The sequence below is a fragment of the Oppia nitens genome, unplaced genomic scaffold, assembly GCF_028296485.1.
Source record: "Oppia nitens isolate AA-2021 unplaced genomic scaffold, nextdenovo-longstitch-racon4-pilon3 scaffold1_pilon_pilon_pilon, whole genome shotgun sequence".
NCBI classification, from domain to species: Eukaryota; Metazoa; Arthropoda; class Arachnida; order Sarcoptiformes; family Oppiidae; genus Oppia; species Oppia nitens.
Genome location: NW_026533199.1, coordinates 13,409,552 through 13,472,364, shown reverse-complemented (window position 1 = coordinate 13,472,364; position 62,813 = coordinate 13,409,552). Strand labels below are relative to the sequence as shown.

General features: G+C 23.5%; 2 protein-coding genes across 2 annotated transcripts; one reads left to right on the top strand and one right to left on the bottom strand.

The window, feature by feature from the left end:
• Window positions 1–22,405: 22,405 nt before the first annotated feature.
• On the bottom strand, window positions 22,406–27,036 carry LOC128951612 (uncharacterized). The gene is made up of 2 exons (XM_054296860.1): window positions 26,473–27,036; window positions 22,406–22,522 (listed from the first exon to the last, which is right to left on the bottom strand). The coding sequence occupies exons 1-2, from the start codon at window positions 27,034–27,036 to the stop codon at window positions 22,406–22,408; spliced, it is 681 nt and encodes a 226-aa protein (XP_054152835.1).
• A 1,171-nt stretch (window positions 27,037–28,207) lies between these two features.
• LOC128951611 (beta-1,3-galactosyltransferase 5-like) lies at window positions 28,208–59,695 on the top strand. The gene is made up of 4 exons (XM_054296859.1): window positions 28,208–28,219; window positions 30,566–31,277; window positions 50,029–50,187; window positions 59,535–59,695. The coding sequence occupies exons 1-4, from the start codon at window positions 28,208–28,210 to the stop codon at window positions 59,693–59,695; spliced, it is 1,044 nt and encodes a 347-aa protein (XP_054152834.1).
• The last annotated feature ends 3,118 nt before the right edge of the window (window positions 59,696–62,813 follow it).

Below are 62,813 nucleotides of genomic sequence, written 5' to 3'. Positions count from 1 at the left end.
TTAAATTATTTTTTGTTGTAAAATAAATATATTATTTTAGTATAATAGAAATTAAAACTAATAATAATAATAATAGAAATTAATTTTATATTAACTTTGATTAATAATTTATAGTTATATTTATATAATATATATATAAATAATATATTTGACAACAGGGTTTTTTTTGAAACAAACAAACATTATTTTTTAAGTATAATAATAATAAAAAAATTAAATCTAATAAAATATTAATTAATTAATTTGAAATAATCTTTACGCTAAACTTCTCTATGTAATAAATACCTTAATATTTTATTATTAATAAACTTATTATAGATTATTAATTAACAGTTTTACATATAACCAAAAAATAAATAAATCACATATACTAAATATTATTGTAAACAAATTTTAGTACAAATAAATTATATATATATATAAATATTAATTTAATTATATATAGTATATATATATATGCACTTAAACATACATATAAACAAACAAACACGTGTATATATATATATACTAATAATTATATTACTATATAATAATTGTGATGATGATAAAAAATAAAATTAAAAATTTTCACTCACAAAATAAAAACACGTTTAATATACTGTTGAAGCGTTATTAAAGTATTACACTAGTAGTTAGTAATAATACACTATGTTTTATGAATATATAATTTTTTATTTTGTGTATTTCATATCTAAACTTTTAAAAAAAATACTATGAATTTTGAAAAATAAAACCCAAAAATAACTTGTGATGTGTATGTGTCGTAAACTATGATGATTTGCATATATATACAGAATATATGATATATATATATATAAGTTTATACCTCCCTGTGCTCCGAGTATGTGCTGATGTAGTACTTGTAAGGGTTAGGGCGACAAAAATAGCCCATTCCTTACCCTATGATAGACATACAGTAAATATATATATATATATATAACACTGACATCAATAGTAGTATTTATATATCTATTTAAATATAATATATAATATTTTGTTGCGTTAATGAAATCCAACAAAAAAATAAAAATTATTGGTATTTGAAGAAAATGTGTGTTTATTTTTATAACAAAATAAAATGCGAAATAATGTTTATATATATTTATTTATCCATATAATTGCCAAAAAATTATTATTTTTTTTGATAACTTAAACCCATTGACACTAATACTATGAGTAGATTATATTGAATTTTTATTTTTGATGATTATTTTTTTTGGCATAAATTTAGCTGAAAATACAGTAAATAAACTTTTATTTTTTATTTTAATATTTAAACTTAAACTCTATTAAATTATTAATTGAAAGTTTAAATAATAAATATTAGATAACAAATATTTAATATATTATAGTTTTTTATATCATAGTTAAAACACAATGTTTTAAATACAAAAAACTGTATAAAAATTAATGTTTTTAGTTTTTTTTATATAAAATTTATTAAACATTATAATAAATATTTTACTAGAAATTTATTAAAACAGTTAATTGTTTTTTATTATTAAAAAAATTAAAAACAAAAATTACTAAAATACTAGAAACTGTTTACTAGTGATGATGATGTTGTTGTTTATGTAGGGTTGCCAACTAAAAATAGCATTTTTTTTTTAAATTTTTGTTTAAAATTTAATTTTCACTAACAATTATATAAACAATTTTTTTTGACAAATTTATATATATATATTGTAACGTCCTGCGTCGCTACTTCGACGTAAGGGTGAATCGGCTTTAAGTCGCCAGTGTCGTAGGCACCATGTAGATCTCGCACCGACCTGTATTTGTAATATTCGCTCGCTTTCGCTCGCCAGCGCTATGCAGACTTTACGACTCTGCATCTTACGATTCCCCAACGCTGCACTAGGTCACCCTGCGGTGGCTACTCTACGACGCCGTAGCCTGACCGTGGCCGATCCTAACCATACCCATGAAGTACGTAACGTTAACTCGTCTACTCGGATTGTCGTCTATGAAGTTTGTCTGTCTAGGGGTTAATCGCATCGCGAAGTTATACGTTGTCTAGGGGTTGTTGTATCGCGTAGTCATAAGTTGTCTAGGGGTTCTCGACGGCCATCCGATAACCGCCTTCCGGTCGCTCCCGATGTGGCGATGGTATTACACTGTCGGCCCTTTGGCATGATCTGGTAGAGACCTCATCTCGAGCCTCAACCGTCTGGCGACGGGAAGCGAGACGATGCCAGTGGTCTCGACTACCTACCAAATGAAGATCAGATATTCTCTAGCCTCGACCGAACGACTCGGGAGGCGAGACTCTGTCTCAGTAAACAAATCTTACCCGATCTCTGTCCCACACTTACGCGACTACCGTCGCCGGCGAACGCAAGGCCCGAAGGCCTGCGTCTACAAACACTTTAACTTACTGTTGCTGTTGCTAACCGTCACCAATTTATTGATTAAATATATAAAAGTATAATATGGGTTACAATAATAGGTAATACACGTCCTCTCGTCTCGGCGTCTCGAACTCAACTCTCTCTCTCCAGTCACTCAAGTGACTAGGGAACAGAATGCTCGGCACATTTCCCGAGTCGGCGCTCTAATCATACCAATCATATACTACTTATTAGTGACACAACTATATAAACTACTCTCTTATTGGCTATTACTGTCTCAGCCTAGTTAATACGTACCGGTTGTCATTAAACTAGTTATTGCCTTAAAATAATGCAATCAAGGTTTCTAATGCTATAAAGCATATGTAGTATACTGTATGCTATAGTGTTATTTACTAGTTATTATAATATAGTGTCAATTAATACAATAGTAATGTATTAGTATCGTTAGTGCCGCTAATGCTGAAATATACTGCTATGTATTATAATGCTATGCTGTATACACTACTGTGTATTAAAGAGCTATGCTCAATACACCGCTATGTATTATGATGCTATGCTGTATACACTACTGTGTATTACAAAGCTATGCTCAATACACTGCTATGTTTCGTACCTCACTATATAACTTCATATGTATATGAAGCCTAAAGTTATGAAGCTATGAAGCTTTAAGGCCTCTACTGAGGCTTAATCTCCGTCAAACGTGACAACTACCCTCCCTTTCAAAGAAATCTCGTCCCGAGATTAGAGAATGTGTGCACAGGTATAAAATCAATATAAAATATTTAAACAATTGCATGCAATATTAGACAAAAATTATAAAATTAAAAATGTAAAAGTTGAAACATTATGGCGTGAACGTTGCCCCACGTATTATAATGGTGCTTTAGATTCTTCCTTGTTCGGTACTGCTTCGGTTGTCGACTCCATATCCACTGATACGTCGTCTTCAAATTGTGGCCAAATATCGTCGTCATCAATGTTAAACTCATAATAAGGCTTTATACGATCGATTGTTGACTGTATCTCAGTACCTGTGTTTACATCCTTTAACCAATACGTGTCATTGAACTTATTTATCACTTTTAAAGGGCCCACAAAGGGATTAATAAGTCGTTCACTTAGGCCAACTTTTCTTATTTTTCTGTAGACTAACACCAAATCTCCGATTTGATACTCCATAGATCTATGTCTTTTGTCGTAATTCTTCTTTTGTCTCATCTGTGCCTCAATCATGTTTTGTTTAACTAATACTTTTGCTTCTGCAAATTTGTTAAACACATCAATTTCATTGACTTTATTTAATTCAATGTCTAAAGTAACGTCCAACGGAAGCTTTGGATGTCTTCCGTAAAGCATATAAAAGGGGCTAAACTGAGTAGTTTCTTGTTTTGCGGTGTTTAACGCAAACACCAAATAAGGTAAAAATATATCCCAATCTTTATAATTAGAGCTACAATATAAAGCCATCATATCTGTTAATGTTTTACATTGTTTTTCGGCTAATCCATTACATTGTGGATGATATGGCGATGTCATAACGTGTTTTGTGTTAAAAACTTTGAGAATTTCTTCAGTAAGTTCAGAACAAAAACTAAGACCTCTGTCCGTTAAGCACGTAGTGATGGCGCCGTGTCTTAATACACCAGAATGAATAAAAAAATCTGCGACCACGGCCGCTTTCGAATCGGGTACAGCTTTTGCTTCGACCCACTTAGTATAATGATCTACTAAAATAATTAAGTATTTGTTTCCATTATTTGACTTTGGTGATATTGGACCCATAAAGTCTAATCCTACCCTCTCAAAAGGTTTGCTTGTAGTTATTGAATGGAGTGTACCTTTAGGTAAACCATAATCTCTTTTACGTGATTGGCATTCGGCACATCCCCTGATAAAACGGAAAACGATTTTCTTCATGTTCGGAAAATAAAATCTATTCATAACTTTGTCGAATGTTTTATTTAGTCCTAAATGCCCGGAAGTCATGTCACTATGCAATGAATACAAAACATCATCAATCATATGCTTTGGTAAGCAGACTCTGCGTCTTTCCTGTCCAGTAATGTCAGTATCAACATAGTAGATAATGTTGTCTTCAATTATGTATTTTACAGTTTTATTTGTATTAATTTCTTTATATAGTTCACGACACCAACGGTCTTTTTTCTGCTCATCACCGATGTTTACTGTGGTTTGATAGAATGTCACATCAGTGTTTAGGTCTACTTCATCATTGACGGGATATCTAGAAAGCGGATCAACATTCGTATGTAGTTTACCATTTTTATATTTTATTTCCATGTAGTTTAGATATGGCTGCAAGTCAAGAGACCAGCGATGAAGTCTTCCACGTGGGTTGTCAATAGTTTTAAGCCAACACAGTCCACAATGGTCGGTTCTGACTTCAAATTTTGACCCATATAAGTACTGATGAAACTTTTTGATAGCCCATACAATAGCTAGACATTCCCTTTCAGTTGTTGAATAATTAGATTCTGCTTTATTCAACGTTGCGCTTGCATAGTATAGTACCCTTTCTTTACCGTCTTGTATTTGACATAATATTCCAGATATACCAATACCGGAAGCATCAGTGTATAAGATTAACGGTTCTCTTTGCCTATAATGTCCAAGTATCGGAGGGTTCAAAAGTCTATTTTTAATGTCGTCAAAAGCTTTTTGACATTCAGCGCTCCAAATGAATGGTATATCTTTTCGTGTAAGATTAGTTAAGGGTTTGACGATTGAAGAAAAATTCTGAACAAACTTTCTATAATAATTACACATCCCTAAAAACGACCTAATGCCAGTTAAGTTGTGAGGTACAGGAAATTGAGATATGGCTTTTGTCTTGTCTTCGTTAGGTTTAGTACCATTTCGATTGATAACAAAGCCAAGAAATTTCATCTCATTGACAACAAAGTAGCTTTTATCTGAATGTATCTTAAGGTTGTATTTTCTTATTCGGTTCAGTACGACTTCTAGATGCTGAAGATGGTCTTCAAATGTATTAGAAAATACTACGACGTCGTCTAAATAGACGCAAACAAATTTATGTAGAATGCCGTCAAAAACCTTCTGCATGAATCGTTGAAATGTCGCTGGTGCGTTCACAAGTCCAAATGGCATTACATTAAACTGATATCTTTGATGATTAGCAGTAAATGCTGTTTTCTCTTTATCTTTTTCCTCTAATTCGATCTGCCAGTAGCCGGAACGTAGATCAAACGAAGAGAAAATTGGCTTCCCTTCTAATAGGTCTATTAGATCTTGAATTAACGGTAACGGAAATACGTCTTCTTTGGTTATTTTGTTAAGTTTACGATAATCAAGACAAAACCTTGTCTTCTCTTTTTGTCTAACTAATACAATCGGATTATTCCAAGGGCTAACAGATTCTGTTATTACTTTATTAGTTAACATTTCGTCAACGATTGTAGTGATCTCATCTTTTTCCCTCCATCCGCGTGGATAATTCTTTTGTTTAATAGGCAAAGCATCGCCGGTGTCAATTGAATGTTTAATGCCTACGGCAGTAGTTAGATCTGAATTTTTGAAAGCAAAAACATCTGTAAACCTGTTTAGTAAATTTTCTATTAATTCTTTTTCTTCTTCATCTTTAGTACCAATTATAAATTTTTCTTCAGATTTTTGAGAGATATCGTATAATAAATTTTTATTGATACCACACTGGACGAGCGATGGGAAAATTTCTTCAATGTCACCATTATTATGAAACAAAGCGTCCATGAAATAATTCATACCTAAAATCGCGTCTTCATTTAAATTATCAAACACGTAAAACGTATGATCAAAGTTTATATTTTTATATGAAAGTAAAATTTTTACTTTTTTGTTTATTATTATATTGGATCCATTAACTAAACTAACTGGGATTGGATGACATTTCGTAGCGGAAACTTTAAGTTTGATAAGTAATTTTGGATGAATATAAGAAAGATCCGACCCCGAATCGAATAAAATTTTATAATTATTATTATTAAGTTTAATATCAAAATATAGTTTATATTTAGATGGATAGCTATAATAAAATTTATCGAGTGTATGTCCATCTTTATCATCACTCGATCTAATTAGTTTTTTGAATCTTTGCGTTGTTGGGTACAGTTAATCTTAATGTGCCCAATTTTTCCACAATTGAAACACCTTGGACCTAGTCTTGAAAGCTTTCCTTCTTGAAGAGGATGTTGCTGTCTGTCAGCCTTGTTTGAGTTGTTATCCACTGTCTTCGGCAATGTATTACTATCCTTGTTAATTGGTCGACTACCATCGCCAAAACTATTTCTTCGGTAACTATTTGTGTTCTCATATAACGAAGTATTATAACGTTTATTATAGTTATCGTTTTCATACGAAGGGTCTCTATATTGTTTAAAATTTCTGTTACGTAAATTGAAATTTTGCTGTCTATTTCGTGTGTAGTCTCTCGAACTACGTTGATTAACTTCCTGTGATTCTCTTCTATTGAAATCCGTTTGATCGCGACGATTAAACGTTACATGTTTAGTATTATTAATTGTTTCAATACTTTTACGTAGCAAACGTTTTAAATCATCGTCTTCAGTCTTATATCCTTTTGGATTTATTGCGTTTCTAGCCTTCTCATGATCTTTGAATTTTTTAACTATTAATTTTATCAACTCGTGTTCACTATTTATATCTGTGTTTCGAGTAATATCCAACATATCCTCATAGAACTCATATCCTTTGAAACCATCCACAATCGTTTGCTTTTTGTTCTTAAGGCTCATTTCGGGAGAACACTTTTCAATCAAATTATTTTTCTCTACAATATAAGTTTGAATCGGCTCTCGGCCGTAATCAAATTTACGATTAATCATTTCTGTCATAGAGTCTTCAGATCCACCATACAGACCCATAAGTTTCTTCTTAATTGCAACATAAGTACCATTGGTTACTTCATATCTAACATAGGTTTTCGGTTCTGATCCCAAATTATTGATCAATAGTTTCCGTTTCTCGGCGTCAGGAATGATGTGATTGCCGAACACTAACAGCTCAAAATTGGTTATCCAATCATCGAAATCACCACTTTTACTTCCATTATAAGTATCGATTTGTGGATGCTTGTATGATTTAACAAAACGATGACTAATAAATGTATTGTCGCGTTCAGTCGGTCTCTCATGGTTATCGTTATCTCTAACGCCAAGTGAGCTTCGATCCATGACACTTCTATCGGTTAGTTGGTCATCATTAATAGAACGGTACACAGGTGCGATTGGATCTGCATTGTTAATATCCAATGCTTCATATGAAACACTACGTCTAACCTCACTTGTCATCATAAAATTTAATTTTACAACTATTAAAAAGTATCACCAAATCAATGCTTACACAAACTGAAGTAATAATAGAATGAATGATTACTTCATATAACCATTGCTTATATAGTTAATAAAACACAATTTATTTTAATGCTTGAAACAAGTTTATTGAGTGATTAAAATATATAGGAAATATAACCGGTTTTGTAAGACAAGTTTAAAATAAAGTTTAAAAGTAGTATAATAAAAAAAATTCAGTTTCATGTCCTTGAAAATCTGTCTTTTGTCTTATAATTGGTTAAAGTCGTTTAGGCGCTACATTCACAAATGCTACTCCATGTTCGTTAATCTTATTGAGAAACACCGGACGTCTGTTATGTGGCATTTCTGGTAAATACTTCCATTTAATAGCGCTTATTTTAATCTGAATTTGTTGCCATCCATCGATCAATGAGTCATTGTTGTCATAAATATGAACTTTCTCTCCCAACGACAATGTCTTTCCCTTACGTCCGTTCTTTATATGCCATGGTATCACTTTGTTAGCTACTCTTAAGTCAGTAATTTGTCTTCCTGCTTGTCCGATCAACACAGGTACTCGCAATTCGACGACTTCGACAAAATAAGTACATATGTTAGGTGTTTCTTTTACGATAAATACCAAAATAGTCCAATTATTTGATGATGTTTCGATAATCCTACCAATAGAATGGGTGTAGACGGTTCTTCTTCTCCATGTAGTTATAACAATTAATGTTAAGATAAAAACTAGTAATCCGATAACTGTCAGATCTACGATTGTCTGTATATCTATTGAAAACAATTCTCGATCTAAACCAAAGATAGAGGCTTCAACTTCAGTCATAGCAATTACTTGAAAACAAGCCGTAGAACCTATTACTCTACTGTACGATAAAACACCCATTATTGCTATAGTAATCATCAACACTTGAATGATACCACTAAATGTCCCGACTAAACCTTTAACAAAATAACTTCCGGTCTTCTTTGCCGTTACCGACTCTACTTCGCTGATAGCTTCTGCTAAATTTTGTTGCATAGTAGACAAATAATTTGTAAATTTTGTCAGAGTTTTTGTGTCCCACTCGAAGAATACGTCATCAATCGTTGAGTTATATTGTCTTATATGTGGAACTGTAATGTTTGGTAGTATCAAACTGTTAACCTGTTCATCACTTATTGTCGACATTTTTTGTATTTCAGTCAAAAGCTCTGAATGATATGAAAATGCTTGGTTATCCACTTCATTACGAAGAGGTCTCGCAAACGGACCCCTGAGGATCCGACCGATACTAGGGAATGAGATGTCACAACCCGGATCTAGATTGATAACTTCTATGAATTCAGTTAAGTGATGTCTCACTGGATTTTTGTTTTCGCACAATAAATCATAAACAGGTAGTGCATTTTTATGAATAACATATCGATCACCTCCGATAGCAATGGGTTGATAGTCGTCCAATTGACGTGTAATGATGTCACAATTTTGACCAATTTTTCTTTCATCCCAATCAAAGATACCTTTATAACAACTTTTTGCTTCCATAATTTGGTTAACATCAAATGTAAAGCAAATATACTGATGGTTTATGTATTGACAGTTAATAAAATTAGGTGATATGGTTCCCATTAGGTCTGTCTCATCTTCATTTACTAACCATAGCGTATCACCGTTGATGAAGCTTAATGTTTTATTTTTACTACCCTTATTGAAACAATCTTCTTTTAAACATGTAAACGGCAAAAACGTTGGCTTTATTATGGTATATTTTCTATTACTCTTCTTTCTGGTCAGCGGTATTCGAATGGAAATGTAAATTTTGTTCGTCTTTGGATCGATTGCAGTAGAAATTAGTGGAAAAGTATAGTATAACTGACGTTCAGATCTATGAATACCTAAGTCAAAATTGTTATTAAAAGATCTCTCGATATTGCTTAATATACGGTTTAGGCGCCGCCAACTCAGTAATCCGTGACTAAGTCGCCCTGAATTAATAACACTGAAAATGTTTTCAAACGTTTGTATGCCATCTAAAAGTACGACTAATTGATTTTGAAATAAATTATTTTCTGCCAATCGATAATCGTTAAAAATAGACATTATAGCTACAATGATTATTTTGCTCTCTAAGTAATCTTTATAATCATTTAATGAATTGTAAAGATTATTAATTTCTGTGGTAGTGTAACTCTTTAGTAGATTTATTTTTTCATTAAATTTTATCATTGTTTCGGAAACTTCTTTGGAAAAACCTATGAAATTTTCTGCTACAATCTTTAAACTTTTTGCAGTCTTTTCGACAGAATCCTCCAAATCGGTAACCCTATCGTATAGTTTCTTTCGGTCGTGTTTAGCGGAGATCACTTCCGTCACCAACCAGATTGCACCGGCTCCTACAGCCACAGATATCGGATCAATGAAACGCTTATTTCTTATTTCACCTCTTGATTGTTGTCTTAAACGGAAATTTTTAAGTGTCTTAGTGGCGGTCATATCAATTTGTTCGGAAAAGGAGGCCATACTTTGTTCGAAACTTTGACATGTATTGTTTAATGTAGTCACAAAATTTTCGGCTTCGGTTATGTTTCCACTTACAGTAATTTTTGATATCATTTCTGCACACAAGTTTATATCATGTAAAGAAGATATGCGAAAATTTTCAAATGGGAAGTCAAATTTAATAAAATGTATGAATTCATCTGTGAAGGCGTATAGCTTGCCATATCTTGTAAATTGAATGCCATGGTAAGCTGCTACCGTTGTATAGTTTAGATCATCAAATTTCCTTGTAATGTTTGAAACATATATGTTTTCTAAAGGAATTACGTCGATATTATCATCTTCCTTCTCATCTTCGTATTTAATATCTTGTACTTTATTAGTTTGTTTTGGTAGTTCAAAATTTGTGATCTTTACTTTTAATCTATTATCTTCTACAGGAATAGGTACTGGAGTTACGGGTTGAGGTTTTTGAGAAGTAAATTGACGAAGTACTGCATTGCGAGTCGCAGACGATACCAATCCTATTGATTCTAATAATTTACGTTTGGAAAATATATTATTAATGTCGTTTTTAATTATCTCTTGCGACTGACCGACATGTTGACAATTTATTGTCGTGGTTGTTGTAGTTAATTTAATTACTTCGGTTGGTTGTATCGATGTAACAGTAACGGTAGATGTAGAAAACACTGTTTCCGTTGATGTTATTGCAGTTACGTTGAGTACCGGATTGGTGACTGTATAACTATCTTCGGTTGTTGGACATGATGGCTCCACTTTTACTGAATGACTGCCAAATTTGTCTTTTGTTTTGAGATAAACGGTTTTACCACTGACTGGTAATACTTCTAGTGTGTAATTAGAATCAATTTTGTAGTTATAATTTATTTTATCAATTTGGCTGCTGAAAAGTTGTGGATGATAGCATCGGTACAAAGCAGTACTTGTGTCGTAAATGTAATGGATGGTAGCATACGTTGAAGGCACCGGAGTGGATTCACATTTATCGTTATGTATATAAATTATACCCGAAGTATGCGAGCCATAGTCAGGTTCATACAGTTTGTCTTTGTATATTAAGACATGGTTAAAACCATCTTTAATATCTTTATCAACGCTGACCATCTGACGCTTGATGACAATCCAAGTCTGCATCGATTCAATAGAAGTATCATTTTTATCATTAACATTCACATATCCATTACATTTAAATCTTCGGTCGATACCAACATCTGCTGAAAACCTTTCTTTAATATTTGATGTTTTTATATGCAAAACGTCACATTTTGAATTACGTATAATAAGGTTGTTTCGATCAATAATGTTAACCAATTCATAAGACTGATTTGATAAGAACTTATCTTCATCTTCTGTATTAATCAAAGTCAAATAGTCAGTATAAATACCTATACTATAGGTAACTAATATTAATAGAATAATACTTTGTAGAAACATTTTAATAATAGCGAAAGAAAACTTCACTTAAAATTAAAATAACTATTATTAACACAAACAACAAGAGTAAAGTAACAAACATCATTGTCAAAATGAAGTGGTTACACTCGTATATATACCACTTCTAACCGTAGTATTTTACGTCATCCTTCATGACGTCGCATGGGCGTCACAATATAACAAATAAAAGGTTACCTCATATACCTATATATTTTTTTTAAACACATATTGACATGTTTTATAATAGTATTTATAGCACGTGTTTGTATAGAAATATTAATAAACATAAGGTATAATTGTAAAACATTTCCATAGAAATAACATGTAAACCCATAGACTTAATGTTAAATATTTGCTTCAATTATCAATTTTATAGAATAAAATACTAAAAAAACTTTAAAGCACAACCAAGTTTATAATGAAGTAATACCTATGAAATTCATTAGTTAGATACTAAACACATAATTTTTATATGAAATCATAATTTTAGAGCAAACCATTTATATATTAAAAATTTTCAAAAAATTGAAAAATTTATGTAAAATAATTTTAAAAATTTTTAATTCAAAAACTATTACTATAAATAAAATATTTGTTAAGCAAATTAGAAGAATATATTGTAATCTTTATGTGCACCAAATTAAATAATTTTAAAAGTAATAGTTTTACGGCTATAAGACAAAGTGTAGTAAAATTTTAAAATTTAATTTAAAATTAACATATCTTAATTATGGTAATAATTACGGCTAAAATTTATAGCCCAAAATTTGTTCAGAGTTTGTTTTTTAAATACATGAAACAAAAACTATAGTATCTGCTTAATAACAATGAGGCCGGGAATTTCAAAAATGAGAATGATTTTAGCCTATTTTGTTTATTTGGCCTGCCTCGTGGTAAACTTTAATATTTTTAACCAATATTTTTGTAGGTAGTAAAGGACAAATAAGTTGATAAATTGCATCCTTTAGAATTATTCTAGTTGTATCCATTGATTTTTAAAAAATTTAACAATAATTTTAACAAAATCATAAAATTTCTACATAAACGTCATTTATGTATTTATTATTAGGGCTAAAATTTTGTAATTAATATTATAAATATTTTATATATACATCTATCATTTTCCTTAATTTCGAGAATTTTAGACATCGTCTTCTATTTTTAATAAATTCTTAAACTCAATCTACCGAAAATAGACATAATCTTTAAAATGGTCCACCTCATTGAAAAGTCAATATTTTAAGCTCAATAATTTTTATGCCAATAATTATGATCTATTTCATAATTTTATAGCAAATCGCTTCATATGAGTGTTTCATAAAGTACGTTTATTAAATAAATTAGTGAATTTACAGTTGTATTAAAATTAAAATTTTTTTACAAATGTTTCATTATCTATTAAATTACAACTCTCAGACGAAGCAAAATGCTCTTGTTTTGTACTTCCTCAGTGATGGATATAAATTAAACTTATTTCGTATTTTTAAGACAATTCGATATACGAAGCACGATTTTTTGAAAATTGTGAACTTTTTTATTATAGAAATTTTTTAATTAAGATTATTTAATAAAAATTAGACATATTTATGCTAAGCACAACCGATTATGTTTGCTTCATCTGCCTATCATAGTTTTCGAGTTATAAATTTTTTAATGTAACTTTTATAAAAAAATTTCAAAAATTCATATCTTTATTTTTAGCATTACTAAAATTTTAAAAAGTTGCTTTTTACGTTTGATTATACTGTATGCATGTACTATATAAGTTTTGGATTTTTAGAACTTCAATAACTACTTGAAAATAATTTTCAAAATTTAACAATCGATTAATTTATATTTAAAATTTTATATTTTAATTATTTTCTTAAAAACAACTTTAAAATTTTTAATTTTTATTTACGAAGTTTACAGTATTTATTTGACTGATCATCATAGTCAAGTATGAGATTTTTAGGATTAATGGTTTTTAAGATATGATTTTTTTTATTAAATTTATCATTATTGACCATTGTGATAAAACAGTACAGAATTTTATATAGGTCATTATACAAAATAAAATTTATTTTATAATCTTTATCTGATTAAAGTATTTCTGTAATAATTTTATTACATTTTCATGACGTCATAGGTATCCATAGCAACCCATGTGTTTTTGTTTTTGTTAGTCATATGTGTACTACTCTTTGTTTGTAAACAAGCACTCGTTTTTATAAAATTAAATTTGTAAAAATAAGGTAATTATTTTAATTTTTATTTAATTTTTTTCTTTTAATCGAAAGATAAGACCTTAGCGGTCAAAATGAGACTAATTTTTAAAATTTTGATCCAATAATTGTTGAGTTATTAGTCTTTGTTTTTTTTCATATGTACACATATTTGAGTGCATTTTTTTCGTCATACGCTGCCCTGTCCTCTGACTACGTCCATAAACGACGTACAGGACCTGGCCTCATCGGTTTTTTTTTTAAGATCCTAAAGGGCTGGTTAATCTTTTTAGGACAACCACACCCCTTGTCTTAGGCCAGTTGAGAGAGTCTGAACCGTACATGTGTTGGCTGCGGCCGTACGGGCCTATAAAGGGGATCTCTAAGCGAAAGGCGGGTAGCGTGCAGGGAAAATAGTAAATTAGTTAAATATTAAAAATCGAAACAAAACTCTGTCCATTTTTTTTAAATAAATACTTTAAATATTTTAGTAGTATATCCATTACTATACTCTAATATTTTTATATTAATTTATATGCATTTTTTTAATTTTAATAGTTACGCTTAGCAGACATCATGCCCTTTGATAGAGAGTCTTATCAGGCATCACTGGCCACAAAAGAAAAATTATCGTTAAGTCTAATGCAATTTATTCAAAGCACATTTGATCAAATATCGGCTGACTTGAATCAAACCCCTCATGTCTTGCCGCTTCCCTTCCGTCAGGCAACTACTGCCTTTGTTTCACCTACAGTGCACAATTCTAACAACAATGTTAGTATATCTGCACCTGCAGCTTCAGTGACTGTAACTTCCGCAGCTCTGCCTACAAACAATTCCCCTCCTTCTCCTCCTACAATAACTGTGACTGCTGATGATGAGGACGATGATGCTGATGACCAAAATCACATGTTTTTTGATTTTGATTTGCGTGAATTTTATCCTACGTCTAATGCTAACAATACGTCTCGTCGTAGTGGTCTCCTCTATGATGTTGAGGCAATTGTTGGTCACGATTATTCGTCCAACACAACAGGCGAGCGTCTTATGTTTAAAGTAAGGTATGCTTCGACTCGTAACGATGATGATCAGTTGATCCATCATCCAGATAGTTGGCAACCCGCATCTTTTTTACTGCCAGCATGTCTCGAATCAATTGATCATTATCGTCGTACTGCGCCGAATATATGTAGAGGTCACGGGCCAGAGCGGTATAATTTCCCGACACCAGAAGTTGTCAATAGACCAAAAGTAAATAAGCGAACATATACCAAAAGTAAAACTGCAACCCTTAAGAAGGTAAAAGCTTCAGTAAATCGTACCGTCTCTTCTGTTACAATAGCTAATATGCCTTCTACCTCGGCTATAACGGCGAAAGCAAATACTCCATCTACAGCTTTGTCCTCTCTTTTACATAATTTTAATGAGGATTACGGCGTAATCGATGAACAAATAAAAAAATTATTTGCTAATGGAATGACCGAAGGGTGGTGTAACTCATTTTATGAATTACTAAAGTATTGTTCAGAATTTATATTTTAAATTGTATATAAATTTAATAATAATTTCAATTTTTTTAGATATGAAGAGCTTGAAACACATGAGTTGATTGTATTAATATGGCGTAAAGTAATTTTACTTCTCGGATCAGACCTAAGCGATAAAGGTTATATGTTTTATAACCGCGTCGTCTCAACCAGGCCAAATAAGAATAACAAAGCTTATGAAAGACTCGTTAAAGTTAATAACAGCACTGATATACTGGAAAATTTCTACGATCGTTCATTAAAGGAAATAGTCTCCGAAGTAAAGGACTCGTTGACGGAAAATAAGAAAATTTTCATTTTATGTCGAGAACCACTTGAAAAGTTTATACCTGAGTGTAATATACGACGTGATAAACTTCTAAGTATCATACTTTTGCGACCAGATATTCGAAAACAGGATGTTAAAGGTAAGTTATTAAATTATATATTCTTTTTTAAAAAATTCATAATTATAATTTTTTTAATCAAAAGGTTACACATATGAAGTGTTTTGCTTTTTAAAGAAGAATCATAAACCGGATTTTGTGGCATCGTTGAGTAAATCATTAACTCTTCCATTGAACCGCGAAAATGATGTAATGTCGTCTCCTTCGGCTGAAATACCATTGGCATTCCTACCAAATACGGTTAACTTACAAATGTACGCACTTCTACGTAATATAGGACGAGAGGTATCAATAAACGAAACAACTATTTTGGCTGACAATTCCGCTACTGACGTGGACTTAACAGACGATGAATAAATTTATTATCTATTATTATTTTGATTTTATTTTACTTTTAATTATCAATTACATTATTTTAACTTTAAATATAAAATATATTTTATTTTAACATAATAATTATTTTATATATAATATTTTTATTGTATTTTATTAATTTTAAACATTTAATTTTTTTTTATATAACGGGTTTTTTTTTTGGTTTTTTTTTAATTTTAATTTTGTATTATTTTTTTTGATATAAAAAAAATAAATTGTTTAAGCAATTTAAATATTTGTTTTAATTCAATTTTTTTAAGTAGATTTGATGTTATTTTCATAATATTAATCTGTGTGTATTTTTACTTCGTCGTCCAACATTACCTCGCATGAATCCAGTGAGGTACTCACTTTTATTGGTTTGTAGTATGCATATATCTTAACACCATCACTTCCAATGATATCTACCTCATTAATTATTGAAGTTATATTCTTTGCTTCCTTATTTGCTTCATTGCTGACTTCATTTTCTTCACATTGTAAGTTGTTGTCCTCATTGACAGCATCGTTGGCGTCATCGGAACTATTGATTTGTACATTGTTGGCGATGTCAACATCTTTATTTTCTTCAATTAGATCATCGTTTATTGAATCAAATACTGAGTCATCGTATGCTGACTCTATCTCTTCGTCCGACGTGTGAACCGTTTCATCAATAATTAGATTTAGTTCTTCACTAATTTTTGAATTATCACTATTATAATAAATTTCTGTATCATCTGAGTCGTATTCAGTCGACATTATTTTTATATATTCACTATATGTTAGACTTATAAAATTTAGAATAAAAAAAAATTTTATATATATAATTTACATAAAAATAAACAAAGTTCAACAACTCTATAGCTCTATACAACTATATAGCAAAAAAAATATTTATATATTGTATATATACTGTATTATATTTATTATGTACGAAAAACCAGTTTAAGAAGGTCAGGTAAAAACCAGTTTTTAAGGGTGTTATCTTAATGTCTGAGTGTTGTGTTATTTCAAAAACTTGTTTTATTTACTTGTTTGACTCATTTGATATCAGTCGCTTTTACTACTATTATTCAACTAAAAATGGTAAGTCTTTGTTTAGTTATGTATTTTAAACAAATATTTATTTAGAATAATTATTTTAACTAATTATTTAAATTTTGATTAGGCCGTTCGTCGATCTCTTCGTATACAACAAAGGAATCTGAGATCTCAAGAGCCTGTAAATAACGCTAATGCGGTTAATAATATACCATTGATTAAAGAAATCATCGATAAACGGTATAACTTTCTATCACTGGAATACTTCGTTTGTTTCAATGACGCAAGTCGTCGCAACGGTATGTGGTTAACAAATTTTGAACTACGACTACAATGTAGACATTTATTCGTCCGTCATTTAAAAATACATTTCGAGAATTGGTATGATGAAGTGCGCGTCGGTACTCGACCACGTTATAATGACTACCCTATGGTCCTCTACTCGGAAATTCCAGTTGTAATGGAAATTCCCGAAAATTATCAGTATCTTCGTGACTCACTTGTTGGTCCAGCCGGTTTTATATTGAGGACTAAAATTTTGGAGTACATCACTAACGAAGCTTTTAATTTCAAAACTGGCTTTCAAGAACATCCGTCAGCAACACAAGGAGGTATTATTATTGATAAGCGTGTGACGATGGTAGAGTTTTTTCGTGATGTCTTGCTAACGTGGCGTCAAAGCGATTTATGTGAAGAATTCTACATATGGTCGCATATAATAGGGCAAAACTCCGTACTTAAGCAGGATATGGAAGTAGTTAATTATAACATCATACGGCAAAATTGGGGTTCTTTCACTTTCGTTGATCACAGGGAAGTGGCTACAAATTTCATTGAATTTCATCGTCACCACAAGTTTATTAACCTCTTCAGTCATCACAATGACTTCGTATTCGATAAGACTTCACTAATGTTAACTTTACTTCATGAGACAAGCACTGGCAATGAGGTTTGCTTCATATGATCTTATTTTTTTATTATTATAATTAATATTATCTTATGTCTCCTCGGTCATAGGTATTGTCGTTCAACACTTATTTCCCTGGTTCTCATAGTTTCAACGACGGATACATTACTTCCAACCACGCTAAATATCGTACTTCGGTTAAATTAAGAATGAGGCAACCGACAGAAGAATACAAAGTCTTCTCCAACAACCTTTGTCAAGTTGACTCGATGATGCAATGCTTAGAACTCATCAGTAAACTACTTGATAAACGAAGCACGGACTTTTATTTTCTTAATTAAATTACTTATTTTAATTTTTTTTTCAATACAATGTATTTAATCAAAGGTTATGGGATTGAATAATAAATAAATAAAATTTTTTTATCTTAAAAATTTACTTAATTATTTAAATATATTTTTTTTATAAAAGTAAAATAAATATAAGTAAATTAATATGAGTGTATAAATGTTTTATTTGATTAAGACCGTCACCAAAATACAAAGTGATATAAGTAAAATAATATAAAGTATATATTATTGGTAGTCTAAATTAATAGTTAAGGCTTAGTATTGAAGTTGTGTCTTTGTATCCATGAACGAAGCTTTTCGATTTCACTTTCTTCCTCATCAGCTTTCCCTTGAAGTTGCTCATCCAGTCGTCTATATTTCTTCATATTCGTACATTAAATGGAAAATTATTTCCATAACTCTCGCGTAGGTTACTGTATCGGTTGGACACACGTTACATACTTTCTTATGATCCAAATAATCGACCGACCCGAAGTCAATGGGATGTTGTAATTGACTCATAATAGAAAACATTAGTTTCAATAATTTTAATAATTTCTTTTGGTCAGACCATCGACCGTTGACCCACAAGTGAATTATTTCATAGAAGTGTTTTATTGTAAACAATTTATTCAGTTCCAAGCGATCATTGTGTAGTTTACTTTCAGATACCCTTTGCTTCAGTAATATTCCCAAATGCATGAATTGATAATAGGCAACCCTCACCTCAGGTGCCGTGTATTCACTGGCAGTTACAAGAATGTCATTATTGTTGTCGCTTCTTTCTTCGGTCTCTTCACATTCCATGTCCACGTAACAACTTTTTATTTGAATGGAAGACACATCTTCGTCAGAGTCGTCATATCTGATTGTGGCCGACTGGTCGTCATCGATACCAGTTGGAGACAACGAGAGTTTATATAGTCTTCGATCAAGTTTAAGATTAGCCATCACTTCTCGTATATATACATTAAATTTAGCGAATTTTGCAACGTTCAATGATTCATTGTGTCTGTTGTTACATTCCGCGCATTTGGTTTTATGACGTACATAATCGCCAACGAAGTGAATTAATTTTTCGTCAAAACTGTTGATCGTGTTTGCCATTAAGTCCAACTTATCGCGGATAACATTTTTCTCTCCACCATTGAGAATGAATCGTAGGGCATCATCAAAATAGCGCTTGGCGATCCGTATCAATTCAATTTCGCTGTGAAGTGTGAAATCGGATGACATCTCTCGAATATGCATCAGCAGCTGTTTCTTCCGTAGTGAAGTATACAAATGTATAAAATCATAATACAGTTGATAGTCTAGAGCTCCGACTTTGCTATTCACTCCGGCCATAATAATAGGATTAAAAATTTTTCACAAAATAAAAGCTTACTATAGTGTATTAGTTGAAAGTCCAAACACAAATAACAAAAAAATGAGATGAAATTATAATAAATAGCAATTAGTATTATGTTGTTAAACTGGTTTGCAAAAAGTATCCACCTATACAATTATAATACTAGTTTTGTTTAGTTCTCTTAGCAACCCGTTGAGCCCTCCTATTGGCTCTGATCTCATTTTTAATTTTAACAATAGCTGGATTTTTCTCTTCTTTGTCTCTCACCCATTGATATGATAACGAACCGGTTTCATCTATTTCAGGACTTATTTTATTACTTAAATGTCTTTTATACAACTCTAAGGTGAGTTGAGAATCAATTATAGGCGAATGACCCTGTTGACTCATGTCGTATTCTTGTATTAGCTTATCTTTAATTGAATACGCCAGCGATCGAAGCGATAGCTTGTCGTTACTTCCTTCTTTACCGATGAATATTGTCTCAATATCGACGATGTTTTCTCTATCTGCATACTCAGGCAATTCTAACGTTTTTAAATCGTTTTTGACAGCTTTTCCGATAATTTGATAATTATCTAAATAGTATTTAGTTTTTACTTTAGCATCACTCCATTGTACACCGTTAATCATATCTTCTTTCTTCACACCCGAGAATTTAGTCAATGGATTAACTTCATAGGGATTATGTTTTATGAAACAGTGAAAAACAACATTACTTTTCATTCCGTATTTCTGCAGTTGTCTGACTTTTAAGCGACTGCACACCGCGATCCACAATGGCACCATTTTATTAGTTTTCCGAAAAATTCCACATTCAATATCAATACCTAAACTTATGTCCTTCGGTGGGTCGACACCCACGTACCAATTAATTTCTCGAAAGTTTATTTTTGGTAATGTTTCACAACGGCGTCCTCTTTTCGTGACACCCCAGCGTTTATTTGACCTTTTAGGAGGTTTTAATTTTACTGGACAAACTAGAGAACCAGTAACTGAAGGCTGTTTTACTTTATCTCTTACTATAGTACTGATAGAGGTACTTTGTATTGACGTAGTGGCTTCACTATCATCATTGCAACCGTCCGTCTTGTTGTTCACCACATCATCTTGGTTATCGCATTGTATAGCGATAGCCTTGTTGACAGGCTTTAGGGATTTATTTTCATAATATGTGTAGTTTAATTTTTGTGGATCGTACGTCCCAATACTCTTCGTTTCATCTATTTTCACATAATAGCAAACCACACATGTTTCATTGTCATTATGCAACATGTATTGCCTACAATTTTCTTTCATTTCTTTGTTATAATCCAGTAAATTAGTTAAAGATTTGTACATTGTAATCTCAGTTTCACGGGCTGCTCGTATAGCGTCTCGAAGAGATTTTCCATATTTTCGACAAAAATAAATTTGTTTTAATTGTTTTATAAGTGTTTCGACGTCTGATACAAATAATTCTTCGATGAATTTACGTTTTCTTAACTCATCCTTAACCAATATATTTTTTAATAACATTTTGTTTAATTCCTGTACCGACTTCATATAACTGTCTCTATAGTATTGAAGCCGTCTTATATAATCGTTATTTTTCTCAATTTCATTTGTAGATAATTTGTCGAAGATTCGATGAAAAAGGGTTTTCTTATTCACTGAAAATAAACAGAAAATGCTTTAAAGCTCTATTCGATCGATAATCAATCAATGTGTTTATTTTCAGTTTCAGGACAGAGATATATAATCGGGTGCGGAACAACTCAACACACGCCGTAATCCCACTGTTTTAAGATAACAGCAATCTAATGAGTTTTAAAGTGCCCATCACACTTGAACCCAAAGCCATCCTCGGAAGACCAGAAAATCCCGGACTCGAGCCCCCATAAAATGTAACGTCCTGCGTCGCTACTTCGACGTAAGGGTGAATCGGCTTTAAGTCGCCAGTGTCGTAGGCACCATGTAGATCTCGCACCGACCTGTATTTGTAATATTCGCTCGCTTTCGCTCGCCAGCGCTATGCAGACTTTACGACTCTGCATCTTACGATTCCCCAACGCTGCACTAGGTCACCCTGCGGTGGCTACTCTACGACGCCGTAGCCTGACCGTGGCCGATCCTAACCATACCCATGAAGTACGTAACGTTAACTCGTCTACTCGGATTGTCGTCTATGAAGTTTGTCTGTCTAGGGGTTAATCGCATCGCGAAGTTATACGTTGTCTAGGGGTTGTTGTATCGCGTAGTCATAAGTTGTCTAGGGGTTCTCGACGGCCATCCGATAACCGCCTTCCGGTCGCTCCCGATGTGGCGATGGTATTACACTGTCGGCCCTTTGGCATGATCTGGTAGAGACCTCATCTCGAGCCTCAACCGTCTGGCGACGGGAAGCGAGACGATGCCAGTGGTCTCGACTACCTACCAAATGAAGATCAGATATTCTCTAGCCTCGACCGAACGACTCGGGAGGCGAGACTCTGTCTCAGTAAACAAATCTTACCCGATCTCTGTCCCACACTTACGCGACTACCGTCGCCGGCGAACGCAAGGCCCGAAGGCCTGCGTCTACAAACACTTTAACTTACTGTTGCTGTTGCTAACCGTCACCAATTTATTGATTAAATATATAAAAGTATAATATGGGTTACAATAATAGGTAATACACGTCCTCTCGTCTCGGCGTCTCGAACTCAACTCTCTCTCTCCAGTCACTCAAGTGACTAGGGAACAGAATGCTCGGCACATTTCCCGAGTCGGCGCTCTAATCATACCAATCATATACTACTTATTAGTGACACAACTATATAAACTACTCTCTTATTGGCTATTACTGTCTCAGCCTAGTTAATACGTACCGGTTGTCATTAAACTAGTTATTGCCTTAAAATAATGCAATCAAGGTTTCTAATGCTATAAAGCATATGTAGTATACTGTATGCTATAGTGTTATTTACTAGTTATTATAATATAGTGTCAATTAATACAATAGTAATGTATTAGTATCGTTAGTGCCGCTAATGCTGAAATATACTGCTATGTATTATAATGCTATGCTGTATACACTACTGTGTATTAAAGAGCTATGCTCAATACACCGCTATGTATTATGATGCTATGCTGTATACACTACTGTGTATTACAAAGCTATGCTCAATACACTGCTATGTTTCGTACCTCACTATATAACTTCATATGTATATGAAGCCTAAAGTTATGAAGCTATGAAGCTTTAAGGCCTCTACTGAGGCTTAATCTCCGTCAAACGTGACAATATATATACAAAAACACATTGACATACTGTTTGTTAATGTGTTAATGAAATTAAATTAAGTATTTATGTTTATTTATCACTTAAAATAATTGCCAAATTTACTAAAAAACTTATTGACATTACATAGCAAACAGAGAGAGAGAGAGAGAGAGAGAGAGAGAGAGAGAGAGAGAGAGAGAGAGAGAGAGAGAGAGAGAGAGAGAAAGAGAGAGACTTATGTTAACATTGTATTACTAAAAATAAATAGATTAAAATAAAATTAATATTTTAATAATTTTTTCGAAATTATTATAGAATCAAATTAATTAATTTGTTGTTAAATTTGAATTTAATGTTTTTGTGTCTAAATGTATAATAAATTTACTGTAAATTATTGTTAATTAAACATTTAACTAATTGTTTTACAGTTTTTTACTATTATTATACAATAAACTATTAAATTATAATTATATTATAATTCAAGCCTCAAAACATTAATAAATAAATAAATTATTTATCTGAATCTAATAAATAGATACTAATAATCTATAAATAATTTTTTAAAATAAATAATTTATTTATTAATTTATTGTTTAATTGTTTTATCACAACAGTCTAAAAAATATATTAAATATATCATCAATTAAGCAATAAATGATTTAGTTTAATATTATATAATAATTATAATTATTTAATATCTAGATTTATTATATTTAGATTAATTAATTATTTATTTTTTAAAGTTGTCGCCTTATATAAGTATTATATATATATAATGGATATTATATTTTATTTTTATAAATAATTATAATTTAATATTTTTGTTTTTTTCTATATATAATTGTAAATGTTATTTGAATAACAATTTATAATTTTATTATTTTAGAAATTTTAAAAATCATTTAAGTCAATCAATCAATCAATCAATTTCTAATAATTAAGTAAATTATTTTAAAATAAAATAATTAAGAGATAGTATGAAATAAGTGAGTTTTTTATATAATTTAAGTTTTTTTCAATTTATATTTAAAATAATTTATTGTAATTATTTTTTTAATATATAATATATATGTAAAATATACGATAATATGGTATAATAATACTGTATTTAACAGACATTAAAAATTGTTTATTTTAATTAAATTAATTTTTAATTATTTATTTTTAAAAATAAATAAATATCCGTCGATTAAGTTTTCTTATGTATTTAAAAAACTAATATTAGTTAACTATAACATAAGTAATGTATATAATTAATTACAGTTTTTACTAGTTATAATAAAATATTTTTTTTTAAATATAATATACTATTAAGTATAAAAAAAATAATTTTAAAAAACCATCAAAAAACGCTATACATATGAAAAAAAACTAAATTTGCTTTTTATATACAATCTATAAGTCAATTAAAACTAATTTATGTTAAAAATTAATAATTAAAAAATCTTATGTTTTTAAAATAAGTTTATCAAAAAAAAAATATTTAATTAAAATTAATATAAATAACATTTTTATAAAAAAAAATTAAAATTTATTGACCAATGGTCATTTATTGGAAACTAATAATTAAAACTGACCATTAATTAAAATAATAGCTTATAAATAACATAAATAATAAATAGTATTTACTAATGAATATGAATTATAACCAGTTAAGAATGCTAGAAAGCATTTTCAGAAAAAAAAACTTGAATATCATTGAATACCATTAGTTAAAATGGCTCGCTATAACAAAATAAAGTCAACTATTGTCATGTGGGGTATCAAATGACTCAGTCTAACAAAATATACTTAACTATAGTTATGTAGGGTATCAAATGACTCAGTATGATAAAATATACTTAACTCTAGTCATATGGGTTATCAAATGCATTAGTGACAAAATAAACTCAACTATATCCATGTGAAGTATCAAATAATTCAGTATCCAAAATAAACAACTATAGGCATGTGAGATATCAAATGATTCAGTTTGCCAAAATAAACAACTCTAGTCATTTGGGGTATCAAATGATTGAGTATGACAAAATAAATTCAATTATAGTAATGTAGGGTATCAAATGACTCGGTATAACAAAATAAACTCAACTATAGTCATATGTGGAATCAAATGACAGTATGACAAAATATACTCAACTATAGTCATGTGTGGTATCAAATGATTTATATAACAAAATAAACAAATTAATTTTGATCTATTATAAAGCTCTATACAATTCTAAACGTTAAAATTTTCACCTAAATTTTTTACTTTGGCGGCCATTTTCTCTACATTCCTGAAGAGAAATCAAAATTTTAATGCATATTTCTTTTGCTTATTTTTGATGCTTTATTCAAATCTATACTTTAAAAAAATTTTCTTAAATTTTTTTTTAATTTGGCCGCCATTTTCTCTATGTTCCTGAAGAGATATCAAAATTTTAATGCAACTTTTCAATACATTATTAGTAGTCCTCTAACCGAATCTGAAGTCAGAATTTCAAAATTCGCAAAATGAAATGCTACAGACAGACAGACAGACAGACAGACTCAAAAAGCCATTATAGATTTCAGTAAACAAAACTTTTCAAGTTTTTTTTGAAAATTAATTAATAATATTTATTTTATATAAAATAATTCAATTGAGTTATAGATTGTAATTATAAATAAGTTTATCGTTATATATATATTTATATATATTTTGATGTTTTTTTTAAAAAAATTATTTTTTTTATACAGTGTTTATTCTAACCTAATAATTTTTACTAAAATATTTTAACTATAACATACGTAATTTATTTAAATAATTACAGTTTCCATAATAATAATAATACTAGTATATAATATACAGTTATTTTCAGTTAACTAATAAGTTATTTTAAAATAATAAATTTTATTATGAAAAACTATTGATTTAATAATTTAAAAAAAAAAATAATACTAATAAAAAACAATATAATGTTTAAATAATAATAATAACAACAAATAGATGACAATTACAAAAAATTTATTTTATTAAATATTGAATAAAAAAAACACATTTTTTTTACTAATATTATTTACTAATAGTATGATTAATAATTAATTATTACTACAAATATATAATAATTAAGTAAAAATTATTTTGAAATATATATATATTGATATATGATTTATAAATATATGTTGATTTTTTTAATATTATATAACTATATATTTAATTTTAATTTATAAAATAATAATAATAATTAAAAAAATATATACAACAACAAAAAATAGATGACAATTACAAAAAATTTATTTTATTAAATATTGAATGAAAAAACACACATTTTTTAGTAATAGTATGATTAATAAAAATAATTATTACTACAAATATATAATTATTAAGTAAAAATTATTTTGAAATATATATATTGATATATGATTTATAAATATAATGTTGATTTATATATTATATATATTATTATTATAATAATATTTTATTTAAGTAGATATAATACAGTATAGGACATTGACAATGCAAATATATTGCTTATTAATTTCAATGCATGACTACGATCTACTGTATCACTATAGCCATTATAACCGTTGTCCCGGTTAACGGTATCCCTGTAACCATTCCCGTCCCGATTGACGGTATTTCCGTATCCATTATTGCCGTCCCGGTTGACAGTATTACCGTAATTATTATCCCGATTAGCTGTATCTCTATAACCGCCGCCACCACCGCTGGCCGTATCCCTATAGCCGCCACCGCTGGCCGTATCCCTATAGCCGCCACCACTGGCCGTATCTCTATAGCCGCCGCCACCGCCACCACTGGCCGTATCTCTATAGCCGCCGCCACCGCCACCACTGGCCGTATCCCTATAGCCGTTACCGCTGGCCGTATCCCTGTAACCACTGGCGGCCGCCGAGTGTCCGATACGTGTATCACTGGGACTACCACTACCACTACTACGTCCCTTAAATGTGTCGCATCGGGTCAGACCCGATACAAACGGGTAGTCCCGACAGTAGGCCTGATTGAGTACTTTTATGTGTTGATCCCATAGTCGGCGCATTGTTTGAAAATCATTGGCCAGACATTGACTCTGTTAGGTGTGTTATGGATATACAAAAAAAAAGTTATTAATATTATAGTAATTTAATTTAATATTTTTTAAAAATAAATATTATTTACTTAAATAATTAAAGTAAATTAATTTTTTAAAAAAATAGTTAATAAAAAATGTTTTAATTTTTTTTATTAATAAATTAATGTTTCAAAATTTTTTTATGTTTATAATATTTATTTAACAATATTTTATTTTTGTTTAATTGAAATATTAATTTAATTAAAATTAAATTATTTTTATAAAACATTATAAATATACTAAACTTACACAAAAAAAACTGTATAGTAATACAGTATAAGTTTATTATTGTTTATTTAATTAGATATTTATTTAAAATTTTTAAAAAAATATTGTCATTCACATTTCCTTACTAATTATTATTATTATTAATATAAGTTAACTATACTATAAGTTATGTATTTAAATAATAATTACAGTTTCTATAATTATATTTTTTATTTGAAAAAATTATACTTAGTTTATTATACTTTTAGTAATTTAATATTTAAAAATTAAACTCATTTATTTAAAAATGAAATTATAATTAACAATCTACTTTATTATTTTTAAAAATATATAAATAGCATAATTGTACTAGTTGAAATTAGATAAATTAATTACATGGACAAATTATTTTTTAAAAATATTATACTTATTTTAATTGTACTATACTTTTAGTAATTTATTACTAAAATTATACTTATTTATTTAAAAAATAGAAATAAAAATACAATTAACAATCTACATTTTTAATTTAAACAAGATATAGCATAATTGTACTAGTTGAAATTAGATAAATTAATTAAATAGACAAATTATTAAAAAAAATATAATATTTAAAAAAAATATTAAACTTTATTTTAATTGTACTATACTTTTAGTTTTTAGTTTTTATTACTAAAATTAAACTAATAAATTAAAAAAAATAAAAATACAATTAACAATCTACATTTTAATTTAGAAAACAAAATATAGCATAGTTGTACTAGTTAAAATTAGATAAATTAATTAATCTTTTTAAATAAAAATTATTTAAAAAAATATAATAATTAAAAAAATTATTTTTTTAAAAACATACCTGGCCAATATTTATATTACAATCATATTTGATCCAATTATGACAGCACAGGTACTGGGGAGCCGTTTCCCGGCGCATCTGATCCGATAGTTTACTATTCAGGCAATAGTAGGCGTCGGCCGATATCCTCAGTACACAGGGATCACGATCTAAGTCACGATTTTCGGTAACCATATTCTGGCCACAAATAAATGCGAAAATAAGTGTTAGATATAAAAATATGTCGAAAATAAAAACATTTGAATTGAGTAAAAATTTCATGTTTTTTTTTGAATTATTAAAAAATTTATATAAAAATATATAATACTATATAATGTTTTTTATAGTTTTTTATTTTGAAGAAAAATATTAAATATAAAAATAATATTTAATTTTTTTTCTACTACTACTAATATTAAATATATATATATATATAAAATAATAAGTTTTTAACAAAACTTTACTATATATATATATATATATATATATATATATATAAAGTAGTTAAATAATTAATTGCTCTAATTAAATTTTTTGTTATAATATACAGTCTATATATATTATATATATACTATATATATATATATATTATTAATAAATATAATACTGATAAAAACAAATTTTGTTTTGTTATCAGTGTCTAAACATTTTTGTTTGATGACTGTATTATATATATGTTTGTACTATACTATTGTTGTAATACATTACTTATTGTATTATACATGTATAATATTTAACATTTAAACAATAATAATAATAATAATAATTGTTATATTACAAACTAAACCAGTAATTAATTAAATTGATAATAATTTCAACTTCCACTTGGTTACATAAAATCTACCTTTAAGATTTTAATATATATATATATATATATAGATAGATAATTACCTAGGTAAAATTGTATTAGTCATACAATTACTGTTTAGGTTAAAAAACAAGTACAAGTATATAAATTTTATTGTTTATACCGGTATATATATATATATATATATATGATATATTACCCACACAATTACTAAACTGAAAAAATACATGAGAAAAAATATTATTAATAATAATTATTAAAGTTATTATTATTATTAATGCAATATTTTGAAAACAAAATAATAGTTTGTTTAAACAATATTATTATTATTATTATTATTATTAATATAAAAAACAATAACAATAATATAAAATATATCATAATAATTTATTTTTTTAAAAAATATTAATACTAATAATTGTTGTTTTTTATTTTTAGTTATTTTCTAGTTTTTAAAAATATTTATGATTATAGTTATATTGTATAACTATAAAAAAAATAGTTTATATGTACTATGTTTAAGTGCATTAAATTAAATAAAATGTTATTTATAAATTATATTGATAATATATTTATTTTAAGATTTTAGTACATTTCAGTTCAAATATTTTATTATCAAATTAAATAACTTGTTATATGAAAAATTAATGTTGTTATTTTTTAGTTATTACTTTTAAAATTAGTTTCTAATTATTAAATAAATAAAAATCATACTATAATTTAATATAATAAAATATAATTTGTTATTTTTAATGACTTTAGTATAATTAATAATAATTTATAGTACTATCATATTATATAAATATTATTTTAAATGCAATAATTTTCATATTAGAAATTATTATTACAAAAGTTTTTTTCTTTATATTTAATTTATTTAAATTTTACATTAATTTGTAATTTATTTTTTTTGTAAATAACTAATAAATAATTAATCTTAAAAAAAATTGTTAATAACTATCTCTATATATATTTAAATAAAATTTATTAATTAACTATTTTAAATTAATTAATTAATTAAAATCACTTACATGTTATGTTTTTGATTTTAATTAATTATTATTAAAATTATAATTATGACTTCTATTAGTTTTTTTTCTCTCTAAAATTTAGTTATAATAATAATAATTCAAAATATTAATATGATATATATACTGTATATTTAATTTATGTCAATGTTAAAAATTTTTAATTTATGTTACATCATTATTGTATGTTAGATTAATTTTTTTAAAAATAATAATTAGTAATTAAATATTTAATAAAAATTTCTATTACATGACAAAACATTTTTATATATTATATTTTTATTATTAATAATAATACATTGTATAAGATATTATTTTTTTACAAAAAAAAAAATATTTGTGAAAAATACTAGATTTTATTTTTATATTTTTAAAAATTAACAAATAAACAAAAAAAAAATGAATTATTTTGAAAAATTTTCAATGATTACAATCATTGCTATAATAAACTATTTATGTATTTATATTATACTAACAAATAATTACTTCAACATTACTACTAATAATAATAGCAAACATAAACCACAACAACAACAACAATATAGCCAACAATTATCATCAAAACGTCAACAATATCTACAGTTAACGCAAGTGGTAACCATTCAACCCATAAAACAATGTGATGGACGCCATAACATAACTATATTCATACAAAGCGGTGCCACTACAAGTCATCAATATTACGCAATACGGCAACATCTGCGCCAGGGATGGGTAGGTTCAGCCAAACAACTAGGTATTGACGTATGGTTTGTATTGGGTTTGAGTCCAGAAAAACGGGACAATCAGCTAATCGGACGGGAATCCCGGGAAAACAACAACGATATTATACAATTTGGTTTTGTCGATCACTACCGTAATCTATCGCTGAAAACAATAGCTATGATGTACTGGCACAATAGGTATTGCCCCGATAGCCGACTATTAGTTAAACTAGACGACGATGTTTTCGTTAATATCGATAGACTAGTCCAACAATTACCCGATATTATCGGGACCGCCGACGGTGGTATTAGTGGTCAACTAATATTGGGTGCAATGGTTCAACGATATACTAGCGATCGAAACTATATACCGCATACAGTATGGCCGGATGACTATCTACCAGTCTATGCCAATGGACCGGCATATCTGATGGACAGTCACTCAAGGGATACGTTACTCCAGGGTATTGTCCGGCACAGGGATGTACCTGTTGTTGATGTACCCGAAGATGCTATACTATTGGGTATAGTTGCCCAGCGCACCGGTATCCCGTACAATCATATTGATAATATTATTAGAGATGATAGGTGTACATGTCCTAGACTATTACATACCGTTCCCATACATATTAATTGTTTGGATAGACTGAAATCGTGGCAAACATTTTTGTTGGTTAACGAAACTATTTATTATAATAATGATAATGATAATAATAATAATAGTTTTAATTATAAAATTGATCTAGATGATGATGATAATTGTCTAGATTTTGATTTTATTGATTATTATTATAAATTTATGTATTATACGGGTATCTATGAAAATAAATCAGCTAGGCGATTTATTTATCATCTAATAAATATCTATAGAGATTTATATGGCTTCTATGATAATGTTAGACAATTAAATTATTAACTATTAACTATTTAATTAATTAAATTATTATTAACTATTTAATTAATTAAATTATTATTAACTATTTAATTAATTAAATTATTATTAACTATTTAATTAATTAAATTAACTATTAACTATTTAATTAATTAAATTATTTAATTAAAACTATTTATGATATCAAGTTTAGCAAATAACTAATTACTAGTGTATTATATTTGATATAAATTTTTCCATTGTTTTATAATTATTTAAATATTATATTATTTACATATAAAATGAAAGTTTTAAAATTGTTTTTAAATACTTAAAAATTTTAAGTTTTTATTACTAATAATTAGTCATTTTTTTGTTAATTAGTATTTATAATTAATATATATATAATATTATTCAAAAATATAAATGTAACTAAAAAAAACTGTAATAATATTTAATATTTATTATTAATACTAATAATATAATTTTTTAAAATAATAAATAGAGTCAATGTATATATCAATAAACAATAAACAATATAAATAATCAAATATAATTTTAAAAAAAAATTATTTGTATTTCTAATATTAATAGCTAAACAATCCCCAAATGCAAATATTTTTTTGTTGATATTTATTAATATATAATTAATTTTTCTAATTAAACATTTATATCAATATTTTATTTAAGTTTATTTAATTAAAAAAGTTATTTATATAATTGCAAAATAATTTTATTTATTTAATTATTATATTTTTAGATGAATTAATCTATACTAATGGTGAATATTTTTTTTAATAAAACGTCTTTATTATAATAATATATTAAAAATAAATAAATACACCTTAATTATTATTTACTAATATTACTTATATATTAAAAATATATTTCCTACACCTAAAAGATTACTATTTTAAAATAAATTTTATTGCAATTTATTATAATGTAATAATTAAAATATATACTATTGTTTTATACAATAAATATTTAATAAATAAATTGATGATAGTAATATTATATAATTATTTAGAAATATATAGATTTTATCAATTTTATGCTAAAAAAATACTAATTTATTTTAACTATTTATTTTAGTAATGATTTTTCCCATATTATAAACAAAAAAAAAATAAAATAAATTATTTAGTTTAGTAATATTAAAATTAAAAAAATACCATTAATTTTATTATTATTGGTTGTTTAACAATAACTAATAATAGTAAAAATAATAATATTATTAGTATGAATAATTATTTTATTTTAATAAATTAGCTTGTTTATTGTATAATACTAATATTAGCCAGTATTATTTAATTTGTTATAATAATAATAAAATATATTTTGTAATAAATCTATTTAATTGATATCCAAAAAAAGTATATTAAATATTTTTTTTATATTAATTAAGCAAAAAATAATTTTGTTTATAATACAATTAATTCAATTAATAAAAGCAATCAACTAATTTTGTTTCATAATTAAATTTATCATAATAATTAATCTACATGTACATAAATATATTAATTATTTAATTTATATAATCAGATAACTATAAAAACAAACAAACAAAAAACATTATTATAATAATAATAGAGTAATAAAATTGTTTACTAGAAATAACAATTAAGCATTAATTTTGCTAATTGAATTTATTAATTAAATTTAGCTAAAAAAATTATGTTTTTTTTGTATATATATATATATAATGTATATACAAAATACTAAAATAATAAAATATTTTATTCAATATATATATGTATATATATAACATATCTCTTGTATTTAAGATAAGTTAAACTAAATTAATATAAATATAAAATCTAAAAACTAAAAGTAAACTATTATATATATATATATTTAATTTTGTTGGTTGTTTTTTTTAGTAATAAGAATTTTACTATTAAAAAAATACCATTAATTATTGTGTTAACTTTTTTTATTTAATAAATTATTAAAAATAATTTTGTAATTTTTTTTTTGAAAAATAATTAAATAATAAACATGGATATTCTAGAGTTAGGCAATATTCGTGAATATTTGCCAACTGATAATAATGTTATTTGGAAAAAATTTGTCGAAAATATTAATTTTACATTTATTAATTGTTTAACTAATAATAATAATACTAATACTGATAATAATTATAATATTACTACTGAATTAACATCACTAAATAAATCATTGAATACATTTTATCCAGCTATAACTCCTTATGTTGAAAATAATTAAATTGAATTTTTTTTGAATAAATTATTTTTTTTATTAAATACTAATATATAATTAATTATAATTATAATTATTATTTGTTATTAAATTTTATTTTTTTGTATTTAGGATTTATTTTTTGAAGTTTACGACTCGTCGCCTAAAATTGTTTATATATCATCACGTGGTATCAGCGTATTAGTTGAATTAGCTAGACAACTTAATTATAGGTAATTAAAAAAAATTATTTATTGTTTTAGCAACAAACAAAAAAACTACTTACTTGACAAACAAAAAACATTATTGGATTTTTTTTATTAAAAAAACAAAAATAACTAAATTAAATTATTGTCAATATATATGAACATTATATATATATATATATATAAATTTAATTATTAATTAAAAATAATATTTAACTAATTTATTTATTAATTAAAAATAATAATAATTTATTTATTTATTTATTTTAAAATAATATTAACTAATTTATTAATTTTTTAATGAAAAAAAACTAAATTTAAATAATATATTATTTTATTTAAAATAAAAAATCTAGTGTACATTTATATGTCATCAAATGTGGACAATCATTTGAAAATTTTATTCAATACATGCACCTGGATCTAATTGATACATATGGCTATTTTGGCTATAATTATGAAAAAAATATAGCTAATCAATTGATTTATGCAATGCCATTAAATTTTGAATACTATATACAAATGTTTAGCATAATTAACCATGATAGTTTACCAGATATTATCTATTTATATAATTCATTGGATAAATATGTTTGGCTACTATTAACATTGTCGATGACCAGTCTAATTTTAGTAAATTATTTTAGTTTTAATATTAATAATAATAATAATAATAATCAAAATTGTTATCAAATTATCATAAATATACTAGATCATTTGTTAGTTTATTTAATGCCATTGCTAACAAATAAAATTTATTTATCAAGATCATTGTTGTTAACTAGAAATTTTCAATATATTCTATGGCTTTTATTATTAATACCATTGATTTTAATAATTAATAACGATTTAGTTAGAAGTTTAGTTATCAGGTTTGTTTAAATATATATTTTTAAAATAAAATTTTTAAATTTAATTATTTATTTTTTAAATATATACATTAAATTAAATTTTCTAAATTCATTTTATTTTATCTATTGAATTAATTTTTTTTGTTGAAAAAATAGATTATTTACACAAAAAAATTATTATTTTTATATTATTATTTTTTATTAGACAAACAACTTATTTGGACACAATTGACGATTTATTATCGGATGAATCAATTGATATTACATTTATGCCAATTGTTGTAAAACTGAAAGATATTTTATCAGATATGTCTATACCTGAAATCATTGATAAACCTGTAGTCAATGAATTAATTGATAAATATAATCGATTGGGTAGGGCGTAGAATCAAATAGAAAGTTTCTAGAAAGTTTCTATAGAAATTTAAAAACTTTATTGTTAAACTATAGGATTAACCCCATATCTATAGCTATTGTAATAATATATACTGTATATATATATATATATAAAATAAATAATTGAGACATAATACTATATGCATATAACTTTATATTATATACACTACTATACAAAATGCGATACCTATATATATATATATGTAAAATAATTAAAAATTTATTTAGTAATAATCAATTTTGTAAAATTTTAATAACAAATATTATATATATATATAAGAATTTATAAATAATTAAATTAATTATAACTGTTACTTATTAATTAATAATTTAAAATATCAATACTAATATTTAATTATTATTTATACAGATAGAATTTTCTTTAGAAACTTTCTAGAAATTTCACTATTATTTTTTACAAATTTCTGATATTTTTTATTATTGTTGCCAATAATATACTTAGGTAGGCGTGCCAGATTGCTAGAGTCGACTGTAATTGACGAATACTATAGTGATTTACTAGTATTAGGTCGACAAGATTTTATCCGAAAACAACGTAAATCAGTTTGGTTTGATAATCCACAAATGGTATCACTGTGGGCAGATAATTTACATGTACTTGCTAATTTACCCATACATATTGGTCAACCTTATCTATCCTATTATGATACATATTTTTGTCATGGACCGAAATTTAAATTTCCAACTAAAGTAAATTTATTGTAAGTAATTATTTTTGATTAATTGATTATTTTTTTTAATTAATTAATTTTATTATTAATATAAATAATAGATATTATTATTGTTATTAGAGTATAATTATCTAAATATTTTATCATTATTATTATTAATCAAATATAGTTTAGTATACAATTTATTTAATTACAATAAAAAAAACTAATTAATTAAATAAATATATATATATATTAAATAAATTACTTTTATTTGAAAAAAATATTTATTAGTTTTAATAATACTTTTTATAATAATTTTTATTTTATTTTTTTCTCACTAAAATATAGAGTAAACAATTTATTTGAAACGCAAATATTATATAAATGGCTGTTGCATTGTAAATATATGTATGATTATATATTACGAAATTTAATTCAACAAACTGATTTACCAAGTATATTTATTAATTATAATTTAGATGATGATAATAATAATCATAATGATTTAATTAATATTCAAATACTTAAATCATTATTTTATTTGTTATCCTACTTAGAGTTAATTGCTATTTTAATTTTAGTTATGGAAAAATTTTATAAAATGTATAATTAGTAAAATAATATAATTTATTAGTATCTAATTAGTATCTAATTAGTATTTTTTATAAAAAAATGTATCCAGTTTAATTATTATGAATAATTAATTTTTTTATTTATTTAATTATTACAAATAATAACTTATGAAAATTAATTAATAATTAATTCTATAATTTAAATTTAGACCACATAAAATAAATAAATGATTATTATAAACAAAAATTTATTAAATTTAAATTTATTAACAAGATTAATTATGAATAAATTTTTATTAGTTGAAAAATTATTTATTAATATTGTTATTATTAAAAATATTGTTATAAAATAATAAATAATTTCTATTAATATTCATAAAATATATAATTATGGTTTATAATTATTTTGATAATTTTTAATTTTAATATTAATATTTATATGTGCTATTAAAAGTTAAAATTAATTTTATTGTTTATTGTTATAATAAAATAAAAAGTTCTTACAAATTTCAAGTAAATTATTAATTATATATATTTTTTTAAACATAAATTAATTATAAATATAAAAAACATTTATTTTTATTATCAGATATAATAATAATTCAATAGTAAAACTACTTATCGATATCAATGATCCAAACCATAATAAATAATAATTATTTTTATAGAAATCACCAAGATCAATTGCCCTGATACCATGATTGTTAAAATAATACAAATTATTAGTATTAGTATTTTTATTACCATGGTCAATATTATTATTATTATTATTATTTAAATGTAGTATACGATCATTGAAATAGCTATGCTTATTTTGAATTAAAATTTCAACTAGCTGATCGTGTATATCTAGGCCATTTTCTAAAATATGTTTATAGCTATAGATATTTATTTTGAAAAAAAAATTAATTAATAAAAATATTTACTGTATATATTTTATTGAAAATATTTTTTTTTTTAGATTAATTAATTAATATTTACGCTTGTTCAATTTGTTTGCTATATGAAAATTGTTTATGTATAATTAATACGCCCAGGGTTAATAAATATTTTCTATCTGATATTGTATAATAAGCTTTATCAAATTGACCATGTTCATTATGAAATTGTTTAACTGATACTGTATCCATCATGATAATTGTTTTCAATTTTTTAAGCAATGATATTGCTGAAGTTGTTAATTGATTATTATTATTATTATTATTGAATTTAAAAACTGATCTAGCTAATAATTGTCTATATGTTTGATTATCGATTAGATTTGATTTAAATAATAATTTCAAATTTTCCTGTTTAGTTAGTATTGTTATTGATTTATCATTTAAAATATCATCTAGTGTTTCAATTAATGGCCTTAACTGTATATGAAAATAATTATTTAACATCAACGATGATAATGAACTTGTTAATATAAATGTTACCAGAATTAATTGTATAAATAAAAATTTATAAATATAATATCTAAACATAATGTATCTAGATGATTTTATTGTTGATTTTTGTCTAAATTTTATCAAATATAAATTGCCTTGATTAGTTAGCAATTTAATTGTATTTATAAAAATTTGGTCCCATTTAACAACTAGGTAAGTATTATTATTATTATTATTTAATGTAAAATACATTAGTAAATAAATTATTATCATAGAAATTAATATTAGTATCCATGTCTTAAAAAAAATATTAATAAATTTATGATTATGATAATTAAAAAAAAATATATTAATAATAATTAAATTAAAATTTAAAAAATCAAACTTACATTAAAATCAAATAGATTTTTAAATTTAAACCATGAATGATCATGTTGAAAATAATTGCCACTAACAATTTCAATAATATAGACAATATAAATGGTTATTAAATTGTAATTATTTAAAATAATATGACTATTTGGTACCAATATTTGCAAATAAATAACATTTGTCTAATTAAAACAACAACAATAAAAATATTTAATTATATTAAATAAATTAATATTAAATTTTACTACTAATTAATTAAATAATAATTTTTTAAAAAATAATAATATTTTTATCAATTACCTGATTAATATAGTTTGATACTAATGTTAAACATAGATTACATAGTATATACTGGATCATTGATAATTTATATCCATAAATTATTTGCTAATAAAATATTTATTTAAAAAAAATATTGTATTATATTAATTAAAAATAATTTTATTGAAAATAATTAAAAAAAAATCATTATATGCAAAATTTTAAAATTAAATATATACCGATTGCAATGATAATCTAACATTTACAGTTTGATTACATTGATTTGGACATCCTAGTTGATTTAAATTATTATATTAATAATAATAATATGGTATAACATTATATTGATAATCAATAGTTAAATGATTTATTTTTGCCATATTATTAGAAAATATTTTTTGACAAAAAAAAACTATTAAATAGTAGAAATATTTTTTTTTATAAACAAAAATTTTATTTTATAATAAAAGTTATTTATCATAGATGTATTAATTATATAGATTTTATTTTCTAATGAAAATTAATTTGAATGTTAATTATATTATAATTATAATAATTACTATAGATTTTTTTGTGAATATTAATTAAGTATTATTATTAAAATTATGTTAATTGTTTTGTGTGTATAATAAAACACATAAATTTATATAAATTTATATATATATATAATGTTATTGTTAGTACATTATTTAATTAAATGTCTATTTTATAGATTTTATTAAACGAATATCTAAAATATAAAATACAAAATAATTAAAATTATTGATTTTTTTTTTATCAAATTGACATAAATATTAAAATGTTATTAAATCAATAATATTAAATAAAATTTAATTATTAAATTTAAATAATATTTTAAAATATTTTTATTTATTTATTTATTTATTGTTTGAAATATTATTAATTATTTATAATAATAATAAATCAATTATACAAAACATTTAATATTTTTAAGGTATTAATATTGTTTAATATAGTATATAATAATAGTTATATATGCTTATTAATAATATGATAATATTGTTGATAATATTACTGTAAATAAACTAATAATGAAATTTAAAATTCATAAATTAAAATTAAATAATTAGAAATAATACAGTAAATTATTTATTGATATTGTTATTATTAAAAATAATATGATAAGTATATTTAAATATGTAAATAAATAATAAATATTCTAAATATTAACACATATATCTAGTTATATATATATAAAGTTTATATATGTTTTGAAATTGTTTGAAAATTGCTTTTTAATTAATTCAATAATAATAAATAGTATTAATACAATCTATAAATATATTAATAAATTTTAATTACAAATTTTTACTAGTATTTAAAATATAATTAACAAAAATGTTATTCAACAACAAAAAAAAATAAATAATTAAATATATGTAAATTATTTTTATGGTATTACAAAATGTTTTCTTTCAAATTAATTTATTACAAAATATATCTAATATTATTTTATATTATATACAGTATATCTTTAATATTGTTGTATATATATATAATATATATTTAATAAACTAATTTTTTTTTTTTGTTTATTAACATACTGATATACCAAGTATTATTTTTAATTTGATGTCATAATAATAAAGTATATTGAGTAATATATTTATATTTAATTGATATATAAAAATTAATATATTAAGTATTTTTTTTAATAATACAATTAATATAATTAACAAAAGTTGTTAAACTAATTTTTTGTTAACTAATTAAATTTTTTTATTTAATATTTTTTTATTAAAAAAAAGTAATAATAACTAATATGCTAATTTAATTTATTTATTAATTTAGCTAAAATAAATTGTCGTTTTTTTTAATTGTACATATATATATAAATTATTTATATACAAATTATTCAAATAATAATATGTTTTATTCAAAAAAATATATATAACATATCTTTTGTATTTAAGATAATCAAAATTAAATATATTATATATATATTAAAGTAATATAAAAAATACTATTTTATAAAATATAAATATATTTCAATATAATGGATGATGAAAACATTTTTCAGCTTGGTAATATATATGAATATCTAGCAGAAAATAATTATTATAATAATTTATTTGCAAAAAAATTTGTCGAAAATATTAATCTAACAGTTATTGAATGCAATGATTATAATACTTTTAATGAAAATAATAGTTTAATAATATTGAATAAATTGTATGAATTAAATAAATCAGCTAATACATTTTATGCGGCAATAAATTTTAATGAGGTATATATATATATTATTATTATAACTAATAGTATATTAAATTTATAAATTAAATAATTTATTGTTAATTAAATAACTATTATAATCATATTTTTTTAATATTATAATTTTAAATATTAAAAGTATATAATAATAATAATAACTTTATAGTATTTGATTATTAAAATATTATAGTTATTTTAAGTTTAACTAATAAATTATTATAAAATAATATATATATTTTTTTACAAAATAAAATATTTTATTTAACCTAGCGGAGTCTTTATAAAGTTGATACTATTGATGATGACAACAACAACAACAACAACAACAACAACACTATGCCAATGATATTTTATTCAGGATCATCTAGTTTTAAAATATTAAATGAACTAGCTAGACGATTAAATTATAAGTAAATTTATTTTTATAATAATTAATTAATTAACAATTAATGTAATATAATATATATATTTATGTTATTAATTTCAGTAATTTTCATAAGTTATCAATTTTATTAGTAACAAAATTTTTTTAATTTTTGAAAATTTCCGTAAATTTAGTTTACATCTCTATATAATCAAATGTGAATTGGGTTTCAATACATATATAGATTTTCAAGATTATATCAATAGAAATCTATTCGATACAATTGCCATTGATGATTTTTCCTATTTACGATTTATTGATATGTTTAACTGTACTTGGCCAGTTAGATATTTATATGTTATCAATTATTTTAGTCTAATCAATCTGGATGATATACCAGATATAGTTTATTTGTACAATGCCCTAGATCAATTAACATGGACAATGATATTTCTAACATTAGCTATACTAATTATAATTAACAAATCAATTGACTATTATTATTATAACAATAATAATAAAAATCAAAATAATCAGATTAATAGCAATTTAATTTATAATATTAAGTTCCTTGATTATTTACTAATTTATTTGATGCCAACAATTACTAATAGAATATTTATAAAATTAAATATTAGTAAAAATTATTTATACATACTATGGCTAATATTATTGATACCAATGTTGGCCACAATTAATAATGATTTATTAAAAAATATTGTTGTCAGGTATAGTATACGAAATTTAAACAAACAAAAAAAAATTGTTTTATTTTTATAAAATAATTTTCTTTTTAAATTATATAAATTTTTAAAAAATAAATAAATATTTTACAGACAATCAACAACTAGATTAGATACACTTGAAGATATATTAGATGAAACAAATAATAAGGATGTTAGAATATATTATCCAGATAATTACAATTTAGTTATTTTAATTTTACAACATATACGCGAAAAAATTGAATTTGACCTTGATAGTGCTAGTGAATTATATGTTGAAAAATTAACTAAGCTAGGTAATGTTGCCGATCCAATTGATATGGATATAATAAATAATATATTAGATGATCTAGTCCATTTAAGTACTAGTAAATTTTTAGCTAAATATTCGAAACTAGTTTGGCTTAATCATCATGATGATCAACAATTATGGATACGTACAATTAGTACCATGGTTAATTTACCAGTACACATTGGTCAACCATATGGTAATCATTATGTATCACTATTTTGTCATGGACCCAGGTTCAAATTTCCAGATCAAGCACATCAAATGTATTGAATTAAATTTTAATTATATTTTAATATTATAATATTATAAATGTTAATAGTTTAATTAAATATTTTTTTGTTAATTATTTTTGTTTTATATATATTTAATTTTTATCAATTTTTATCAATTTTAATTGATTTTAATTAATTATTTATATTAAAAATGTTTACAATTTAATTAAAAAGTTTTTTTGTTATTTTTTTTGTTATTTTTTGTTAAGTATTTTTGTTTCATATACATATATTTAATTTTTATCAATTTTAATTGATTTTAATTGATTTTAATTGATTTTAATTGATTTTAATTGATTTTAATTGATTTTAATTGATTTTAATTGATTTTAATTGATTTTAATTGATTTTAATTGATTTTAATTAATTATAAATTTATACTTATATTTAACAGTATTTTGTTTTTTTTGGTAATTATTATTATTTTTTTATATACCTGTTTATAGTAATAAAGATATATTTGAATCGGGATTAATTCAACATTGGAACAATCATTTAGATTATATAAAAAATTATGTACTAGCTAATTCGATAAAAAATTCTAATCTAGTACAATTGTTAAATAGATATCAATATAATCATATGGATAATAATAATAATAATGATGATGATGATTTAATTAATATGAAACTATTGAAATCATTGTTTTTGATTATAACTTATATAATGATTGGTATATTGTTAATAATATTTGTTGGTGGTGAAATTATTTATTTTAATTTTAGTATTAAATAATTGTTTTTTTTGTAAAAATAAAAAAAACTCATTTATATAAACTTGTAATTACTTGTTTTTAATTAATAAAAAACATTATTCATAAAGTAAATTGTAAACAAAAAAAACTGCAAATTAATTTATTACAAAATATTTATGTTATATTATAAATATATTATATTGTATATAACTGTTATAAAATATATAAATATAATAAATTAATTATTAATTTTTTTTAATAAATTGTTTTGTTTATTAACATAATGATATAACCAGTATTATTTTTAATTTGCTGTAATAAAGATAATAAAGTATATTGTGTAATAAATCTATATTTAATTGATATATAAAAATTAATATAATAAGTATTTTTTTATAAATTTAATTAAGCAAAAAGAAATTTTTTTTAATAATACAATTAATAAAATTAACAAAAGCTGTTTAAACTAATTTTTGTGTTAACTAATTAAATTTTTTTGTTTAATATTTTTTTATTTAAAAAAGTAATAATAACTAATATGCTAATTTAATTTATTTAGTAATTTAGCTAAAATAAATTTTTGTTTTTTTTAATTATATATATATATATATAAATTATTTAGATACAAAGTATTCACATAATAAATTTAATATATTTTATTCAAAAAACTATATAACATATCTAAGTCAAAATTATTTAATATTATATAATATTCATATTAAAGTAATATAAAAAAATAGTATTTTATAATATTTTATAAAATATTTAAATAGATATACAGTATTTATAAAATGGATGATGATAATATTTTTCAGCTTGGTAATATATATGAATATCTAGCAAATAATAATTATTATAATAATTTATTTATAAGAAAATTTGTTGAAAATATTAATCTAACAGTTATTGAATGCAATGATTATAATACTTTTAATGAAAATAATAGTTTAATAATATTGAATAAATTGTATGAATTAAATAAATCAGCTAACACATTTTATGCGGCAATAAATTTTAATGAGGTATATATATTATTATAATTAATAAATTTATAAATTAAATAAATATTTTAAATATTTTTAATAATAATATTTTTAGGCTATATATAAAAATACATAGAGTATATATTGATAATATTATAATATAATATAATAATAACTTTATTGAATTTAATTACTAAAATATTATAGTTATAGTTATTAATAAATTATATTTTTTAAAATTAAATATTTTTATTTAATCTAGCCGAGTCTTTATAAAGTTGATGATGACACTGACAACAACACTATGCCAATGATATTTTATTCAGGATCATCTAGCTTAAAATTATTACATGAACTAGCTAGAAAAATAAATTATAAGTATATATAATTAATTAATATTTTATCTATCATATATAATTGAAATTTTTTGTTATACATAATCAATTAATTACAATAATAATTTTTTAATTTTTTACATTTTACATTTACAATTTAGTTTAACTATAGAAATAGAAAAATTATTAATTTATTAATTAATTAAACAATTTAAATTATAGAAAATTTCATGATAATATAAGTTGTTAATTTTATTAATATTATTTATTTAAAAAAAATTAGTATAATCATAGAAATAGGAAAATTAAGTAATTAATTAATTATTTAAAACAATTTATATTATAAATATTTTTCAAATTTATAATTTCAATATTAATTATTAATAATAATTATATATTTTTTTTGTGGGGTAACCTAAAAAAAATTTTTTAGTGTACATCTCTATATCATTAATTGTGAATTGGGTTACAATACATATAAAGATTTTTACGATTATATCGATAGAAATCTATTCGATACAATTGCTATTGGTGATTTTTCCTATTTACGATTTATTGATATGTTTAACTGTACTTGGCCAGTTAGCTATTCATATGTTATCAATTATTTTAGTCTAGTCAACCTTGATGATATACCGGATATAATTTATTTGTATAATGCACTAGATACATTAACCTGGACAATGATATTTCTAACATTAGCCATGCTAATTATCTATAACAAATCAATTGATTATTATTATAAAAATAATAAAAATCTAAATAATCCGATTAAAAATACTAATACTAATAATATTAAGTTGCTAGATTATTTATTAATTTATTTGATGCCAACACTTGCTAATAGAATATTTATAAAATTAAATATTAGTAAAAATTATTTATATATACTATGGCTATTATTATTGATACCAATGTTGGCCACAATTAATAATGATTTATTGAAAAATATTGTTGTCAGGTATAGTATTATAAATTTGAATATTTGTTTTTTTTTATTAAATAATTTTGTTTTAACAATTTTATTTTTTTTAAATTTACTTTATAGACAATCAACTCCAATTGATACACTTGATTATATATTAGATGAAAATAATAATATTAAAATATATTATCCAAATAATTACAATTTAGTTATTGTAATTTTACAACATATAAGCGAAAATATAGACTATGACCTTGATATTGATACGGAAATATATGTTGAAAAATTAACTAAGCTTGGTAATTATGCAGATCTAATAGATACTGATATAATAGATAAAATTTTAGATGATCTAGTCCATTTGAGTACTAGTAAATTTTTAGCTAAATATTCGAAAATTGTCTGGCTTAATTATCATGATGATCAACAATTGTGGATACGTACAATTAATACCATGGTTAATTTGCCGGTACACATTGGTCAACCCTATGTTAATAATTATGTATCATTATTTTGTCATGGACCCGGGTTCAAATTTCCAGATCAAGCACATCAAATGTATGTATGAATTAATTATTAATTTATTTAATTAATTATATAATAAATGTTAGTAATTTTTAATTTAACAATATTTTTGATTGTTTATTATTTTTTATATATATATTTAATTTAATTAATTTTAATTGATTTAATTGATTTTAAATGATTTTAAATGATTTAATTAATTTTAATTGATTTAATAAATCTATAGTTAAATATAAACAATATTTTTGTTTTTTTTAATTATTATTTTTTATATATATACCTGTTTATAGTAATAAAGTTATATTTGAATCGGGATTAATTCAACATTGGAACAATCATTTAGATTATATAAAAAATTATGTACTAGCTAATTCGATAAAAAATTCTAATCTAGTACAATTGTTAAATAGTTATCAATATAATCATATGGATAATAATAATAATAATAATAATAATGATGATTTAATTAATATGAAACTATTGAAATCATTGTTTTTGATTACAACTTATATAATGATTAGTATATTGTTAATAATATTTGTTGGTGAAATTATTTATTTTAATTTTATTATTATATAATTGATTTTTAAAATAAATATAAAACTACACCATTGACTACTGACATAAATAAATAAATACTATTATATTATTAATTAAATAATTAGATATTAATAATATATATAAGTATATTTAAATATTCTAAATAATAATAATATATTGTTTTTTATTTTATTTTATTGTTAATTCAATAATAATAATTATTATTACTAATACTAATAGCATCTTAATATTTATTTAATCTATAAATTTAAATTACAAATTTTTACTAGTCTTTAAAAAAAATATGTTATTCAACAACAACAACAACAACAAAAATAAATAATTAAATATATGTAAATTTTATTTTGTTAGTATCACAAAATAAATTGTAAACAAAAATAAAAAGCTTTTTTCCAAATTATTTTATAAACAAAATATCTATGATATTATATTATAACTGTATATATCTGTTAAATATATTATATTTAATAAACTAATTATTTTTATTAATAAATTATTTATCATAGTTTGATTGCAATACTGATATAATTAGTATTATTTTTAATTTGTTTTTATAATAATAATAATAATAATAATAAAGTATAATATATTGTAGCAATAAATCTATTTAATTGATATATATATTAAGTATTTTTTTATATTAATTAAGCAAATAGTAATTTTTTTATAATACAATTAATAAACTTAATAAAACGTATTCAATCAACTAATTTTGTCAACTAATTAAATTTATTTTAATAAATATTTTTTTTCATATAATAAAATTTCAATTTACTTACAATTTTACATTCGTATATTAATTACTTAATTTATATATTCAGATAATCAAAAAATAAAATAAAATAAAACATTATTATAATAATAATAATGTAATAAAATTGTTTACTAGAAATAACAATTAAGCATAAATTTATTACTCAATCAAAAAAAATTGAATTTATTTAATTATTTAATTTAGTTAAAAATAAAATTTGTTTTTTTTTGTTGTATATATATATATATATATATATATATATAATTTTTATGCAAAATAGTCAAATAATAATATTTTTATATATTCAAAATAAAAACAATATAACATATATCTTGTATTTAAGATAAGTTAAATTATAAATATATATATTTATAATATAAAATTTATATTAAAATAAACTATTATATATACCATTAATTTTGTTGATTATTTTTTTAGTAATAAGAATTTTACTACAAAAAAAAAATCATTAATTATTGTGTTAACTTTTTTTTAAAAAATAATTAGGAAATTATTGAGAAAATAATTAATTAAATGAACATGAGTTTTAAAAATATACTAGAGTTAGGCAATATTATTGACTATTTGCCAACTGATAATAATTTTATTTGGAAAAAATTTGTGGAAAATATTAATTTTACTTTTATTGATTGTTTAACAATAACTACTACTAATAATAATAGTAGAAATAATGCTACTACTAATAATAATATTGTTGCTGAATTAACATCACTAAATAAATCATTGAATACATTTTATGCAGCTATAACTCCCTATATGGTAAATATAATTGAATTGAATTTTTTAAATAAAATAAATAAATAAATTAATTATTATTATTATTATTATTACAATTATTTTGTTTTAAATTTTTATATATATTTTGTATTTAAGGATTTATTTTTTGAAATTGACGACTCGTCGCCTAAAATTATTTATTTATCATCAATTGGTATCAGCGTATTAGTTGAATTAGCTAGACAACTTAATTATAGGTAATTAAAAAAAAATTATTTATTGTTTTAGCAACAAAAAAATACTTACATGACAAAAAAAATTATTAGATTTTATTTTTAAAAATAATAATAATTATAACCAATATTTATATATTAGTTTTTATTTCAATGAAAAAATAAACTAAATTTAAATAATATATAAATTTTTGTTTATTATTAATAAAAAATAATATTAACTAATTTATTTATTTTATTTTTAATGTTATTATATCTTTTTAATTAATAAATCTAGTGTACATATATATGTTATCAAATGTGTACAATCATTTGATAATTTTATTCAATACATACAATTGAATCTAATTGATATCTATGGCTATTTTGGTTATAACTATGAGGATCATTTGACTTTAAAATTGAATTGTTCAAGGCCATCAAAATTTCATTATTATATACAAATGTTTAGCATAATTAACCATGATAGTTTACCAGATATTATCTATTTATATAATTCATTGGATAAATATGTTTGGCTACTATTAACATTGTCGATGACCAGTCTAATTTTAGTAAATTATTTTAGTTTTCATATTAATAATAATAATAATAATAATAATCATCATCATCAAAATTGTAATCAAATTATCATAAATATACTATTAGATCATTTGTTAGTTTATTTAATGCCATTGATAACAAATAAAATTTTTATATCAAGATCATTGTTGTCAACTAGAAATTTTCAATTTATTTTATGGCTTTTAGTATTAATACCATTGATTTTGATAATTACTAACGATTTATTTAGAAGTTTAGTTATCAGGTTTGTTTAAATATATATTTTTAAAATAAATTTTTTTAAATTAATTTAATTATTTTTGAAAAATAGAATTTTATTTACTAAATAACAAAATTAATTATTTATTTAAAAAAAATATATATTATATTAAATTTTCTAAATTTAATTGTTGTTATTGTTTTATTTATTGAATTAATTATTTATTTTAAAAATAGAATTTTATTTACACAAAAAAAATTATTATTTTTATATTAATTATTATTATTATTAATTTAGACAAACAACTTATTTGGACACAATTGACGATTTATTATCGGATGATTCAATTGATATTAATTTAATGCCTACTATTAGACACCAGAAAAATGATTTAACTTATATGTCTAAACAAACTAATAAACCGGAAATCAATGAATTAGTTGATAAATATAATCAATTGGGTAGATAAGCAAATAGATAAAGTTTCTAGAAAATTTCTATAGAAATTTAACATTCTAGTTAAACTATGGCTATCCCCATATCTATAGCTATTGTAATAATATAAATATATATATATAATAAATAATGAGACAAATAATATACTATCTAATATATTACATTATTACATTACACTACTATACAAAATGCGATACATATATATGTAAAATAATTTAAAATTATTTAATATCTTAATAATCAGTTTTAGAAAATTTTAATACTCATTTTATTATATATATATTCTGTATATATATATATATATATATATATATATATATATATATATATTATATATATATATTCTGTATATATATATATTATGTATATATATATTCTGTATATATATATATTATGTATATATATATTCTGTATATAAGAATTTAATGTAATTAAATTGATTATAATTGTTACTTATTAATTAATAATTTAAAATATCAATATTAATATTTAATTATTATTTATACTGTTATTATTATTTATATATCGAGAAAAACAAAATTAACCATTGTAATCCCATAGATAATTTTTTTCAAAGAAACTTTCTAGAAATTTTTCTATTATTTTTTCTTTTATATAAAATTTTTCTTTTCTTTAGAAACTTTCTAGAAATTTTTTTTAGTCTATTATTTTTATAAATTTATGATTTTATGTTGTTGTTGTCAACACTAGGTAGGCGTGCCAGATTGCTAGAGTCGACTGTAATTGACGAATACTATAGTGATTTACTTGAATTAGGTCCGAAAGATTTTATCCGAAAACAACGTAAATCGGTTTGGTTTGATTATCCAGGACTGGTAGAAATGTGGGCACATAATTTACATGTACTCGGTAATTTACCCATACATATTGGCCAACCTTATCTATCCTATTATGATACATATTTTTGTCATGGACCGAAATTTAAGTTTCCAACTAAAGTAAATCTATTGTAAGTTGATTATTTTTTTTAATTAATTAATTAATTTTATTATTAATATAAATAATTGATATTATTATTATTATTATTAGAGTATAATTATCTAAATATTTTATCATAATTATTATTATTAATCAAATAGTTTATGATAAAATTTTAATTAATTACAATAAAAAAAACTAATTAATTAAAAATATATTTTTTTAAAAAAAAAAATATATTACTTTAATAAAAAAAATATTTATTTTATACATTACTAATTAATTAATTATATTTTATTTTTTTCCCCACTAAAATATAGAGTAAACAATTTAATTGAAATGCAAATATCATATAAATGGAAGAAACAATTTAAAAATATGTATGATTATATATTTGGAAATTTAATTCAACAAACTAATTTACCAAGTATATTTTTAAATTATAATTTAGTCGATAATAATCAAAATGATTTAATTAATATGCAAATACTTAAATCATTATTTTATTTGTTAACTTATTTAGAGTTAATTGCTATTTTGATTTTAGTTATGGAAATTTTTATAAAATGTATAATTATTAAAATAATATATAATGTATTAGTATTGATTATTACAAATAATTAAATTTTTTTATTTTATTTAATTATTACGAATAATTTACTTATAAAAAATAATACTTGATTAGTATAAACAAAAATTTATCTAATACAAATTTATTAACAAGATAATATTAATTAGCTTTTAACCTTTAGTTATACAACTTTTAAATTATTAATAAATTTTTATTATTTGAATATAAAATTATTTATTGATATTGTTATTATTAAAAATATTTTCTAAAATAATAAATAATTTCTATTAATATAAATAAATTATATAATTATATTTTATAATTATTTTAATAGTTTTTAATATATAAAAATATTTATTTATTTATTTATTTATATTAAAAATATAATAATATTTATATTTGTTTATTGTAATAACTAGATATAATTGAAATTTTTTTTTTATTAAATTCAAAATAATTATTTATTAAATTTGTTTTCAGAACATAAAATTAATTATAAATATATTAAAACATTTATTTTGATTATCAAATATAATAAATAATTTAATAATTATACAGTTGTCTAAACCATAATACTCTCACTGTTTCATTGTATATAGTTATATGTATATATACTGTATGTATATATACTGTATGTATATATACTGTATGTATATATACTGTTTGTATATATACTGTATGTATATATACTGTATGTATATATACTGTATGTATATATACTGTATGTATATATACTGTATGTATATATACTGTATGTATATATACTGTATGTATATATACTGTATGTATATATACTGTATGTATATATACTGTATGTATATATACTGTATGTATATATACTGTATGTATATATACTGTATGTATATATAATGTATGTATATAAATAGTTATGCAAATTATTTTTTAATTGTTAATTCAATAATAATAATAAATTATTACTAAATAACTAAATATTGAATAAATTTAAATTATTAAATTTTTACTATAGTTTTCAAAATATAATAAACAAAAAATGTTATTCAACAATAAAATAAAATGCTTTTATGCAAATTAATTTACTAATTGTTATTATATTATATGCAGTATTACTGTTATATTATTGTATATATATATATATATAATATAATTATTAAACTAATTATTTTTTTCAATAAACTATTTTGTTTATTAAAATACACTTATATATCTAGTATTATTTTTTAAATTATTATCATAATAATAGTGAAGTAACAATAAGTGAACAATAAATCTATTTAATTGATATCCAAAAATAAAATAATATATTAAATATTTATTGTTTTTTTTGTTAATTAAGCAAAAAGTAATTTTTTTTAATAATACAATTAATAAAATTAACAAAAGCTGTTAAACTAATTTTTATTTGTTAACTAATTAGATTTATCTTAATAATTAATTTTTGTTTTCATAAAAAAATTTCCATTTACTTACATTAAATAAATTAATTAATTAGTATATTCATATAATAATAATATACTAATATGCTAATTGAACTTATTTATTAATTTAGCTAAAATAAATTGTGATTTTTATTATTATATATATATATACAAAATATTCATATAATAATATATTTTATTCAAAAAACAAATCTATTGTATTAAAGATAAGTCAAAATTAAATTATTTATATTAAAAATACTAGTTTATAAAAATATAAATATATTTATATAAAATGGATGATGATAATATTTTTGAGCTTGGTAATATATATGAATATCTAGTAAAAAATAATTATTTTAGTAATTTATTTACAAGAAAATTTGTCGAAAATATTAATCTAACAGTTATTGAATGCAATGATTATAATACTTATAATGAAAATAATAGTTTAATAATAATGAATAAATTGTACGAATTAAATAAATCAGCTAACACATTTTATGCTGGAATAAATATTAATGAGGTATATATATTATATTATAATTATAATTATTTGTATTATAAATTAAATAAATTAAAATAAAATAAATAGTATAAGTATTTTTTAATAATATTATTTATATTATTCTAGATATAAATATATAGAGTTATATATATTAAGATAATATTACAATATAATAATAATAACTTTTTTTCTGTATTCAATTACTAAAAAATATTATAGATATAGTTATTAATATGTTAAATAATATTTTTGTTTAACCTAGGAGAGTCTCTATAAAGTTGATGATGACAACAACACTATGTCTAGGATATTTTATTCAGGATCATCTAGCTTAAAAATATTAGATGTACTAGCTAGACAATTAAATTATAAGTATATATATATATAGATAAATTAATTAATTAATTGATATTTTTTCTATCATTTATAATTTAACTTATTTTTATAACAATATTTATTTATTTATTTTTTGAAATTTTTTTGTATGTAAATTTAGTCTAATTAAAAAATAGAAAAATTAGTTAATTAATTAAACAATTTATATCATAGAATATTTTATTTTTTTAACTTCTTTACTTATTAAGTTATTATTTTTTTTAATAATATTTATTTATTTATTTTATTTTTTATATGAAAACTTAATGTAATTATAGAAATAGGAAAATTAATTAATTAATTAATTAATTAATTAAAACAATTTATATTAGATTTTTTTTCTAATTTCTAATTTCATTAATTTAAGTTGTTAATATTATTATTATTAATAATTATTATTTATTTTTTTTGTTTGCCCTGAAAAATTTAGTGTGCATAAGCTTAATTAATTAATTAATTAATTAATATTTTTTCTATCATATATAATTTAACTTTATTTTATCAATAATCTAATTAATAACAATATTTATATTTTTTTATATGTAAATTTAGTGTAATTAGAAGAATAAGAAAAATTATTAATTAATTATTTATTAAAAAATATTTATTAATTCATAGTAATTTTTTAATTAATAAATTTTTTATCATATATGTCAATTTTTTTTAATAACAATATTAATTAATTATTTTTTTTTATTTTTTTAATTTTTAATTTAGTATTCATCTTTATGTGATTAATTGTGAATTAAGTTACAATACATATAGATATTTTCAAAATTATATCGATAGAAATCTATTCGACACAATAGCTATGAACGATTTTGCTTATTTGCCTTTTATGGGCATGCTTAACTGTACTAGGCCAGTTAAATATTTATATTATATAAATTATTTTAGTCTAGTCAACCTTGATGATATACCGGATATAATTTATTTGTATAATGCACTAGATAGATTGACCTGGACAATGATATTATTAACATTAGCTATGCTAATTATGTTAAACAAATTAATTGACTATTATTATTATTATTATTTTAATAATAACAATAAAAATCTAAATAATCCAATGAATAATAACAATAATAATATTAAGTTGCTAGATTATTTACTAATTTATTTGATGCCAACAATTACTAATAGAATATTTAGAAAAATAAATATTAGCAAAAATTATTTATACATACTATGGCTAATATTATTGATACCATTGTTGGCCACAATTAATAATGATTTATTGAAAAATATTGTTGTCAGGTATAGTATTAGAATTTTTTTTTCAATTAATTATATAATAATTTTTGTTTTTTAACTATTTTATTTAAAAAAAATTAATATTTTACAGACAATCAACTACTATTGATACACTTGATTATATATTAGATGAAAATAATAATATTAAAATATATTATCCAAATAATTACTATTTAGTTATTTCAATTTTAGGACATATACGCGAAAATATTGATTTTGAACTAGATAGTGCTAGTGAAATATTTGTTGATAAATTAACTAAGCTAGGTAATGTTGCCGACGATTTAGATATAGCTATGATATATAAAATTTTAGATGATCTAGTCCATTTGAGTACTAGCAAATTTTTAGCTAAATATTCGAAAATTGTCCTACTTAATTGGCATGATGATCAACAATTGTGGATACGTACAATTAAAACCGTTACTAATTTCCCAATACATATTGGTCAACCCTATGTTAATAATTATGTATCACTATTTTGTCATGGACCCGGGTTCAAATTTCCAGATCAAGCACATCAAATGTATGAATTAATTAAATCAATTATTAATTTAATTTAATTAGTAATTTAATTAATTAGCAATTTAATTAATTAGCAATTTAATTAATTAGTAATTTAATTAATTAGCAATTTAATTAATTAGTAATTTAATCAATTAGTAATTTAATTAATTAGTAATTTAATTAATTAGTAATTTAATTTAATTAGTAATTTAATTATTTAGTAATTTAATTAATTAGTAATTTAATTTATTAGTAATCTAATTAATTAGTAATTTAATTAATTAGTAATTTAATTAATTAGTAATTTAATTAATTAGTAATTTAATTATTAATATTATAAATCTATACATATATTTAACAAATATTTTTTGTTTTTATTAATTAATATTTTTAAAAAAAATATATTTATAGTAATAAAGTTATATTTGAATCGGGATTAATTCATCATTGGGACAAACATTTAGATTATATAAAAGATTATGTGCTAGCTAATTCGATAAAAAATTCTAATCTAGTACAATTTTTAAATAGCTATAAATATAACATTGTGGATAATTATGATGCTAATGATGATTTAATTAATATGAAACTATTGAAATCATTGTTTTTAATTATAACTTATATAATGACTAGTATATTGTTAATAATATTTGTTGGTGAAATTATTTATTTTAATTTTATTGTTAAATAATTGTTTTTTTTTTTTAAATCATTTATATAATCTTGTAATAACTTTTTTTTTAAAAATAAAACATTAAATTTATTCAATAGTATAATCATTTTTATTAACAACTAAATTATTATTTTTCAAAAACAAAAAAATCAATTTTAATAACCTTATAAATTAATTATAAACAACTTGAAAACTAGTTATGAAAATTGCTTTTTATTTTATTTTATTGTTAATTCAATAATAATAAATACAGTATTATTACTAATACAGTACTAATATTATTAATAGCATCTATAAATATTGAATAAAAATTTAAATTACAAATTTTTACTAGTTTTCAAAATATAATAAAACAAAAAATGTTATTCAACAACAACAACAACAACAACAAATAAATAATTAAATATAAATAAAACAAAATTTTATCACAAAATAAATTGTAAACAATAAAATAAATTTTTTACAAATTAATTTATTACAAAATATATATCATATTATCTTATATAAAGTATAACTGTTATATTATTGTATATATTTTAAGTATAGTTTATATTCAAAATACTTTTACAGTTATTATTATTTAGTATTATTTTTCTAACGTTATATAATTTTTTAATAACAGTAGTTTTTTTTGGTGTCGACACATGTAGTCATAGATACACTTTGTTGTTGATTAGGTGTGTATTAAAGGCCTAGTAGTCAACACCACTGACTAAACACCACTGAACTACAGCCAACTAAATCAACTGAAATTTTTTTTTTAAATAATAAATACTATTAATGTATTAATTAAATGATTATTTTATAATATAAGATAAGTGTAAAAAAATAATGTTTAATAATTTAAAAAAAATTTTTTTCAAAATGTTTTACATTTATTATAATTTATTTTTTTTTATTTATGAATTTAACAACAACTACTACAATAACAACAATAAAAATTAATTATTTAAAATATTTAATAAAATTAAAATAAATAATTTTATTAATATATTATACTAATCAATATAGTAATAGTATAAATTGTTGAAACAAAAAAAAGTTAATAAATTATTTATTTATCAATAAAATTATAATTTAATTAAACTAATTAACAATACAATACTATCACAAGTTGTTTATAATTATTTATAAGGTTATTAAAATTGATTTTTTTTATAAAAAATAAGTTATAAATTAGTTGTAATAAAAATTATTATTTAAAAAAAAAGTTATTACAAGTTTACATATAAATGATTTTTTAAAAATGATTTTAAAAAACAATTATATATTTAATAAAATTAAAATAAATAATTTCACCACCAACAAATATTATTAATACTATACTAATCATTATATAAGTTACAATCAAAAACAATGATTTCAATAGTTTCATATTAATTAAATCACCATGATCATCATCATTATTATTATTATCCATATGATAACTATTTAACAATTGATCTAGTTTATAGTTTTTAATTAGATTAGCTAGTACATTGATCTTGTACATAGCTAAAATGTTTGTCCCAATGTTGAATTAATCCCATTTCAAATATATTTTGATTACTATATATATATATAATAAAAAAATAATAAAAATAATTAACAAACAATCATAAATAATAATACTTATAATATTAATATAATAACTAAATTTTTTTTTTTAAATAATAATAATTAATAAACAAACAAAAATACTGTTTCGATAAAATAATAACATTTATAATATTATTAATAATTATAATTAAAAAAATAATAATAATAATTAACAAACAAACAATAAAATACTGTCAAAAAAATATTTATAATATTAATATAATATCTAAAATTTTTGTTAAAAAATAATAATAATTAATAAACAAACAAAAAAAACTGTTTCAATAAAATAATAACATTTATAATATTATTAATATAATACTATAATAATTAAAATTTCTAAAAAATTAATTAATTAATTAATTCATACATTCGATAAGCTTGATGTTGAAATTTGAACCCAGGTCCATGACAAAATAGTGATACATAGTTATTAATATAAGGTTGACCAATATGTATAGGTAAATTATTGCTAAAAGGGTTTTAATTGTACGTAACAACATTTGAAAATCATCGTGCCAATTGAGCCAGATAATTTTCGAATATTTCCTAGTAAATTTATTTCTACTAAATCTAGCTAAATCGTTGATCAATGTTTTCATCATGATCAATTCAAATATCATGGCACGATTACCTAGTTTATGTAATTTATCTAGATAATTTTCGGATTCACTATCAATATCTATGTAGCCTAATTGATGGTGTATATTTTTACAAATTGATATTGCTAACTGGTAATTAACTGGATAATATATTTGGATATTTTTATTTTCATCTAAAATATCATCAATTGTATCAATAGTAGTCGATTGTCTGTAAAATATTAATTTTTTTAAAAATAAAATTGTTAAAAAACAAAATTATTATATAATTAATTGAAAAAATTTCAATACTATACCTGACAACAATATTTTTCAATAAATCATTATTAATTGTGGCCAACATTGGTATCAATAATATTAGCCATAGTATGTATAAGAAGTTTTTACTAATTTTTAATTTTCTATAGATTTTATTAGTAATTGTTGGCATCAAATAAATTAGTAAATAATCTAGCAACTTAATATTATTATTATTAATTGGATTATTTAGATTTTTATAATACTAATAATCAATTGATTTGTTAAGCATAATTAGCACTGCTAATGTTATAAATATCATTATCAAGGTCAATCTATCTAGTGCATTATACAAATAAATTATATCCGGTATATCATCAAGGTTGACTAGACTAAAATAATTGATAACATATAAATATTTAACTGGCCAAGTACATTGAAAAATATCTTTAAATTTTTGATAAGCAAAATCACCAATAGCCAATGTATCGATTAGATTTTTATCAATTAAATCTTTAAAAATTAAATATTTTTTTGAACCCAATTCACAATTGATTATATAGAGATGTACACTAAATTTATGGAAACACAAAAATTTTAAAAATTAATTAATATTGTTATTAAATAAAAATTGAATTAATAAAAATATTATTATGAAAATTTGATGAAATTAATGAAAATAAATTAATAAATATTTCTATGATATATATTGTCACGTTTGACGGAGATTAAGCCTCAGTAGAGGCCTTAAAGCTTCATAGCTTCATAACTTTAGGCTTCATATACATATGAAGTTATATAGTGAGGTACGAAGCATATCATCATAATACATAGCAGTGTATTGAGCATAGCTTTGTAATACACAGTAGTGTATACAGTATAGCATCATAATACATAGCGGTGTATTGAGCATAGCTCTTTAATACACAGTAGTGTATACAGCATAGCATTATAATACATAGCAGTATATTTCAGCATTAGCGGCACTAACGATACTAATACATTACTATTGTATTAATTGACACTATATTATAATAACTAGTAAATAACACTATAGCATACAGTATACTACATATGCCTTATAGCATTAGAAACCTTGATTGCATTATTTTAAGGCAATAACTAGTTTAATGACAACCGGTACGTATTAACTAGGCTGAGACAGTAATAGCCAATAAGAGAGTAGTTTATATAGTTGTGTCACTAATAAGTAGTATATGATTGGTATGATTAGAGCGCCGACTCGGGAAATGTGCCGAGCATTCTGTTCCCTAGTCACTTGAGTGACTGGAGAAGAAGTGAAGTTCGAGACGCCGAGACGAGAGGACGTGTATTACCTATTATTGTAACCCTTATTATACTTATATATATTTAATCAATAAAGTGGTGACGGTTAGCAAAAGCAACAGTAAGTTAAAGTGTTTGTAGGCGCAGGCCTTCGGGCCTTGCGTTCGCCGGCGACGGTAGTCGCGTAAGTGTGGGACAGAGATCGGGTAAGATTTGTTTACTAAGACAGAGTCTCACCTCCCGAGTCGTTCGGTCGAGGCTAGGGAATCTCTGATCTTCATTTTGGTAGGTAGTCGAGACCATTGGTATCGTCTCGCTTCCCGTCGCCAGACGGTTGAGGCTCGAGATGAGGTCTCGATCAGATCAGGCCAAAGGGCCGACAGTGTAATACCATCGCCACATCGGGAGCGACCGGAAGGCGGTTATCGGATGGCCGTCGAGAACCCCTAGACAACTTATGACTACGCGATACAACAACCCCTAGACAACGTATAACTTCGCGATGCGATTAACCCCTAGACAGACAAACTTCATAGACGACAATCCGAGTAGACGAGTTAACGTTACGTACTTCATGGGTATGGTTAGGATCGGCCACGGTCAGGCTACGGCGTCGTAGAGTAGCCACCGCAGGGTGACCTAGTGCAGCGTTGGGGAATCGTAAGATGCAGAGTCGTAAAGTCTGCATAGCGCTGGCGAGCGAAAGCGAGCGAAAGCGAGCGAATATTACAAATACAGGTCGGTGCGAGATCTACATGGTGCCTACGACACTGGCGACTTAAAGCCGATTCACCCTTACGTCGAAGTAGCGACGCAGGACGTTACATTTTATGGGGGCTCGTCCGGGATTTTCTGGTCTTCCGAGGATGGCTTTGGGTTCAAGTGTGATGGGCACTTTAAAACTCATTAGATTGCTGTTATCTTAAAACAGTGGGATTACGGCGTGTGTTGAGTTGTTCCGCACCCGATTATATATCTCTGTCCTGAAACTGAAAATAAACACATTGATTGATTATCGATCGAATAGAGCTTTAAAGCATTTTCTGTTTATTTTCAGTGAATAAGAAAACCCTTTTTCATCGAATTTTCGACAAATTATCTACAAATGAAATTGAGAAAAATAACGATTATATAAGACGGCTTCAATACTATAGAGACAGTTACATGAAGTCGGTACAGGAATTAAACAAAATGTTATTAAAAAATATATTGGTTAAGGATGAGTTAAGAAAACGTAAATTCAACGAAGAATTATTTGTATCAGACGTCGAAACACTTATAAAACAATTAAAACAAATTTATTTTTGTCGAAAATATGGAAAATCTCTTCGAGACGCTATACGAACAGCCCGTGAAACTGAGATTACAATGTACAAATCTTTAACTAATTTACTGGATTATAACAAAGAAATGAAAGAAAATTGTAGGCAATACATGTTGCATAATGAAAATGAAACATGTGTGGTTTGCTATTATGTGAAAATAGATGAAACGAAGAGTATTGGGACGTACGATCCACAAAAATTAAACTATGCATATTATGAAAATAAATCCCTAAAGCCTGTCCACAAGGCTATCGCTATACAATGCGATAACCAAGATGATGTGGTGAACAACAAGACGGACGGTTGCAATGATGATAGTGAAGCCACTACGTCAATACAAAGTACCTCTATCAGTACTATAGTAAGAGATAAAGTAAAACAGCCTTCAGTTACTGGTTCTCTAGTTTGTCCAGTAAAATTACAACCTCCTAAGAGGTCAAATAAACGCTGGGGTGTCACGAAACGAGGACGCCGTTGCGAAACGTTACCAAAAATAAACTTTAGAGAAATTAATTGGTACGTGGGTGTCGACCCACCGAAGGAAATAAGTTTAGGTATTGATATTGAATGTGGAATTTTTCGGAAAACTAATAAAATGGTTCCATTGTGGATCGCGGTGTGCAGTCGCTTAAAAGTCAGACAACTGCAGAAATACGGAATGAAAAGTAACGTTGTTTTTCACTGTTTCATAAAACATAATCCCTATGAAGTTAATCCATTGACTAAATTCTCGGGTGTGAAGAAAGAAGATATGATTAACGGTGTACAGTGGAGTGATGCTAAAGTAAAAACTAAATACTATTTAGATAATTATCAAATTATCGGGAAAGCTGTCAAAAACGATTTAAAAACGTTAGAATTGCCTGAGTATGCAGATAGAGAAAACATCGTCGATATTGAGACAATATTCATCGGTAAAAAAGGAAGTAACGACAAGCTATCGCTTCGATCGCTGGCGTATTCAGTTAAAGATAAGCTGATACAAGAATACGACATGAGTTCACAGGGTCATTCGCCTATAATTGATTCTCAACTCACCTTAGAGTTGTATAAAAGACATTTAAGTAATAAAATAAGTCCTGAAATAGATGAAACCGGTTCGTTATCATATCAATGGGTGAGAGACAAAGAAGAGAAAAATCCAGCTATTGTTAAAATTAAAAATGAGATCAGAGCCAATAGCTATTGTTAAAATAAAAATGGAGGAGGCTCAACGGGTTGCTAAGAGAACTAAACAAAACTAGTATTATAATTGTATAGGTGGATACTTTTTGCAAACCAGTTTAACAACATAATACTAATTGCTATTTATTATAATTTCATCTCATTTTTTTGTTATTTGTGTTTGGACTTTCAACTAATACACTATAGTAAGCTTTTATTTTGTGAAAAATTTTTAATCCTATTATTATGGCCGGAGTGAATAGCAAAGTCGGAGCTCTAGACTATCAACTGTATTATGATTTTATACATTTGTATACTTCACTACGGAAGAAACAGCTGCTGATGCATATTCGAGAGATGTCATCCGATTTCACACTTCACAGCGAAATTGAATTGATACGGATCGCCAAGCGCTATTTTGATGATGCCCTACGATTCATTCTCAATGGTGGAGAGAAAAATGTTATCCGCGATAAGTTGGACTTAATGGCAAACACGATCAACAGTTTTGACGAAAAATTAATTCACTTCGTCGGCGATTATGTACGTCATAAAACCAAATGCGCGGAATGTAACAACAGACACAATGAATCATTGAACGTTGCAAAATTTGCTAAATTTAATATATATATACGAGAAGTGATGGCTAATCTTAAACTTGATCGAAGACTATATAAACTCTCGTTGTCTCCAACTGGTATCGATGACGACCAGTCGGCCACAATCAGATATGACGACTCTGACGAAGATGTGTCTTCCATTCAAATAAAAAGTTGTTACGTGGACATGGAATGTGAAGAGACCGAAGAAAGAAGCGACAACAATAATGACATTCTTGTAACTGCCAGTGAATACACGGCACCTGAGGTGAGGGTTGCCTATTATCAATTCATGCATTTGGGAATCTTACTGAAGCAAAGGGTATCTGAAAGTAAACTACACAATGATCGCTTGGAACTGAATAAATTGTTTACAATAAAACACTTCTATGAAATAATTCACTTGTGGGTCAACGGTCGATGGTCTGACCAAAAGAAATTATTAAAATTATTGAAACTAATGTTTTCTATTATGAGTCA

Coding starts and splice junctions, on each gene's coding strand:
- LOC128951612 (XM_054296860.1), bottom strand. CDS start 27,036: ATGCGCCGACTATGGGATCAACACATAAAAGTACTCAATCAGGCCTAC. Junction 22,523..26,472: donor CATTGTCAATGTCCTATACT/GTATTATATCTA, acceptor TGGTATGATTAG/AGCGCCGACTCGGGAAATGT.
- LOC128951611 (XM_054296859.1), top strand. Junction 31,278..50,028: donor TATTATTAGAGATGATAGGT/GTACATGTCCTA, acceptor TGTCAACACTAG/GTAGGCGTGCCAGATTGCTA. Junction 50,188..59,534: donor ACATAATTTACATGTACTCG/GTAATTTACCCA, acceptor TCATTTTGGTAG/GTAGTCGAGACCATTGGTAT.